Below are 72,089 nucleotides of genomic sequence, written 5' to 3'. Positions count from 1 at the left end.
GGGTTGTTGTTTTTTTCCTTATAAGCGAGCTATTCTTGTTCCTAATATCCTAGTGGTTTTCTAACAGGTGAGGTGCAGAGGTGGTATTCAGCAGGTTCTGGCCAGTTCTAGAGAACCAGTAGCGGAAATTTTGAGTATTCGGAGAACCGGTGGTGACCTTTCCCCAGGAGTGGGGTGGCAATGGAGATTTTACAGTATCCTTCCCCTGCCATGCCCACTAAGCCACACACCCACCAAGCCATGCCTCACCCATTAAGCCACACCCGCAGCACTGGTAGTAAAAAAATTTGAATCCCACCACTGGTGAGGTGCTAACTTCTGCCTCACTACAAATATGCAGCCCCAACCCCCTTCATCTTGCAAAGCAGCTCAAGGCAGCACCCCCCACTACCCGCGACCTTCCTCCTTCCGCAGAGAAAAGTAAAAGCAGTTTTAAGTCTTTGTCTGAGACAGCACCCCCCATTCGCCCGCGATCCCCGCTCCTTCTGCAGAGAGAAGACAGGAAGGAGCAAAGCTGCTTAATTGTCTGTTTTAAGGCAAAAAGATGTTTTTATCAGAATTCATATTCCTCACTCTCCTGTCCATTCCATCCCTACTTGGGTCCTATCTCCACATAGGACCCTTCCTCTGATCCCCCAGGGCCTCATCTGTACATACATTCCCATCATCTGACCCTTCACTAGACCTCCCTACATCTGAGGCACCCCAATGATCTATTTAATGACCTGCACGTTTGTTTAACAATTCACTGGGGGCGGGGAGTCATTAAGTGAGAACTCTTGCCAGTTTTCCCCATTGGCTTTGCTTGGTGGAAGCCACCAGTGAAAGTTGGAAGTAGTGATTATGTGACCATGGCAGTGGTGGGATTCAAAAAATGTTTACTATCGGTTCTGTGGGCGTGGCTTGGTGGGCATGGCAGGGGAAGGATACTATAAAATCTCCAGTCATAGGTGGTATTTGCCGGTTCTCTGAACTACTCAAAATTTCCACGACTGGTTCTCCAGAACTGGTCAGAACCTGCCGAATACCACCTCTGGACCATGGGGTGTGTCATGCCCTCGCCAGAGCCTGAATCTGTGGGGGAAGATGAGCTGGAACTGGAGCCAACAGAGATTGAGGGAACTGGAGCCGACAGAGGTTGAGGGCATGGGGCTTCGTTGGCTTCGGAAGAAAATGGGGAAGTTTCAGGATTAGGATGGCTTGTTGGCAGGGAGGCACAGAGGCAGGATGACCAAGCAGTGAACTTGAGAGACAGAGCTCAGACGATGAGCAAGGACCACCCCCTCCTGATCCTCGAGCATGGAGAGAAGAGAGAAGGCGAGAACAGCACAGGTTGACTTGACTATTCGGGAGGAGAGTGTCCCGGCCCTCTTCACAAGGCACACTGGGGAATGAGGCTTAAGGAGACGCTGTGCGGAGGGGCATTTGTGGGGAACAAAGGCTGAATTCCTGGAGTATGGAGTGCCGACGTTTGAACTTTCCCAGAGCCCTTGCATTCTTTCTGGCTTTTGAGACTAACTGCCTTGATCCTTTGCTTCCTGACCTCCCTGATTTGCCCTGCTGGGTTTATTGCTGTGCACTTGTGGTGTTCACAGCGTTGGACTGGACTATTTGCAGCCAGAGGCTGCTTGAGGTGTGCGCGGGGGTGTGTCATCCCTTTGCTCTGAGACTTGCCAGAAATGTGGGAGCGTTTGGGGAAATTTTGAGCAATAAAAAGGCAGTTTGAACTGCCAGCTGCCTGTGTTATCTCTGTGCCATGCCCCGGGTCATCGCAGGATGCTGCAACTGTTATTATTGTGAGCTGATGACCAAGTGCCCGAACGGCGATCACCTGATCCTTGGAGGACCAGTCCTAAGTCCCCCTCATTCAGAATTGTCGTTAACTTTGAACCATAGTTGAGTGAACGGTCATTCGGCAAAAACTACTTGTTTTTGAGGTAGTCCCCAACTTACAACAGTTTGCTTACTGACCGTTCGAAGTTTCAACGGCAACGGAATAAGTGATTTGGGACCATTTTTCACGCTTATGATGACCGTTGCAGCATCCTCCTAGTCATGTGATTTACATTTGAATGCTTGACAACTTGACTCACATTTATGACAGTTGCAGTGCCCCGGGGTCATGTGAACATCTTTTGCGATTTTCTGTTCTGACCCCAACAAATCAAACACAATCCAATAGGAACAGAAACCTTGTAATGCTTTTACAAAATAATTAGCTGTGATAAGCACAAGACTTGCCAAACTGTGCAAGACTTGCCAAAAAATAACAGACCAGAAATAATTTGCAATACAAGAATCTTCAAATAAAAACTCAGGATACTGGAATGTCCACAAGTCTGGAGTTTCAAAACGTCTTTGCCTTCTGCAAAGTATGCTTGTTTCACAGCTGGCTTTTATCTTCTTGAAGGTGTAGCCTTACTCTTGAGTCGCCCGTGCTGTTGTAGCTGCTCTTTCCTACGAGCAATCCTGCGCACACATGCACTTGGCACAGGCTCCTCGAAAACCTCATCATCACTGCTGCCAGCCCCTATAATCTCTGAAGGCAGCAGTCCACTCCCTAATGATCTTGGCCTCTCATCTGAGTTCTCACTCTCCTCAGCCGTCCACATCTGCTGCTGGCTAACCACAACTCTTTCTGACAAGACAAGCCAACGGGCAAACCAGAGTCACTTAACAACCGGGTTTACTAATTTCACAACTGCAGTGATTCACAACTGCTGCAAACAGTCATAAGTTAAAGGTGCTCCTCAACTTATAACAGTTTGTTTAGTGGCCGTTCAAAATTACAACGGCACTGAAAAATGTGACCCATGACCGTTTTTCACTGTGTTGACCCTTGCAACATCCCTACAATCATGTGATCAAAATTCAGATACTTGTCAACTGGTTTGTATTTATGACCATTGCTGTGATCCGGGGTCACGTGATCCCCTTTTGCAGCCTTCTGACAAGCAACGGGGAAGCCAGATTCACTTAATGACTGCAGGTGTCAGGATTTCGGCATTTACCCCCATTTAAATCATGAGTCTCGAGCCAAACTTTCAAAACCTCAAAAGGATTAATTGGGAGTTAACATATCTGGCACTGCCTGGGTGTAGCTGACTCTGAGACACATAATTCATTGTCACCCTTCACCCTGGTTTTCCCCCACCCCCTGGGTGTATCTAATTCATATTGTCCAATGAGACACATCCATAGCCAAGAGTCAGCAATCATGTTCTCCAGTTAGATATTTGCATGGCAGAAACTTCAGTCACCTAGTTACTATCTTTGAAAAACTATTTATGGAATGCACTTTCGATTTCCAAGGTGCCGTACTCTTTCAAACCCCCTTTCCCCCCCACCCTTTCTGTTGGCAACTCTAAAAAGACCATAGAAATATTTTATGAGTTGACAGCAGGGATTCACTGAACAGTCGTGGCGAGAAAAGCCGTAAAATGGGGCAAAACTCACTTAACAAAATTCTCATTTAGCAATGTAAATTTTGGGCTCAATTGCGGTCCGTAAGTTGAGGACTACCTGTACTGCGGTTGTTCTCCTTTCCCTCTGCTCTCCCCAACACACACACACACACACACATACACACACACTGCACCATTTACTCCAGTGGTGGAATTCAAATATTTTTGCCACCGGTTTGGTGGTCATGTCTTGGTGGGTGCGCTTTGCGCGCTGCACACACTTTGCGTGCATGCGCACACCAAATGTGGACTTTGTGCAGGCGCAAAGGCATTCTAAATTGCCTCCTGCAAGCCTGCACGATCTCGGTCGCTTCAGCAGCTCCCGTGAGGCACTATTCTGTGCTGCGCAAAGCAGCTGTGCTTCAAATTCAGCAGATAAAGGTGAGTATGGGAGGCTGGGCAGGTGGGTGGGCCCAACAGCAGAGCGGTGGAGAGAACCGATTCAGTCTCCACTGTTCATCGCTGCTACCGGGTCGCTAGAACCAGGCCGAACCGGTAGAATACCACCACGGATTTACTCCATACATTTATTTATACTTGGTCTCTTTGGTTTGAAAGACCCGTGCTCCTAAAAGACCAGACTACAATACGGGTGGTCCTTGACTTACAACCATTTGTTTAATGACTATTCAAAGTTACAACAGCAATGAGAAAAAGAGACTTGTGACCATTTTTCAAACTTTCAAATCGTTGCAGCATCTCAATGGTCATGCGATCAAAATTTGGATGATTGACTTAATATGGTTGTAGTGTTCTGGGAACTCTTGCAACCTTCTGACGGACAAAATCAACGAGGCGGGGGAAGCTGCCTCACTTAAAAACTTGTGGTGACTCACTTAACAACTGTGGCCAGAAAGGTCATACAATGGGGCAAGACTCACTTAATGACCGTTTTGCTTATCAACAGGAATTTTGGGCCCAATGGTGATCGTACATCGAGGGTTAGCTGTGTAGGTTTTTAGGCCAATGTGAATCACCTGGTCAGAAAACAATAGCTTAACTCACCACATGAAAGAAGCTGCCCACAAATCTTGAACCAAAAATCAGGCCTTTGGTTAGTTTCTGAAAGTTTTCATCTTCAAGAGAGAATCGGTACCCAAACACCAAGATGGCGATCAAATTGAAGAAAGCGTTGGTGATTGGCAACAAAGGATCAAAGGGCTGACCTGAAAAGAAATTTATTGTCAAATGAATATAAAATGTGAGGATTGAAGTATTGCATCCCATTGTCTGCCGAAATGGAATAAATCCTTGACTTACAACCAGTCGCTTAGCAACTGGTTAAAATTACATTTTTTTCAATTCTTAAAAGCTATTTATGACCTGCATTTGATGTTCTGATGGCTGCGTACACATACCCACAGTCGCATGTTTGCATATTCAGTACTCGGCAACCAGCCTGTATATACAGCAGTCACATGACTGCAAGAACCAGCATTTACAGGTAGTCCTCAATTTATGACAATTTCCTTTGCTAAGTTGTTAAGTGAATTGCATCTCATTTATTACTTGTTTTTAAGCAGTTGTTGAACGAATCACTGCAGTGGTTAAGAGAATTGTGCAGTCATTAAGCAAATCTGGCTTCTCCCATTGATTTGGCTAATTGGAAGCTGATTGGGAAATGATGATCATGTGATCTTAGGACTGTGCAGTGAATATAAATACATGCCAGTTGCCAAGTGCCCGAAGTCTGATTTTGTTACCATGGGAATGCTGCACAACAGTCATAAGTTACAGGTGGTTGAAAAACAGCTAAAATAGCAGATTCTGCATGGTGATAAGGGATTGTATAAATATATTAGAAATAATAAATTTTGTAGAAAACAGGAAAATATATGCAATTAAAATGGAAGATGAAACGAGGATTGTTACCCAATGGAATGTCTGATAACAGTTAGATTAAGTAAAAACAAAACTATGTAAAACATAATTGAATTATATCGATGTATGTTAAGGATTTATAAAATATGATTGAAATGAATTATGAGAAGGATGGTAAGGAAATTAATACCAGTTTTCTGGATGAATTTGAATTGCTTAATTATTTTCTTCCTTTTCTGTTTTATTTCTTTTAAATTTAAAACTATTTAGAGGTAATTTAAAGGGGAAGTACCATGCGGAATCTGACTCAAATGGGATTTATGTTATAATATAGCTATTAGGTGATGAATGTTATAATTGTTTAATGGGATAATTTAGAAGTAGAATATTTAATGGGATGTAAAAGGGAATTAGCTATAAGATATAAAGGTGACACGCTCTAATTGGCAACTATAGGAGAAACCTTGTTTTGTAATGTTTGAAATGTGGATACGGATTGAAAGTGTACACAGTACAGATTAAAACCTAAGTACAATTATTATGAAAATATGAAAACTTTGAAAAGGATATGTAATAGACTTAGAAATGAATGAGAGCTATAAAATAAGCCTGAGGGAATTATTTGAGGGGAAAAATTAATAAAGAATATTTAAAGTAGTGATAAGATATGAAATTGAATATGAAAGATGAATATGTAATTGAGATTATATCTGTATACAGATATGAAAACCTGAAACCAAGCTGTTCACTAAAAAAGATGTTTTATTTTTCTTTGTTTTGTGAAAATCTAAATAAAATTGTTTTTTTAAAAAAATAAGTTACAGGTAATCCTCAACTTACAACACTTCGTTTATTGACCATTCAAAATTACAACAGCGTGGAAAAATGTGACTTATGACCATTTTTCACTTTAAAAACTCACTTAACCAATTTCTCACTTAACAACATAAATTTGGGGCTCAGTCGAAGTCCTAACTCAAGGACTACCTGTATAAGTCAAGGACTATCTGCATTTTTCTGTTTTCTGACAAAAAACATCCCATAGAAAACAACGGGTTTGCTTAATGATTGTGGCTTTACACAATACAACCTATGCATTTGCTTAATGACCAACACAAAAAAAGGGAAAATCAATTACAGTCACATGGTGACCTGTTTAATGACTATCACATTTTATTACCATAATTGCAGGCTCAATTCTCATCATAAGTCAAGGATTTCTTGTAAAGATTTAGGCAAACTACCCTGTTTTCCCCGAAAATACAACCTGTCCTAAAAGTAAGTCCTAGCTTGATTTTTACATGTGCGCCCAATATAAGCCCTAAACGCCCCCCCATAAGCCCTAATTAAGATCCCACCCATTTGAGTGCACGGGTAAAAATTAAGGTAGGGCGGGGATGGAGGGTGGAGCTGCCCTACTACTTTCCTTTGGACAGTTGAAGCCAGGCCTCGCACACCCTGACACCTGCCTTGCCGGCCCATTTTTTCTGCAGGCGGCAAGGCTGGCAAGGCTTTCCTGAAGTCTTTGTAGGTGATAACAAAGCTCTGGATCGATCCAGAGCTCCATTATCTGCTGCAGAGGCCTTCAGGAAAGCCTTGCCAGCTGCAGAAGAAGTTCCTGAAGGCCCCTGACAGCGAAAAGGAGGCTGGGGGTGACGCACGCAACTGAGGTTAGTCAGTGGATGACATCCCCCCAAAATAAGACCTGGTGACTTTTTTTTGGTGGTAAAAAAATATATAAGATAGGGTCTTATTTTGGGGGGAAACACAGTAGCTCTTGAGCTGACAGCCTTGGCTGGTCTCACCGACCATTTGAATCAGCGAAGATCTCCACTAGTTGGCCAGCCTCGTTTTGTATTTGACTCTCTATGCCTGTCCTCCCCACTCCAAGTTTCCTCATAGTAAGTAGGCCAAATCGTCTCTGCTGCTTCCAAGTGTGGCCGTTGGAAAGAATAATGCCTGAATCAAACAGAAATAAGGGAAAAATTGTTACTCACAAGAGAGATGCATCGAAGTTATGAAATCATCTGCTCGAGGGTTCCTTGGTGCACTCTGACCTTGGTTATTTTCTTGCAGACGTTTGATTACTCAAACTACGTAACATCATCGGTGCTAGTAAGAAGTGGGGTTTGCCACTGTTTAAATACAAGGGGTTGTACAGCCAAGCTCAGAAAGCACCAAGGACCCCTGATTTCAACCTTGAGCTATAAATATTCTCCTTTATTGGACTCCTTAGTTTAGAAGAGGTCACCACGCTCAGCAAGTCACACTGGTATATTTTGGTGGGAAGAAAGAACGTGCAAGAATGATGTAGAATTAGACACAACATTTAAGGAAATATTCTTTAATGCAACATGCTAAAACTGGATTTGTTCACTTCAGCTTGGTTGCCTGAGGCAGGCCCCATGTCATAAATCAAGGCTAATATTTAAGTCATACATTCTCTTTGAAGTCATAGTTTGGAGTTGGTTTGCATGCCAAATATTGTTTAAAATGGGACTTGCAATTAGATCAGCTTTGGAATCCTTGCCAATTCCCAGTTCTTTGTATAATTTTTAGCATTTCCTTAGTTGCCCAAAGTCACTTGGATAAGATGGGCACCCATATAAATCTGTGTTTTTCAAAATTGGAAATTTTAACGTGGGTGGAGGTCAACTCTCAGAATTCCCAAACCAGCCATGCTGTTGATATTCACACATGTCCATTTTAAAATAGAAAATCCATATTCCCCAGATCCTCCCAAAAAGGTACTTTGTCAAAATGCAACTGGACGTTGTTTCTCCTTGAAAATGTTTCACTTCTCATCCAAGAACCTTTCTTCAATTCTGCTCAATGACCAGATAACGGCAAGGTATATAAATCCTTCCATCCTCCACTATTCAATCAGAACTGAAGAAGCTTCTTGGATGAGAAGCAAAATGTCTTCAAGGAAAAACAAAGTCTAGTTGCCCTTTGAAAAAGCACCTTTGGACAACCATGATCTGGATGACTGAGAATCTCTGCGGATATTTTGCTCAGATGCTTCCCAGAAAAACCAACAATCAGAAACCCATGGATGAGATCATGCCCACATTTACAGCTAACCAGTAGGCATGTCCACAAAACAAGATTTAAAAAAACCTCAAAATGATGGTTGCAATGATGCACCTGAAGTTCCAGATAGTTTATTACATCCACCTACAGCCAAACCTTTTTTCTTTCTTTTTTTTTTTGCTGCATTCCAGTGACTCGGCCTTCAGCAATTCCCTAGCCCATGAGATAGACTTAAATCATCCATAGCTGTTGATGTAGCCTTCATCAGAATGCATCAGAAACAAGATGGCATATTTTATGCCTACATATTTTTTTAGCAACTTCAAGATGGACAGTGTGGCATCTGACATGATTGGTTCAGATTCGGTCATCTGTTTTTGGACATCCACCTCCTTACATGTGAAAGGATCACTTCTTGCTTTTTCACGCCCACAAAGCTTTCAGGACTTCCTGGAAACTTATCTGTCTCATTTATAACTTTGGAGATTTAACATAAACACATATAAACATTTGAAATATTTTAACATTGGGGCTTTTTCTCAAGGCACTGCTGGGGATGAAGTTGGAATATTATAGCATATGTTCTAAAGTTGTCGTTTTGAAAGTCACTTTGAACCTAAATGGCATATTACAGATTAACAGAGTTGGAAGGGACCTTGTAGTTCATCTAGTCCAACCCCCCGCCCAAGCAGGAGATCCTACACCATTTCTGACAGATGGCAGTCCAGTCTCTTCTTGAAATCCTCCAGGGATGAAGCTCCCACAACTTCCAAAGGCAACTTCTGTTTCATCGGTTGATTATTCTCACTGTCAGAAAGTTTCTCCTTATTTCCAGGTTGAACCTCTCCTTGTTTAGTTTCCATCCATTATTCCTTGTCTGGCCTTCAGGTGCTTTGGAAAATAAGTTGACCCCTTCCTCTCTGTGGCAGCCCCTCAAATATTGGAACACTACTATCATGTCTTCCCTGGTCCTTCTCTTCACTAGACTAGCCAAGCCTAGTTCCTGTAACCATTCATCGTACAGTTGTGCTCATAAGTTTACATACCCTGGCAGAATTTATGATTTCTTGGGCATTTTTCAGAGAATATGAATGATAACACAAAAACTTTTATGTCACTCGTGATTAGTGGTTGACTGAAGCCATTTATTGTCAATCAACAGTGTTTACTCTTTTTAACCCATAATGACAACAGAAACTACCTAAATGACCCTGATCAAAAGTTTATATACCCTGGTGATTTTGGCCTGATAACATGCACACAGGTTGGCACAAAGGGGTTTGAATGGCTGTTAAAGGTAACCATCCTCACCTGTGATCTGTTTGCTTGTAATTAGTGTGTGTGTATGAAAGGTCAATGAGTTCATGGACTCCTGACAGACCGTTGCATCTTTCATCCAGTGCTGCACTGACATTTCTGGCTTCTGAGTCATGGGGAAAGCAAAAGAATTGTCAAAGGATCTGTGGGAAAAGGTAGTTGAACTGTATAAAACAGGAAAGGGATATAAAAAGATATCCAAGGAATTGAGAATGTCAGTCAGCAGTGTTCAAACACTAATCAAGAAGTGGAAAATGAAGGGTTCTGTTGAAACCAAACCACGGTCAGTTAGACCAACTAAAATTTCAGCCACAACTGCCAGGAAAATTACAAATAACTTCAGGTGAAATACAGGACTCTCTGAAAACATGTGGTGTGACTGTTTCAAGATGCACAATAAGGAAGCACTGGAAGAAAGATGGGTTGCATGGTTGAGTCACCAAAAGAACGCCATTACTACGCAAATGCCACAAAGCATCCCGCTAACAATATGCCAAACAGCACAGAGACAAGCGTCAAACCTTCTGGCACAAAGTCATTTGGACTGCTGAGACCAAAATTGAGCTTTTTGGCCACAACCATAATTGCTACTTTTGGAGAGGAGTCAACAAGGCCTATGATGAAAAGTACACCATTCCTACTGTGAAACACGGAGGTGGTTCACTGATGTTTTGGGGATGTGCGAGCTACAAAGGCACAGGAAATTTGGTCAGAATTGATGGCAAGGTGAATGCAATATGTTATCAAAAGATATTGGAGGAAAATTTGCATTCATCAGCCCGGAAGCTGTGCAAGGGACGTACTTGGACATTCCAACATGACAATGATCCCAAACACAAGGCCAAGTCGACCTGTCATTGGCTACAGCAAAATAAAGTGAAGGTTCTGGAGTGGCCATCTCAGTCTCCTGACCTCAATATCATTGAGCCACTCTGGGGAGATCTTTCCCAAACGTGCAGTTCATGCAAGACAGCCCAAAAATTTACAGGAACTGGAAGCTTTTTGCCCGGAAGAATGGGCAGCTTTACCATCTGAGAAGATAAAAAGCCTCATCCACACATACCACAAAAGACTTCAAGCTGTCATTGATGTTAAAGGGGGCAATACACTGTATTAAGAACTGAGGTATGTAAACTTTTGATCAGGGTCATTTGGGTAGTTTCTGTTGTCATTATAAGTTAAAAAGAGTAAACACAGTTGACTGATAATAAATGACTTCAGCCAACCACTAACCATGAGTGAAAGAAAAGTTTTTCTGTTATCATTCATATTTTCTGAAAAATGGCCAAGAAATCATAAATTCTGCCGGGGTATGCAAACTTATAAGCACAACTGTATGTTTTAGCCTCCACAAGGCCATAATAGAGGCTGTTTTTGCATAAACGTACATGTATACTGTATATATGGGACACGGTGGCTCACTGGCTAAAGATGCTGAGCTTGTTGATCAGAAAGGTTGGCAGTTCGGCGGCTCGAATCCCTAGTGCTGAGTAACAGAGTGAGCTCCCGTTGCTTGTCCCAGCTGCTGCCAACCTAAGCAGATCGAAAGCATGTAAAAATGCAAGTAGAAAAATAGGGACCACTTTGGTGAGAAGGGAACAGCATTCCGTGTGCCTTTGGGCATTTAGTCATGCTGGCCACATGACCACGGAGACGTCTTTGGACAGCGCTGGCTCTTCGGCTTTGAAACGGAGATGAGCATCGCCCCTTAGAACCAGAAACAACTAGCATGTATGCGCGAGGGGAACCTTTACCTTTTATACTGTATATAAATAAATGTATATAAATGTATGTAAATAAATAAATTGAATTTTAAAAAAGGAAAAGCACAGTTTACACCTTACCTTTTCCTCTGGACAGAGCCCTTAAAAAGGGGGTCTCTACTCGTTCAGAGAAGTCATCAGAATGGTTGATCAATCCATGTTTCACAACTTTGTATCCTGACAGTACTATTACAGGTAAATTCCATGCCAGTAATGTGTAAATATTTCCATAACGTTTCGCAAGCTGCCATTAAGGGGGGGGAAAGAAGAAGAAGCAATATAATTCAGGTGAAGAAGAATGCAGGTAGTCCTCAACTTACAACCAAAATTGAGCCCAAAATTTCCACAAAGACGGTTTGCCAAGTGAGTTTTGCCCCGTTTTATGACTTTTCTAACCACCGTTGTTAAGCGAGTCATTGCAGTTGTTCAGTCAGTAAGAAGGTTCTCAAGTGAATCTGGCTTCCTCATTGATTTTATTCATCAGAAGGTCACAAAGGGTGATCACACAACCCCAGAACATTGCGACCGTCGTAAATACAGGGCGGTTGCCAAGTTTTGCACACGTTACCCGGGGGATGCTGCAATGGTTGTAAATATAAAAACGGTCATAAGTCATTTTTTTCAGTGCCACTGTAGCTTTGGTCACTAAATGAATGGTTGTTAAGTCGAGGACGACAGGTCCTCGACTTACAACAGTTCATTTAGTGACTGTTTGAAGTTACGATGGCCTTAAAAAATGACTTTTGACCGTTTTTCACAACTTGTGACTGTTGGCAGCATCCCCATGGTCATGTGATCAAAATCAAGACGCTTGGAAACTGACTTGTATTCATGACGGTTGCAGTGATCCCCTTTTGCAACCTCCTGACAAGCAAAGTCAATGGAGAACTCAGATTCGCTTTACCACCCTGTCACTAACTTCACAACTGCGGTGATTCGCTTAACAACGGTGGCAAGGAAGGTTGCAAAATAGGGCAAAACTCACTGAACAAATGTCTCAATAGAAATTGTGGTCATAAGTTGAGGGAGTCGTTGTACCTGTATTCGGTTCCTTCTTTCACAGCAATTTCAGAGGTAAAAATTAGCATCGTCATAAGCAACAAACCATGATCATCATTCCAAAGAGCCGCTGTTCACTTTGGACTCATAACCACCATTCTCAGTCTGTTGCTCCTCCTGTTTTTGCTTTTCAGCCAAGATTCCTGCTGTTTTTGCCCTCTCGCCTTTCCTTTATTCCCTGGTTTTCTCCATCTATTGTTTTCTGTACTTGCATCCTTTGTCTGCTACAACGCCTCTTGCCTGTCAACAACCACAACAATACATGAGCAAACAACTGATAGGAACTCAAGGTAAACCGCTTCAAACTCAATTGCAGACAATACGACTTCAGCCACAGAGTGGTCAACGCCTGGAACACCATACCTGACTCCATGGTTACAGCCTCCACCCCTCACAGCTTCAGCCTCAAACTGTCTACCATGGACCTCACCCCATTCCTAAGAGGTCCTTAAAGGGGGCGTGCATAAGCGCACCAGCGTGCCTTACCAGTGGTGGGATTCAAATTTTTCTATTACTGGTTCTGTGGGCGTGGCTTGGTGGGCATGGCAGGGGAAGGATACTGTAAAATCTCCAGTCAGAGGTGGTATGTGCTGATTCTCCGAACTACTCAAAATTGCTGCTACCGATTCTCCAGAACTAGTCAGAACCTGCTGAATACCACTTCTGGCGCCTACCGTCCCTGTCTTACTGTCCCCGTTTATCTGTATTGACTTCCTTTGTTCCTGTTTATGTTCATACCTGTACTTGTTATCTTGTACATGTTTGACAAACAAATAAAATAAAATAAATAAAATCCTTTTGAACGTATACTTGTAGGGATAGCAAGATTTCTTCCCACAGAGAAACAGTTTGTAAAATCAGCAGGAGCTTCCCTGACCACATACAAAGGTAGACCTCGTATAGAGACTGCCTTGTTTAACAACAATTCCCAGGTAAGACACCAATGACTTTATGACTGACTGATCTTTGTATTTATGACCTTGGCGGGACTGTAAAGAAAGGAAATCTCAAGTAAGCCCCTAAGCACAGTCAGCAGTTCACTCAGTGACCCATCCCAACTGTGGTCACTGGATGAGGACTACCAGGATACAAATTCTCAATCCCCTAAAAGTCATGTATTCATCCTCCAGACTTTACAGACCCAATACCTTCTTCTCCATCACTGCCACCAAAGTCAAATGACTGCAGTTCTCTTCAATTAAGTTTAATAAATAAAATAAGTCTAAATAAATAAATAATAAATAGCTAGCTTCATAATCAAAAAAACAAAATTACACAAGTGGGAAAAAAAATACCTGAATTAGAAGATCAGGGGTTAGTCTAAAACCAGTCCGCCAGCTGATTCCAATTAAAGGAAGTGGCAAAGGTCCAGGTGGACATTTTCTGAGCAACCGGAGTTGTTTTAGAAAGTACACCACCGAAAGACTCAGCAGCAGAAGCAGAATCGTTGAAAATATCCAGAGTTGCGCCATGATGTCCACTTTGCCTTTCTCTCTTTCGACGTCTTCACGACAGCAGAGTGGATCAAATCTGTTTTCTCCAGCACCTTCCACCAAGAAGTGAGTAGCATCATTGGGTTTTTTTAAAAAAAAGAGTGGTTTATATAATCCACTCAGGAAATGTTTGCAATACAAAAGCTTGTGCCACATATAATTTGTATTGGAATGTGTTCCTCCTTACCAGACTCGAAATCACATTTGTGGTTAGGAGGCTGGATAAATCTGATAAGTCTCTTGAAAGGAGCTGAAAACAAAGGACATAGGATAGAACAGCCCTATGATCAACTGGGCAGGAATGCAATCTGAGTTAGTACCAAACAAATCAAGTTCTGTTTTCACTGAGCCCAGACACTAGGAGGGGAGGGAACACTTTTCCAAGCAGCAGACAACAGGACAAAAAAGGATAACCAGATCCCCATTGATCATGGCAACAGCACCTGCCTATCAGAGCCATTGACCAGCACCTGCCTATCAGAGCCCTGGTGGCGCAGTGGTTAGAATGCAGTATTGCAGGCTAACTCTGCCAACTGCCAGCAGTTCGATCCTGACCGGGTCAAAGTTGACTCAGCCTTCCATCCTTTCGAGGACGGTAAAATGAGGGCCCAGATTGTCAGGGGTAATATGCTGACATTTGTAAACTGCTTAGAAAGGGGTGTAAAGCACTATGAAATGATATATAAGTCTAAGTTCTTTTGGTATTACTAGCAGGAGCCATGGGGGGGGGGTTGGAATCCCCTATTTCAATATAGGATGAACTAAACTCAAACTCCTTCAGTCACAGCAAGCCACAGCATTGTTAACGGCCCACCATCTGGGAGAAGAAGAAGAAGAAAGGAAGATGCAGTCACTTAGATAAGTTTTACAACAGGTTGTAAATTAGTGCACCAACTCTTTTTTTTTTTTTTCACATCCAGGCAAAAAGCTCCAGGCATCATAAGAGTTCATTCCATGTGACTGTAGTTTGGAACAGTGTGTCAAAGCATTCAACTACTAATCAAGGAAACTTGATTACTAATCAATGAGAGAAGCAACTTAGAACTAAGGAGAAATTTCCTGACAGAGCAATTAATCAGTGGAACAACTTGCCTCCAAAAGTTGTGGATGCTCCAACACTGGAAGTTTTTAAAAAGATGTTGGATAACAATTTCTCTGAAGTGGTGTAGGGTTTCCTGCCTAAGCAGGGGGTTGGACTAGAAGACCTCCAAGGTCCCTTCCAACTCTTCTCTTCTGTTCTCTTCTATTATTTAATTCTCTTCTGTTCTCTAATTCTATTCTATTCTCTAATTCTATTCTCTAATTCTATTCCATTCTCTAATTCTATTCTATTCTATTCTCTCATTCTATTCTATTTTATTCTCTAATTCTATTCTATTCTCTAATTCTATTCTATTCTATTCTCTAATTCTACTCTATTCTATTCTCTAATTCTATTCTATTCTATTCTATTCTCTATTCTCTATTCTCTATTCTCTAATTCTATTCTATTCTATTCTATTCTCTAATTCTATTCTATTCTATTCTCTAATTCTATTCTATTTTATTCTCTAATTCTATTCTATTCTCTAATTCTACTCTATTTTATTCTCTAATTCTATTCTATTCTATTCTATTCTCTAATTCTATTCTATTCTATTCTCTAATTCTATTCTAATTCTATTCCATTCTCTAATTCTATTCTATTCTATTCTCTAATTCTATTGTATTCTATTCTCTAATTCTATTCTATTCTATTCTATTCTCTAATTCTATTCTATTCTATTCTATTCTCTAATTCTATTCTATTCTATTCTCTAATTCTATTCTAATTCTATTCCATTCTCTAATTCTATTCTATTCTCTAATTCTTTTCTATTCTCTAATTCTATTCTATTCTACTGCAAATTATTAACAGGTAGTCCTCAACTTACAAGCACAGTTGAGCCCCAAATTCCCATTGCAAGACAGTTGTTAAGTGAGCTTTGCTCCACGTTATGACCTTTCTTGCCACAGTTGCTAAGTGAATTGCTGCAGTTATTAAGTTAATAAGTTAATAAATTATTACGTTAATAACATGGTTGTTAAGTAAAGATGCTTTCCCACATTGACTTTGCTTGTCAGAAGGTCACAAAAGGGGTTCCCATGACCCCAGGACACTGCAACTATCATAAATACATCGTGCCAGTTGTTCAGAAATCCCACAATAGTTTACCCAGCTCATTTTTGAATGCTTTTTCAATTACATATTCCAACCAGTTTTTCATTACGGCCACATGATAATTTTTATGAATATTCTAGTGAATCATTTTGACAAGCGTGTCCAGAGGGGGTATTCTGCAGGTTCTGACCAGTTCTGGAGAAGCCATAGCGGAAATGTTGAGTAGTTTGGAGAACTGGCAAATTACCACCTCTGACTGGTCCCGCCCCCCATCTATTCTCTGCCTCTGGAGTCCCAGCTGATTGGCTGGGTCTTCTTTTGTTGCCCTGCATAGGAGAACAGAGCTGGAAAGCAGGTTAGTGGGGTGGGGAGGGAATGAGGATTTTGCAGTAACCTTCCCCCAGGAATGGGGAGGGAATGGAGACTTTACAGTATCCTTCCCCTGCCAGGCCCACCAAGCCATGCCCACCAAGTCATGCCATGCCTACCAAGCACACCCACAGAACTTTTGAATCCCACACTTTGAATCCCATCACTGATGCTGGCCCAGTGAGGACATCACTCTGAGCCAGTAAGGACTTTTTGGACATTTGATTTACTTTGTTGTCTGTGTCATCAAACCAATCTTTTGGTTACAGGCCATTGGGTTCTCTTCTCTGTGCCAAAGCTTTTGCAAACGGACAAAAGGCTTCAGGAGAGCAATCTCACGCTGCTTCGGGCCTTCCCTCCCTTTGCAAAAACTTTTGGCCCAGAGAAGCCTGAAGGAGTGCAAAACTGTGCTCTAAAGCAGTGATCCCCAACCTTTTTCGCCGCGGCCCGGTACCGGCATCAGCTGGGCGCCAGCCGCGCATCATCTGGCGCCGCCATCTTTTGATGAAAAGTGCTTCCGGTGACCTCACCGGAAGCACTTTTTCATCAAAAAGATGGCGGCGCTAGCGCGTGTGAGCTTTTCTGGGTAGAAATGGCTTTCTCAGAAAATCACCCAGAAAAAAAGCTCACCGAGCGCTGGCGCCGCTTATCTTTTTGATGAAAACGTGCTTCCAGTGAGCTTTCTACCCGAAAAGCTCACCGGAAGCACTTTTTCATCAAAAAAAGATGGCGGCGCCCAGCAAGCCAGCGGCCCAGTAGGACCTGTTCCGCGGACCGGTACCGTCCGTGGACCGGTGGTTGGGGACCCCTGCTCTAAAGGCTTCTCTTGTCTCTTGTGTGAGTGGAATGTGTGCACACACTGACCAACGCACCACTCACACCGCCCCGTTTCCCTCTCCCCGCCAGCCAAGCTGCCAAACCACAAATGTTAAGAACTGCTGTTTCAATATATTCTGGCCTTAGAGATCATCACAATTATTCCCACAGCCTCCAAGATGGGTGGGATTCAAAAAAATCCCAGCAACTGGTTCGCTGCCCAGTTGCTGGGTGGACGTAGCCACGGTGGGCATGGCGTACCAGAATTTCCAGGAGGGCCATTTTTCACCTTCCCAAGGGTTTGGAGGCTTCCCTCAGGCCTCTGTGAGGGCAAAAACGGTCTCACCTGGGCTCTGGAGGCCCTCTGGAAGCCAGAAACAGGTCCGTTTCTGGCTTCCGGAAGGCCTGTTTCCCCCCCTCCCAGAGCCTCTGGGTGGACCCTGAACTTACCTGCATAGAAAATGGACCATGTGGAGACTCCTGGGAGGGGAGGGATGGGGTGGGAGGAACCAACCGGTCGGTTCAAATACCGGTTTGGTGAACCAGTTGCAAATTTAACATCCGGTTCACCCGAACCAGTCCGGTAGAATCCCACCCCTGTTCCAAGACCATCACCACAATCTCTTTCCTGGAGAGGATTAACAATGAAATTTATTTATTTATTTTTTATTTATAATTTATTAGCTGCCCACCTTACTACACACCAACTCTGAGCTGCTTACAATATTAACAGATAGAACTGTATAAAACCTAATAACATAAACATAAGACTATAAAAATCAATCACTTCCCTGTGATTGATTCTGCCTGACAGTGGACTGATGAAGTCCATACTTCTTGGAAATTATTTCCACCTAATTAGCATCCATTCGTATTCGGGAAGTCCTCGGAAATCTTCTTTGCTTCAGCCATCACACACGGTACTTGCGCATGTTGTAAAGATCAGAATGTGATACTGAATCCCCAGATTCCATTCTTTAAATAAGGCAGGATCTCCCACATTCATAACTGATTTTTATCCCACTGACTTAAACACCTGGCTTAATTTCCCCTTGAAATGTACTGGTCATCCTAGAAGTTCATAAACTTTTGACATACACAATTATGTTGCTTTTCATCATTTCCCCCAACAAATCAATGAACATGTATCATGCTTTTAGCAGAATAACAGAATTGTAAGGGACCTTGGAGGTCTTCTAGTCTAACCCCCTGTTCAGGCAGGAGACCTTCTTCCATTTCAGACAAATGGTTGTCCAAGCTCTTCTTTAAAATCTCCCATGATGGAGCACCCACAACTTTTGGAGGTAAGCAGTTCCACTGATTAATTGTCCTCACTGTTAGGAAGTTTCTCCTGAATTCCAAGTTTGTTCTCCTTGATTAGTTTCCATACATTGTTTCTTGACCTGCCTTCAGGTGTTTTGAAGAATAGGTTAACCGCCTCTTCTTTGTGGCAGCCCTTCAAATTTTGGAAGACTGCTATCATGTCAGTCCTAGTCCTTTTCATTAAACTAGATGTACCCAACTGTTCTTCATGTTTTAGCCTTCAGTTCTCGACATTATCAAAAACATTAATCAGCCCTATCACACAGCTGGCTTGGATTAATTTCACAATCAGCTCCTCTTCCAAAGTGATTTTTAGAAAGACCATTACCAAATGGGCTATATATCCCCATATTACAGCTGCGTGTTTGATTTCTATTTCCTAAGTTAAGAACTCTGAACCTACCTACTCCTGTTACATTTCATTTGGTTACTTTAGCCCATTTTTCTCTTCTGTTAATTATCCCACTCAGATATCTCATCATTTGCAAATAAGACAAACCTTCCTGCCATCTCTTCATCCAAATTGATGGTGAAAAATGTTACTGTCGGAAGAAATGTCCGTCTGGGTTCCAAGTGGGGAGAAAGACACTGGAAACATGGAGGCTGGTTGGAAAGATGATGTAATGGTGAAGCAGAACCACCAAGCACGTGTGATTCTGGGTAGCTGACCACATGGAGTTGAGAGTGAGAGGTATTTATACCCTCTCTTGGGCTTTGAATTTGAGCTTCCTGTTCCTGTGGCAAGGGCATGTATTCTATTGGTTGCTGTAAGGGTCATGTGCAAATCCTAGGAGTTTGTCTGAGATAAGTTTGGTTAAACCTTGCTGAGTGATGTCATGAAGGGGCTTGGTTGTGCCATGTGGGGAGATCCGCTGCTAGATAATCCTATTATGTCCTGGAGGGTCATGTCTCAATCCCATCACCCTGGAGCTGTAGGCCTTTTGTCTTGTAAATAGGCTGGCTCAGTCCTTCTCAATGGGCAGGGAGATGCAGAGAAGTGCTCTTTGTTTTTAAAAACATGTTTCTCCTTTTCCCATCCAGGGAAGTATAATATAATTCTGCCTTTTTAATATTCCTCAAAGTATTTGATTCTTCTAGGAGGGGTGGGTGCTAACTTTCTTCACTACAGTACTGGGCTCTGTCGACTGATCCTTGTGGCACCCCCACTTGATACCCTGCTCCCTTAATGAGTACTCCTCTAGGTGTGCTTTTGAAGCCAGCTATCACAAAGAACAAAGCGTGATCACGATGGTGTGATCAAAGCTCCACCTATGATACCATGATCTTCCAACTGTGGAAATAGTTACCTGTGAGTAGCTGAATTTTCACATCTCCTTTAATTAGACTTGAGGAAGCTTCTACCTATAATTGTGCACTACACATCTAATCAGCAGACACACCTAGCAGATAAACAAAACTGGATGACCCTTAGAACTGGCCATTAATTAATTAAAGATTGTGAACTCTTCCCCACTTGCCACCAGAGCTCCTGACATAAAAAAAAAGAGGAGCAACAAAGGTGATTGCGGGATTGGAGCAGAGGTGGCATTCAGCAGGTTTTGACCAGTTCTAGAGAATCAGTAGTGGAAATTTTGAGTAGTTCGGAGTGTCAACTCATAAAGTATTTTGTATACATGTTTATAGTTGACAACAGAAAGAAAGGGGGGGGAGTTTCAAAAAGCAGGCAACAGTGTGAAATCGAAAGTACATTCCATTCATATTTTCTTCAAAGACTGATTAGATGACTGAAGCTTCTGGGGGGGGGGGGGGGAATCTAATTGGAGAGCATGATTGATGACTCTTGGCTATGGACATTTTTCATTGGATGATACACCCAGAGGGGTGGGGGTGGGGGAAACAGGATCAAGGGTGACAGTGAATTACGTATCTCAGAGCTGGCTACACCCGGATTAGTGCCGGACATAGAATGTTACCTTCAAATAAATCCTCTTTAGTTTTGGGAGTGTGGCTCGAGGCTCATGATTTAATTGGAGTAACTGCCAGAACCCTGACACAGAGAACCAGCAAATACCACCTCTGACTAGAGATTTTATAGAATCCTTCCCCTGCCACGCCCACAAAATCACGCCCACAAAACCAGTATTAAAAAAAATTGAATCCCACCACTGGTTTGGAGGCTAAAACATATGAAGAATGGTTGCAGGAATTGGGTATGTGTAGTTTAATGAAAAGAAGGATTAGGGGTGACGTGATAGCAGTCTTCCAATATCTCAGGGGCTGCTCCAAAGAAGAGGGAGTCAAGCTATTCTTCAAAGCATCTGAAGGCAGGACAAGAAGCAACGGGTGGAAACTAAGTTGTGAATGCTACAACAATGGAGACTTTTAAGAAGAGATTGGACAACCATTTGTCTGACAATGCTAAAGGGTTTCATGCTTGAGCAGCGAGCTGGACTAGAAGACCTCCAAGGTCCCTTCCAACTCTGTTATTCTGTTCTGTTAAGCTACTGAATCACCAGCCCATAATATCCATGTTATTTCTAGATTTCTGTGCTTCCTTAGAGGAAAAAAAAAAGATACCCAGCCAAGTTGCCCAGAGTTTCTTTTCACTAATCAGGAATAAGTTATCATTCTCCCTTCTCATTTATCCAATTGTGGTCTTAGATAATTACTATTATATAGGTGAAGAACTGCCATCTTGAACAATTTTTCAATCAATCAGAATCAATCAATCAGGATAGAGCTGGAAGGGACCCTAGAGGTCTTCTAGTCCAACCCTGTACCATTTTCAAGTAAGTGGCTGTCCAGTCTTTTCTTAAAAACCTCCGAGGTTTTTAACTGGAGTTCTGATTCAAGGGAGATAAATTCTCAATCATTCAATTTCATTTTTTACTAGTTTATAATACAAAATAAAATAGTAGGAAAAATAGGGGAGGAAAGGGGGAAGGGAAAAGTGTAGGAAAAAGGGGAAAAAGAAAGAAAAGGCATGGACTTCCAACTCCCTTTGGTGCAGTAGTGTAAGATAGAAACATCAAACCAGAGGTGGTATTCAGCAGGTTTTGACCAGTTCTGGAGAACCGGTAGCAGAAATTTTGAGTAGTTCGGCGAACCGGCAAATGCCACCTCTATCTGGAGATTTTACAGTATCCTTCCCCTGCCATGCCCACCAAGCCATGCCCACCAAGCCATGCCCACAGAACCGGTAGTAAAAAAATGTTGAATCCCCCCACTGCATCAAACTACAACTTGTTAACTTTTGCATAATAGTTTAAACTAGCCATTTCTATAACAACAAACCTATCTAATGGTAAAACCCAAAATCAAATTTTCATTTTTTTTCCATCTCAAGCACAAAGTCCAGAAGTGGTTTCCAAGTAGTAACAAAAGTCTTTTTTTTTTCTTTAATCAAAGCAGTCAGTTTAGTCCCCTCTGCTAACTCCATCAACTTTTGCAGCCCTTCGTCCACTGTGGGAATCAAAATGTCCTTCCATTTTGATTTCCTCCTTGTTGATTTTAAACATCATTTGTGCTTTATATTAAGATAAGAGCCTTGGTGGTACAGTGGTTAAAGTGCAGTAATGCAAGCTACTTCTGCTGACTGCCAGCTGCCTGCAATTTGGCAGATGGAATCTCCCAGGCTCAAGGTTGACTCAGCCTTCCATCCTTCCGAGGTGGGTAAAATGAGGACCCAAATTTGTTGGGGGGCATATGCTGGCTCTGTAAACCGCTTAGAGAGGGCTGTAAAGCACTATAAAGTGGTATATAAGTCTTAAGTGCTATTGCTATAAGCTTCAATAAAATCATAACAACCCATCATCAAAGCTATGGAAAAATCTCCCACAAAGTATTGAATGCGAAGCAATGAACAAAATTTCCACGGAGGAACTTGGCAGATCACACGGCAGAAAATGTTACCTGGATAACATAAAGAGCCAGTTGTGGTAATCAAAATGAAATGCTTAACAATAAACTATATCACCTCGGTGTAACTATGCTTCATTTACCTGATCTGGGAAAGGACGTGTCTGGTCCTGGTTATAAAACATCTAAGGACAATTAAGTTAAATAAAATTAACACCAAGTAATAACTACCTCTTTGATAACATCACCTGTGATTTCATAAGCAGTCTGGGAGGTGTGCGTGGGGGGTGTTACAATTGGGAAATAAGTTTTGATTGTGTATTCTTTTATAGTTTGCAAGATCAGATATGTATAAAATTATGCCTGTTCAGTTTGATGGCTGAACAAGTAGTGAGAAGTTAATTGTCCCAAGAACCCAATGGCCTGCTACCAAAAGATTGGTTTGATGACACAAACAACAAAGCAAATCAAATGTCCAAAAAGTCCTTACTGGCTCAGTGTGATGTCCCCACCCCGCATCAGTGGTGGGATTCAAATTGTTTTACTACCGGTTCTGTGGGTGTGGCTTGGTGAACATGGTGTGGCTTGGTGGGCATGGCTTGGTGGGCATGGCAGGGGAAGGATACTGTAAAATCCCATTCCCTCCCCAGCCCACTAACCTGCTTTCCAGCTCCATTCTCCTGTGCAGGGCAACAAAAGAAGACCCAGCCAATCAGCTGGGACTCGGGAGGCAGAGAATAGATGGGGGTAGGGCCAGTCAGAGGTGATATTTGCTGATTCTCCAAACTACTCAAAATTTCTGCTACTGGTTCTCCGAACTACTAAAATTTTCCACTACCAGTTCTCCAGAACTGGTCAGAACCTGCTGAATACCACCTCTGGTCATCATCCTGTGTAACTGATGGCCCAGTAGATGCCTTCAAGATGTTCTTAAGGTCAACCAGAAGAAGGATCTCATCTTACTCCTCTGTGCCTGGAATTTAAAACATATCCCCTGTGAATTCAAGCTATTATCAGTTGTGACTGACAGCTCCTTTCTTCCTTTCTTCCTTCAATTGTTACACCATCCACTGCAGATGGGGGCAAAACCTGATCAGCACATCCCGTCCCATCCCAGAGTTTCACATTTTTAATCATTTAAGTATAAAATACAAAAATACATAAGAAAAAAAAATGAAATTAATGGGAAAAGAGGAGTGGGGAGGGAAAAGAGGAAAAAGTGCAAGGTATAGGGAAAAAGGAAAGAAATATCCGTCTCTTTTTGGTGCAATAGAATAAGTAAATCACATCCTAATTGCAGGTGTTGGAGAAATATCCATCTGGTTCCAAGCTGGGAGAAAGACCCTGGAAACATGGAGACTGGTTGGAAAGATGGTTTAATGGTTTTATATACTATACTTAGATTGGACCGAAGATGGTGTAGTTTTAGGTTTTCTGGGTCTAGAATTTCGAGTCTGGTGGCATAAGGTGTTCTGCAACGAGTAGAGGAGTGGAGAACTCTTCTTGTGAAATATTTCTGGACTTTCTCAACTGTGTTAATATCAGATACGTAATGTGGGTTCCAGACTGGTGAGCTGTATTCGAGTATTGGTCTGGCAAATGTTTTGTATGCCCTAGTTAGTAGTGTGATATTACCAGAGAAAAAGCTACATAGGATTAGGTTAACAACTCTTAATGCCTTTTTGGCTATGTAGTTACAGTGGGCTCTGGCACTAAACCTTCTCCCCTAAACCTAGGCTCACCGAACATCAACCAGAGTCGAGCTGGAAGGGACCTTGGAGGTCTTCTAGTCCAACCCCCTGCTCAAGCAGGAGACTAGTTCAGACAAATGGTTGTCCAGTCTCTTGTTAAAAACCTCCAGTGATGAAGCACCCACAATGACTGAAGGCAAGCAGTTCTCCTGGTTAATTGTCCTCATGATTAGAAGTTTCTCCTCCATTCCAGGTTGCTTCTTTCCTTGATTAGTTTCCACCCAATGCTTGCTTTCTGGTGCTTTGGAAGATAAGTTGACCCCCCTCTTCTTTATGGCAGCCCCTCAAATACTGGAACACTGCTATCATATCCCCCTAGTCTTTCTTTTCTCTAGACTAGCTATATCTAGTTCTTGCAACTGTTCTTCGTATGCTTTAGTCTCATGTCGTATCAGGAAAATCAACTGCTGGACATTTTTCTCACCAAGAGGGAAATCCAGCAATCACTGAACTTAAGTTTACTTCTATTTATTTATTTATTTATTTATTTATTTTATTTGATTTGCCAATTGTTTACAAGATAATAAGTATAAGTGTATACATAGTTGTGAATACATGAAATGGGTACATATAAGAAAAATAAAAGAAGAATAAGAGAAACAATAGGACAGGGACGGTAGGCACGTTGGTGCGCTTATGCATGCCCCCTACAGACCTCTTAGGAAAGGGGTGAGGTCAATAGTAGACAGTCTAAGGTTAAAGTTTTTGGGGTTTGGGGAAGAAACTACAGAGTCAGGTAGAGTATTCCAGACATTGACCACTCTATTGCTGAAGTCGTATTTCCTGCAATCAAGTTTGGTGCGGTTAACCTTGAGTTTGTATCTATTGTGTGCTCTTGTGTTGTTATGGTTGAAGCTGAAGTATTCATTGACAGGTAGGACATTGCAATGTATGATTTTATATACCATGCTTAAGTCAGACCGAAGACGGCGTAATTCAAGGTTTTCAAGTTCTAGAATTTCAAGTCTGGTGGCATAAGGTATTCTACAGCGAGTAGAGGAGTGGAGAACTCTTCTTGTGAAATATTTTCTCTTTTTCTTTCTTTCTCACTCACTCTCTCTCCCTCCCTCCCTTTCTTTCCTTTACTTCGCTTTTCTTCTTTCTTTCTTTCTATATTTTATATTTCTTAATCACCCATCTCTTTCAGAGGGGGCTTTAGGCAGTGGCTTTTCTTGGATTTGATCTAGTGTGTCACACAAATCTGACCTTTATGAATCAACAGTCCATTCTTGTGACCGCCGCTTTCCTTTGTCGGGTAAGGAGATCGAGCGATCTGCTGAAAAACTTGAGGGAGACGACGGGCAGCGAGGGAAGAAAAAAGACGGAGGAGACGCCGCTGCCGCTGCTGCCGCTTCGCTCCGGTCCCCACTAAAGCTGCCGTCTCCGACTCTTGTGTCCGCCGCTGCCCGATCAGATCGTGAAAATCGTCGAGGAGGTGGTGTTGCTATATTCTATAAAAAATCCTTACATCTAAAAAATATCCAAGTTACCCAGGAGCTTGCTCTTCCTGAGACCATCATCTGTGAACTATCCTTAAATATCACAATTCGATTCTTACTATGTTACAGAGCACCTGATTATGACATCGAACATGTAAACAAGCTAAATACACTACTAACATGGGCTACATCCTGCCCATACCCTTTTATCTTTCTTGGAGATTTCAATCTACCTCATATTGACTGGACCCTAAATAATTGTACAACTGAAATCATACACACAACCTTCTACAATGCTATTACAAATCTAGGTCTTGAACAACTAGTAACCAACAACACTAGACTGAACAACTGCCTCGATCTCATCTTCTGCAATAGTTTGAATTTAATTTACCGAATACAAACCAAAGAACCCTTTTCCAGTAGTGACCACAATATGATTGACTTTTGCCTCAACATACATCCACACAAAAATCACCACAATGATGTCATCCCTAGTTGTAACTTCAAAAAAGGCAACTATGATCTTATAGATAACGATCTCTCATCCCTCGATTGGCAATCTCTATTCACTGGATGCAATACTGTTGAAGACCATTACAACATATTTTTACTTGAAGTCAAAAGAGTCATCAAACTATATGTTCCAACAACAACTCCAAAAACAAAACAAAAAGCAGATTACCCATATCAATAAGGAAACTTCAATCCAAAAAGAGATCACTCTGGCGGAAAAACAAATCTGGTCACGTTGCTAATTTCAAAAACCGATACAAAAATTTATGCCACCAGATAAAGACCGAATGCACCAATTACCACATTAAACAAGAGGAAAACCTTCTAAGCACCAATTCCACCCGTGCTTTTTACAATTTTGTAAACAACAAACTAAAAGACTCAAGGTCCATCCCTCCCTTGATAGGACCTGATGGTAAAGACTGCAGCGACGACACCATTAAAGCCAACATCTTTAACACATTCTTCGGCTCAGTGTTTGTAAACAGTAATGGATCATGCCCAATGTTTCCTAGCCGTACCACAGATAACAATAATGATCTAATACATATCGATTTTACAGTAGACAACGTTGAAAAAGCACTACGCAACCTAAAACCATCTCTATCTATTGGACCAGATGGAATATGTGCCTACTTCTTAAGAAAGCTATCCACTGCCATAGCCAAACCTCTAAGCATAATCTTTGAAAAATCTTTCAGGACCAGCTCCTTGCCCAACCTATGGTTACAAGCCACAGTCATCCCCATCTTCAAAAAGGGAGACCCAAGCCTAGTTGAAAATTACAGACCAATCTCCTTATGCTGCGTCACCTGTAAAGTCATGGAATCAATTATTAACCAATCCATCATCCTCCATTTAGAGACAAACAACCTACTCTCCAATAAACAATTTGGTTTCAGAAAAAACTATCCTGTAATCTGCAACTCTTACACTGCAAAAACATATGGACTACACAACTCGACCAGGGCAAAGCAATAGACGCAATCTACATAGACTTCTGCAAAGCCTTTGATTCAGTGGTACACGACAAACTACTCCTAAAAATAAAATCTTATGGTATCTCTGGACAACTGAATAACTGGATAGAAGCATTCCTGTCAAACAGACAACAAATGGTCAAAATTGGGAACGCCCTATCAAATCCAGTACCTGTCAATAGTGGTGTTCCCCAAGGCAGTGTTCTAGGACCAACTCTCTTCATAATCTACATAAACGACCTTTGTGATCATATCAAGAGCAATTGCGTTCTCTTCGCTGATGATGTAAAGCTGTTCAATACCACAGACAATACTACTACCCTACAAAAAGATCTAGACTATGTATCTGAATGGTCTAACATATGGCAACTTCAAATCTCAACAAATAAATGCTCTGTCTTACATATTGGTAAAAAAATCAGAAAATAAAATACAAGCTGAATAGTCAAGATCTTGTTGATGACCCAAGCTCTGTAAAGGACCTGGGAATACTCACCTCTAATGATCTAAGTGCTAGAGCCCACTGCAACTACATAGCCAAAAAGGCATTAAGAGTTGTTAACCTAATCCTACGTTGCTTTTTCTCTGGTAATATCTCACTACTAACCAGAGCATACAAAACATTTGCTAGACCAATACTCGAATACAGTTCATCAGTCTGGAATCCTTATCACGTATGTGATATTAACACAATTGAGAAAGTCCAGAAGTATTTCACAAGAAGAGTTCTCCACTCTTCTACCCGTTGTAGAATACCTTATGCCACCAGACTCGAAATTCTAAAACTAGAAAACCTCGAATTACGCCGTCTTCGGTCCGACTTAAGCATGGTATATAAAATCATACATTGCAATGTCCTACCTGTCAATGAATACTTCAGCTTTAACCATAACAACACAAGAGCACACAACAGATACAAACTCAAAGTAACCGCACCAAACTTGATTGCAGGAAATACGACTTCAGCAATAGAGTGGTCAATGTCTGGAATACTCTACCCGACTCTGTAGTCTCTTCCCCAAACCCCAAAAACTTTAACCTTAGACTGTCTACTATTGACCTCACCCCTTTCCTAAGAGGTCTGTAGGGGGCGTGCATAAGCGCACCAACGTGCCTACCGTCCCTGTCCTATTGTTTCTCTTATTCTTTTATTTTTCTTATATGTACCCATTTCATATATTCACAACTATGTATACACTTGTACTTATTATCTTGTAAACAATTGACAAATCAAATAAATAAATAAATAAATAAATAAATAAATAAAATTATTCTTAAGCACTAAACTACGCTAACAAAACAGTAAATGAAATGCACATCCAAAGCAATCCCATGTTGCCATCTGGTGGCTTAACATGAACATGGCCAAACTTTTTCTTTAAAATTAAACTATTATTTAGAGTTTACACTATACCTTTCTCTCACATCCTTTGCTGAAAGAATTTATATTTTTACTGATATTTTTAAAAAATATCACATACAGTATGTAGCATTGTTCATGGTTACTCAAGGGACTCTTGCTCAGTCAATTCGATCCTGCAGTGTTGACACACTTAGGGTTAAACAATTTCTCAGGATCCCAAAAGCACTTTTTTTTGTAGCAAAAACTGCCCTTTGGAATGAGGTGTGTGTGTGTGTCCATGTCCCGGCTGTTGTTTAGAATGCCAATAATGTTCAACTGGTGTTCTTGATGCTTTGGATTGCATCCAAGGGATCTATTACTATTGATATTATATTACCACACAGAAGCCTCATCTGCTTAGTTACTAATGTTAATGTCCACTTCTTTTTGCCACAGTCATTCTACTTTTATTTACAGTTCTTTGTATTTTCTCCAGTTCTTTCTTTCCTATTCTGTCTCAGAGACTGCCACAGCCTCTATCCAGACTTTTTGTCTTTCTTCTTACCAATAGTTACCAATACCAAAAGTCTGAGGTGTTATGTGGCCAGATGCTTACCAGTTTGAATTACAAAACCCTAGAGCACTTTAGTTTCCTCATTTTCTATTACTTTTGTCTGTTTTGTGGTCCCACCAGTCCTTCCTTGTAGTTATTATGGTTCGTCACACAGTCAGCTTGGATTTCGGTTCAGACCAGATTTGGCACTTTTATCCACCTATTGAGTCCTTCCCAAGGACCTGAGATACGCAGGTGTTGATGTTTTATGGTAGTGTCCCTCAACCATGGCAACTTTAAGACATGAGGACTTCAACTCCCAGAATTCCCCCAGCCAGCTAAGGTTGAGAAACACTGTTTTATGGTATTAGAACAGGGGTCCACAAACTTGGCAACTTTAAGACTTGTGGACTTCAACTCCCAGAATTCCTCAGCCAGCATAGCCACAAGTCTTAAAGTTGCCAAATTTCGAGACCTCTGTATTAGAAGTATCGTCGGAGGATTTAAGCTGTTCCAAGTAAAGCTGCCTTTTGCAATTGACATTATTATTATCATCGGCTATGCAAGGCTTGTCAGTTCAGCTGCCCTTAATTCCTGATGCTTTTTTTTTCATTCTCTTGCCAAAAGATTGCCCATCATTTTCTTCCAGATGAATTTCCCAGTTCAGCCAATAACCCTGGTTGGTCTGATGAGGGAATAGAAGGGGAACTTAGCAAATCTGCAGATGATACTAAGCTGGCAGGAATAGCTAAGAGCTATTCCACCCAAGAAGATAGGCTCAAGATTCAGATGGATCTTGACAGACTAGAACACTGGGCTGTATCTAACAAAATGAAATTCAATGTAGAGAAAAGTCAAGTCCTACCCTTAGGCAAGAAAAACCAAAAGTACACATATAGACTGGGTGAAACCAGGCTCAACAGCAGTAACTGTGAGAGGGATCTTGGAGTCTTAGTGGACAACCAGCTAAATATGAGCCAGCTGTGTGCAGCAGCCACCAAAAATCTAATGCAATCCTAAATTGCATTAACAGTATCCCTCTGTATCAAGATCAAGGGAGGTACTAATACCACTCTACAAAGCCTTAGTAAGACCACACCTAGAGTACTGCACCCAGTTTTGGTCACCACACTAAAAAAAAGATGTTGAGACTCTGGAAAGAATGCAGAGAAGAGCAACCAAGATAATTAGGGGGCTGGAGGCTAAAACATACGATGAACTGTTACAGAAACTGGATATGGGTGGTCCAGTGAAGAGAAGGACCAGGGGAGATAGCAGTCTTCCAATTTTTGAGGGGCTGACACAGAGAAGAAGGGGTCAAGCTATTTTCCAAAGCACCCAAAGGCCAGACAAGAATAACAGATGGAAACTGAACATGGAGAGATTCAACCTGGAAATAAGGAGAAATTTTCTCTGACAGTGAGAACATTCAACCCATGGAACAGAAGTTGCCTTTGGAAATTGTGGGAGCTTCATCCCTGGAGGCTTTCAAGACGAGATTGAACTGCCATTTGTCAGAAATGGTGTAGGGTCTCCTGCTTGGGCAGGGGGTTGGACTAGATGACCTACAAGGTCCCTTCCAACTTTGGTTGTTTGTTATCTGTCTGATGGTCTCCTAACCAAGCGCTACACCAACTCTGAGCTTATTTGACTTATGGATATCAACCAGGAATTGCCACCAGCTGCGGTACGAGGAAAGACCCACACAGAGGCCTCGTCTGCTTATTACCGTTGATATCCATCAAGCCATTTTGCTGTGAACTCCCCTCAAAAAAGCAGCAGCAAGCGGGGCCTTCCGCCACAGCTTCAAACGGCCTCGGTTTCCCAGAAACCTCTGCGCCGGCCTACGGCTAAAGCGGAGGACTACGTTTCCCAAGAATCACCGCGGCGGCCAACGCTGCAGTCGTCTGCCGGCGGCTGAGGAAGGAAGGCCCAGCGGCCGGGCTGCCATGGCGGCCTCCTGTGCGGAGATTTTGCGGAGGGAGTTCCCGGAGCTCGACGGAGAGATGTTCGAATACGTGACCGGTGGGTGAGGCTAAGGCGGCGAAGGATTAGGCTTCTGGGATCGGCCTGGGCCTCGGCTCCCCGTTCCCAGGGTGGCTGTGCCGGCTTCCGAAGAGGGTCGGAGGCTAAGAGGGCGGTGGAGCCTCCAGAGGGCAGCTGAAAGGGTCTCGTGGGTTCCTGGGGTGGGGAAGGAGGGATCTCTCGAACATCGCACGATGGGCTCCGAGGATCACGAGATTTCTGGATCTCCTCCCCCCCTCCCCAATGCATTGGTACATCCCCTTAGAAGCGTGGCCTATGGTCAGCGCTTCTCTGGACTAGTCCATGTATGGATAAGGGGGGGGAGAGATTTGCGCTTTTTGTAAGGCTGATTTGGAAACTCTAACTTGGGCAAAGAGACGAAAAAGCTTTTATTTCCAAGCTCTAATCCTGGTAAAAGCACCTTCCTACTGAATTCAGCTGCTAGCAACTTCCTGCATCCATCCATTCCTGAGATTTCCTAGTGGTCTCCCATTCAAAGATTCTAAGAAATTCCCATTCCTGGGGCATTTTTTCCACCTTTAGGACTATTAGGAGAAATTCAGAGCTTGAGGGAAAAGGGTTGGATCTCTGGGCCTAAAAACTCAACTTAGATGAATGGATGAGCCGACTTCCTTCTTATTTATAGACTTTTCAGATTATAAAGCAACTTATTTATTTAGCAATGGCAAATACATGGACTTTTAGTGGTTCAAATGTTAATGTCCAGTCCACCCAGCCATTCAAGGACAGGGTGGTCTATGTTGGGAAAAAAAACAGACATTGGGCTGGTGTAAGCTCTTGATGGACATTCCGACACAATGGGATGGATATTTTGTTGAGGCGCACCACAGTCACACTGAGGGGTAGAGACAAGACTCCACTAGAATTGAATTGAATTCTTTATTGGTCAAGTGTGATTGGACACACAAGGAATTTGTCTAAACATTAGTCTAATTTGTCTAAAAATTTGTCTAAACTCATTAAACAATGAGTCCTGGCAGATACCATCCATTGACCAATGCTGGAGAGGAAGGTCAAAACCTGGCACCTTTTGTGTAAGGTCATCTATGTTAGCTGCCTGTATAAAGCAGGATTTCTCTGCCTTACAACTATAATATACGTGGACTTCAATTCCTGGAATTTCCCAGCCAACCATGCTGGAGAATACTGGGAGTTGAAGTAAGTCTTCATATTGCAAAACATTGCAAAATGCTGATATAGAGCAACAATCTCTAGTTTAATTTAAAAAAACAGTTCTGGAATTTGGGGTGAAATCAACCCCTCCACTCACACCCCTTAGAAGAAGCCCATTTCACATTTACTTAAAGAAAGTACATAGCTGTGTCCTGGAGAAAAATAAGATTGGATTTGTTTTATACTGGAGCTTGGCTCAAGATGAGTCCATGGATGTCGCTCTGAAGTTTTCTTGCCAGCAATACAAAAATGGTTTGATTTTGTCTGGTTCAGAGATTGATTTATTTTTTAATTCCTGCCTAGGCTGCAGTTGTCACATTCCTGCTAGTGTCCCATCTAGATCAGTTGTTAGACAGGCAGATCCTGATGTCTGCAGTTGGCTCATCCAGCAAAATCTGTTAGCTTAACCTTTCTGCTTCCCTCCCAGTTTGTCCAAAATTTGGGAAATTTTGCTCGAAAGTGGAAGATCTAGTTCAGATTAGAGGCTGCCTTCCTTTCAACAGGCATATTGAACAACTTCTGCCATCCACCATTCCAGCTACCTTGATTGGAAATTGGTTTAAAATAGATCTGTGTAATTGTTGGAAGGGGGGGTTTGTGAGCAAAAGTCATCTTCTGGAAAGAGTTAAGTTTATTGCCAACTGTTATTTTGCCATCAGGTCTCACAACTCTTAGCAGCTTCTCTCCAGCCCTCTGAAATATGGAGATAAATAGTGCCATATCACGCTACAGGTCATAAATGTGAAATGATTTATATATTTGAAAACACTGGATAAATGTAAGCAGATATTAGCTGGGTGCTCATAAAGCGTCCAATATCTTATTCCAGAGTAGATGTTCCCATGTATTTTTAGCTGTGACCTCTGCAAGAAAAAATTGAGCACCAACACGAAAAGCTCATGTGTTATAGAACAGGGGTCTCCAACCTTGGCAACTTTAAGACTTGTGAACTTCAACTCCTAGAATTCTGGGAGTTGAAGTCCACAAGTCTTAAAATTGCCAAGGTTGGAATCCCCTGTTATGAAGGAAAAAATGCTGTAAAAAGAGTATGTTTTTAAATGCTGTTCTCTAATTCTTGCTGCATCTATGCTTTCACCTGATGATCTCAGCTAAGTATTTGGCAGATTTCTTTTCATATTTCATTTTCACCATAATTCAGCAGGTATTTACATTGAAGCAAGTCTACATTATTTCAATTAGGGTTACTATTTAGTTGAATTCAGGGTACTAAAAACCTGAGATGTCCCTCTTTTGTTTGGTTCGGCTCCTCCAGGCCTGGCATTCAGCAAAGATAAAACAAATTCCTTTTTCTTCTTGCTTCCTTCCAAAGTTTAATTTTAATTCATTCATTCAAGCTATTGTAGGGTGAGCCATGGTCTGATGTGACTCCATAAGTAAGCTGCAAGATGTGCCACTTTGTATTTCGGTAGAAGACATCACACATAGCTAAACAGGAAGAAGCAAGATTTCTTTAACCCTGGATTAAATAATTGTAGAATAGAATAGAATAGAATAGAATTCTTTATTGGCTAAGTGTGATTGGACACACAAGGAATTTGGCTTGGTGCAAATGCTCTCAGTGTACATAAAAGAAAAGATACATTCGTCAAGAGTCCAGAATCATCAGGTACAACACTTAATGATAGTCATAGGGTACAGTAAGCAATCAAATCATACTAGGAAACAGTCAATATAAACCGTAAGGATACAAGCAGCAAAGTTACAGTCATACAGTCACAAGTGGGAGCAGATGGGTGATAAGGAGTGATGAGAAGATTAATAGTAATAGACTTGTAAAAAGTTGGACAGTGTTGAGGGAATGATTTGTTTAGCAGAGTGATGGTGTTCGGGGGAAAAACTCCTTGTGTCTAGTTGTTCTGGTGTGCAGTGCTCTATAGCGTCGTTTTGAGCGAAGGAGTTGAAACAGTTTATGTCAGGGATGTGAGGGGTCTGAAAATATTTTCACAGCCCCCCTTTTGACTTGTGCAGCATACAGGTCCTCAATGGAAGGCAGGTTGGTAGCCATTGTTTTTTCTGCAGTCCTAATTACTCTCTGGAGTCTGTATCTGTCTTTGTTGGGTTGCAGAACCAAACCAGGCAGTTATAGAGGTGCAGATGACAGACTCAATGATTCCTCTGTAGAACTGGATCAGCAGCTCCTTGGGCAGTTTGAGCTTTCTGAGTTGGCGCAGAAAGAACATTCTTTGTTATGCTTTTTTGATGACGTTTTTGATGTTAGGTGTCCATTTTAGGTCATGTGATATAATGACATGACATATAGAAATGTGAAGGTGTCTACTGTTGATACTGTGTTGTCTAGTATTGTAAGAGGTGGCAGTATGGGAGGGTTTCTCCTAAAGTCTACCACCATTTCTATGGTTTTGAGTGTGTTCAGTTCCAGATTATTCTGGCTATACCACGAGGCAAGTTGAACAACCTCCGTCTGTATGCAGATTCATCATTTTCGAATGAGACCAATCACTTGTATCCTCTGCAAACTTCAGAATTGCCCGAATTCCTCAGTTGGAATGCCTCTTGGGGTCTTGGCCTTGCATTAACAATTGGGGTTTTTTTTTGGCAGGGGTCCTGCACAGTGGCAGCACAGATTTTGAGACGGTGGATGATCTATTTGAAGCTGTCGGCGAGCTCTTGCAAGATGTGTCCCGAGACTCCAAAGATGATGTAGACATCCGTGCCGTTTGCCAGCGTATGTTCAACACCCTTCATCTGTAAGTTGCCTCTGGTTAAAACGGGGTCGTGAGAAACCAGACAGATGCACTTTCTTCACTTGTGATGATGATTTAATAATACATAAAGCAGCCACTAGAGGTCCAGAATTCACCAAGACCCTTTGAGTAGAACTTGAGAACTCAAGCAATCTATATATATCAGAGGTCTCCACACTTGGCAACTTTAAGACTTGTGGACTTCAACTCCCAGAATTCCTCCGCCAGCATGGCTGGCTGGAGAATTCCGGGAGTTGAAATCCACAGGTCTTAAAATGTACAAGTTTGGGGACCCCTGCTATATATTACAGCGATACAGGTAGTCCTCAACTTACAATAGTTCATTTAGGGACCATTCCAAGTTACAACGGCACTGAAAAATGTGACTTATGGACCATTTTTCACACTTACAACCATTGCAGCATCCGATTTACGTTTGGATGCTTGACAACTGACATTTATGACGGTTGCAGTGTCCCATGGGTCACGTAATTCCCTTTTGCAACCTTCCAACCAGCAAAGTCAATGGGGAAGCCAGATTCATTTAACAACCGTGTTAGTAATTCAAGAACTGCAATGATTCACTTGACAAACGTGGCCAGAAAAATCTTAAAACTGGGTGGGGCAAAACTTATTTAAACAAATGTCAACATAAATTAGCAACATAAATTTTGGGCTCAATTGTGGTCCTAAGTTGAGGGCTACCTGTAGTATTTACCACCCTATAACACTTTAACCACACAATCTGGGCGGGTTACAATGTAAGCATCATTTGCATATTGCCCCCAGCAATCTGGGTTCTCATTTTATCGACCTCAAAAGGACGGAAGACAGAGTCAACCTTGAGCCCCATCAGGATCGAATTCCAGGCTGTGGACAGAGTTTGCCTGCAATATGGCACTTTAACCACTGCGCTACCAGGGCTTATTTTAATTAAGCATCAGGGAAGCCAGGATACTTATTTTTATGGCACTGTTGTCAAGCCTCCAAACGTAAATCGGATGCTGCACTGGTTGTAAGTGTGAAAAATGGTCCATAAGTCACATTTTTCAGTGCCGTTGTAACTTTGAATGGTCCCTAAATGAACTATAAGCATCCCCCAATGCGAGAGAGATTTACAACGATGGGATAAGGACACAGGGGAAGAATCTGGAATTTTCATTTAGTAACAAGCCTTGTTTCTGGACAGGGAGAATGAAAACTCTCCGAGCAGCCGGCAGGTCCTCCTGGATGCCCCAATTCAGCTTTCTAAGATCACTGACAATTACGGTGAGTAGTGCAGCGGAGAAGTCTCTTGCATTTACTCAAAAAGGGTGAGATTCTACTCCTTTCTATACCTCTACCAAGCAGACATCACCAAGAGGCACATGGTTTCCTTCTCTTGGGATTGTAGGCTTTTAAAAGGAAACACCCCCACCCCCCAAAATGCTTTCAGAAAACAAGCCAAGGTTTTCAAGACTACCAAATAAATCTGGGGGGGGGGGGAATATATATATATAGGTAGTCCTTGAATTATGATCACAGTTAAACCTGGAATTTTGATTGTAAGTTGAGTTACCGTGTAACCAGACTTGATTTTACAACCACTTTTATGAAGAGCAAGTTCTGGAAACAACAAGAATTATAAGTGGTGGGAGAAGTAGGGTGTAGAAGTAGAATTATAAGTGGTGGGAGAAGTACCCGTTTTTTTAAAAAACAAACACACACCTACCCTTGATGTTGCTGCCACGTTTCAGCACGCCAAAATTAGAAACATCAAGGTAAGACGGAGTCGGGTGGCTTGTTAAATATGTGATGCACCAGTAAGTTAATGTTTCCATGTTTATTACACATGCCAGTGTTTCTCAAACTGGGCCACTTGAAGACATCTGGACTTCAACTCCCAGAAGGGGCTGGGTGGGGAATTCTGGGAGTTGAAGAATCTTCAAGCAGCCAAGGGTGAGAAACATTGGCATATGCACTTTCCTACAGAATAAATACAAAAGGGGTTCTGAATTCATGGAGAGATTCTTGAAGCAACATCATTGTCAAGATTCCAAGTAATACATCCCATTAATGGAGAACTCCGATCCAGGCATATTCCTCAAAGAACATTTTATTGGGACATCCTAACTTGGCACAGTTCCTGCTGGTTTTATTCCCAATTAAAAGTAAAACTTTTATCACTCCCCCCTCCCCCAAGCATCTCCAGTCACATGGTCCAATCAGCATGTAGTCAGTCCAGTTGCTAGGCAACTCCACCTTCAGTCTCCACCTTCCGAACACCTCCACCATTGTCCTTGATTCCCAGGGGAAAGAATTTTATTTTGGCTACAACACCCCAGCTATCTCTATTCACACACCCTCCCCTGGCCCCTTCACTCCAGGCTGCGGCATCCCTGAAGCAATGAGAAAAGAAACCTCCCTACAGAGAGAAAAAGGCCACAGTTAGGCTAGCTTTAGAATTGACAATTATTATTATTTTTTAAACAAATTTTATTAGTTTTTAAAGACAAACAAAACATAAACCTTGTACACATTAAACCTCTTTCCCTTGTAAATTTTTACAAGACAGATAATACAATATTTTATACAGTGTAATTTTAATATATCCCATTTCTACTTAAATATCTTTTAACACTCTCATTTCTTCTCTTTAAATTTAATCATCCTATTCATATTTCCCTCTGTCTTGTTTGCAATTATTCTCCTCCCGCTTTCCTCCAAGGTTTTATTGAATCTCACATAGACATAGACACACAAAACACATAAAGTAAAACTTCTTTTCAAAAAAGTAGCTTGGCCCCGGATTACCACTCTTTGTATGGACTTGATTAAATTCATATTCATCTTATATGCCATTACCTATCTTAATTACCATTCTGTAACTTCTTTATAACTTCTCCCCGCTTTCCACTCTTCTTAATTCTATTTTGTTTATTAACTTAATTTAAATCATTATATTTCTATCCTTTGTCCATTGTTTTCCAATTGTCTATTTATTTCATTCCCCATAATAAAATAAAAAAAATTCTCCTGAAATCACAAATCAAAGTATGATGCCTTTCCATCGCACCTCTAAATTAACACTTAAGGTAACTCCAAATTCCCTATCTGATTCTGCTTAGTACATACTACTTACAAAAAGAAAATAGTGAATCCATAACATAATTAAATATATCATTAAACATTAAATCTCATAACATTCCAATTATCTATTTCAAAAACAAGTATTACAATAATATATTCATACTAACATCCACACAATAATCAAGAATTGACAATTATTTTTGTTGTTGTTCTTGGTTGCAGATTCTAACTTGGACTTGTTGCCAGGACTGCTGTTGAAGAGAGATCAGACTTCGGTAAGGCTATCATCACAGCAGTTTTTATTATTATTAATCCCTAACCTTTGAGTCTATGTAGGTTTCAAAGCTGGATCTTTCACATTTTGCAGCATCTCTTAGTTGTACCAGCTAATGTTGTCTCCTGCTATGGGATGCTAGACGCTGTAGTCCAAAGCCATGTGGGGGATGTGCCCACTCCCAATATTTGCTATAGAACTCCAGTAAACAGCTTATTTTGCTGTTGTTTGCTGGCCCTTTTATAGCACTTACACTTATATACCACTTCACAGTGCTTTCCAGCCCTCTAAGTGCTTTACAAAGTCAGCATATTTGCCCCCAACCAATCTGGGTCCTCATTTTACGGACCTTGGAAGGCTGAGTCAGCTTTGAGCCAGTCAGAATCAAACTGCCAAACTTCAGGCAGACAGCAGTCAGCAAAAATAGCCTGCAGTGGTGGCATCTTCCTCCAGCAAGGCTAGCTAAAATGTTTAGAAACTTATCACCAAAATGCTGGAAGTGTAAGGATTTACCAGGTACATACTACCACATGTGGTGGGCATGTAATCAAGCAAGGAAATATTGGTGACAGATTCAAACATAGGTAGAGCAAATAGTGGGAGAACATATCCAATTTAAGCCAGAACTATTCCTCTTATGAATAATGACAGAAGGTCACAGCAGAGGCATTAACATATATAATAATACACGTACTGACAGTAGCTAGAATGTTCTATGCACAATATTGTAAGAATGAAAATACACCACCAGAAAGAGAGATAATAAGAAAAATACTGGCTTGTGCAGAACTGGATAGACTAGCTCTAGAACTGAAGAATAAGGGGGAATCAGAATATTATGATACTTGGAACAAGTTTTATCAATGGTTGCAGAAGAGAGGGGAAGGTCGGAACAAAAACAGGACAAATAGACCTAGATTGTGAACATTGTACTAATAATATGAATGTTAATGGTTTAGTAATACCTTTGTATGTATGGCAAAATGATGCCAGAGCACTGTGTTTGATATTTATAGTTGTAAACAATAAAAATATATTTAAAAAAATAAAGTGGCATTAACACTTTAAAAAAAGTAGCCTGCAGTTTTGCATTTTAACCACTGCGCCACCACGGCTTTATCCACAGATATAGACATCCATAATCACAATACAGATGGAGGCAAAAAAAAAAAAGCCCAAATCCAAATCAAACTCCTTGTAATAAGAGCCGACCAAATGCTGGTAGCCCTCAGCTTATGACCACAACTGAACCCTAAATTTCTGTTGCTAAGTGAGACGGTGGTTAAGTGAGGGTGTCAGCGTTCCAGCAACCCTCCACTCCAACCAATAACTCCGAGACAGGCATCTTCTCTAAAGTTCTGTTTTATTTGGATAGTAAACTGGCACATCTGGGGAATCCCAAATCTGAAAGTTCCGGGCTTCTTTGCAATAAGTAAAAACTACAAATCCATCCCCTTCACCCATCATCGCATCACATGCCCCAATCCCTATCCATCCCAACTTGAGACTTCTCCTCACCCAGGTGCAGAAATAACATGACCTTGACTTAGAAAAAGAATGCTATTATGTCTAACCACATATACTCCAAGAAAGTCCCCCCTCCCATTTTCCCAGGCTCAAGAATGTGGCAGTATGGCTTCCAAAGCTGACGGGTGTTTTTTTTGCCCCATTTTATGACCTCTCTGGCCACCATTGCTAAGTGAATTGCTGCAGTTGTGAAGGGCGTAACTCAGATTGTTAAGTGAATCTGGCGTTCCCCCATCGATGTCGCTTGTCACAGGATTGCAAAAGGTAATCCCATGACCCTCGGACACCGCGACTATCATAAATATGAGCTAGTTGCCAAGCACCTGAAGTTTGATTATGTGACCACGGGGATGCTGCAACAGTTGTCAGCAAGGTGGTCACAAGGCCCTTTTTTTCAGTTCTTGTTGTCGCTTCGAACAGTCACTAAATGAAAGATTGTAAGTCGAGGATTACCCATACCTCCTTATCCTCTTCTGTTTGTTTTTTTAATAATGCTTTATTTTTTTCCATTTATACATAATACAAATAGTTATTAAAAAGCACTGTGACATTATATATACATTTATGTGTCCTATCAAAACGTACAATACATAATACTTTCATACCCTCTTATTTATTATATACATTATTTACATTTTCTATTCTTATATCTATTATCAATCCAAATAAACCATGTTTCCCATACTGCATCGTATTCTGTGTCTGTTTTCTCTTTTAATTCCACAGTTAATTTATCCATTTCCACACACTCTGTTTTTTTATTATTATTAAGCCTTCAGGTGGTATGGAGTTTTTCTTCCAGTACTGAGCATATGAAATTCTTGCTGCTGTTAGTATATGTAATATAAGATATTTTGTCTTTCTGTTATAGTTATTTTTAAATTATTCCTAAAAGGAATAATTCCGGGACAAAATCAATTTTGTTTTTAGTTAACTCTTCTAACCACGTTTGAATCATTTTCCAGTTTTTGTTTTTTTTTGCTTTGGGGCATGTCCACCAAGAATGAAAGAAGGGACCTTGTTGTTGTCCACACTTCCAACAATTTGGTTTTAAATTTGGGTAGATCTTTGGCCAGTCTTGAGCATGCCAAATGCCAACGACAGAATGTTTTATGTCGGTTTTCCTTAGATGCCGCCGATTTTGTTATTTTATCATTCACCTTCCAGATCTTTTCCCATTCTTCCAGATCAGTAGTATGTCCAACGTATACCTCTTATCCTCTTCTTTTTAACTTCCTCTCCGGTCTTCTCTCTGGCGGCTGGTGGGTATCTCTATTGACTCTTTGCTGTCCATCTCTTGCGTTGCAGATGGTGAACGCTAGAAAGCTGGAGAAAGCAGAGGCCCGCCTGAAAGCAAAGCAATGCAAGAAGCAGGAGCGAGATTCCGTCAAATCTGGGAGTCCATTGTGAGTCAAGGGGGGGGGGTTGTCTTTGAGTGGGGCCACAGTGAGAGGATCTGCCAGGGGCTACTTTTACCGGAGTCAATTTCTTAAGGCATCAGTCTTTCCACTGCTTCGTTTCTGGTTGTTTCGGAGCAGCTTCGGCTGAGAAAAAGAGGCGAACAGTTATTATTCTCAGCCAAAGCTGCTCCGAAACAACCAGAAACGAAGGCAGGCAGGCAGGCAGGCAGAACGGAGCACTGGATTGAACCGCGGGCGGCTGGGTGGGGGTGAACGGGCGCTTTGGAGGAGCTGCGCCGACAGGAAGCCACCCTGCCGGCTTCTTTGAAGCAGTTTCTTCCTGGACTGGTGGAGGAGCGAGAGAGCGACTGAGAGAGGAACGAGGTGGGAGGAAACCGAAGCCGCTGAGCCGGAGAGCAGGACAGGCTTCGGTTGCTTCTTCCCTCCCCTTCTCTCCTTTGTGTTCTTGATTCCTGATCCCAGCAGCATTCACCAAAGGCGAAGAAAGCCGCCATATTTTTTTTATTTCTTTGCCGCCCGGTACAAAGTGATCCACGGACCGGGACCGGTCCGGGGCCCGGTGGTTGGGGACCCCTGCTGTAGATGACATTTTTTTTAATTGAAAGGAGCAGAGGACATCTGTTCTCCAATAGGAGAGAATTTCTGTAGCTCACGGTTGAAGTATGGAGTCCTTGGTGCTTTCTGAGATTGGTTATTACCAACCCCCCCGATAAGCAGGGATTAACGTTAGACAAATGGTCTAAAAAGAAAGCAATTCCCTAAACAAGGCACTACCAAGTAAAAATACCATACTACTATGCCGCCCCGACATTGGCAGGGCAAGTTACTAGCACTAATGATGTTACTAGTTACGATGTAAAAAAAAATGCTGCCACTCTAGAAAGCGTGTCGAGAAGAGCAACAGAGATATTTAGGGGGCTGGAAGCTAAAACCTACTATGAACGGTTGCTGGAATTGGGTATGTCTAGTTTAATGAAAAGAAGGATCAGGGGTGACATGATAGCAGTGCTCCAATATTTGAGAGGCTGCCACAGAGAGGAGGGAATCAAACTATTTTTTTCTCCAAAGCACCTGAGGGTAGAACAAGAAGCAATGGGTGGAAACTAATCAAGGAGAGAAGCAACCTAGAACTAAGGAGAAATTTCCTGATAGTTAAAACAATTAATCAGTGGAGCCACTTGCCTCCAGAAGTTGTGAATGCTCCAACACTGGAAGTTTTTAAGAAGAGATTGGACAACCATTTGTCTGAAACGGTGTAGGGTTTCCTGCCTAAGCAGGGGGTTGGACTAGAAGACCTCTAAGGTCCCTTCCAACTTTGTTATTCTATTCTATGCTAGTTGGGGATTGAAATGCCTGCAAGCAAACAGTCGAGCTCAAGAGAGCACCAAGGAATCCCCAGCACCCACTCTGCTTAATCATCAGGATAGGCAGATCGGTGATCCCTCAAATAAGCTAGTCAGTAAGCCAGAAATAGCTTTGTAGATGGTCAGTGTAGATGGTGAATTGCACCTGGGCACCAACTGACAACCTGGGCAGTTTGCAGAACAATAGAGTCAGGTTAGCATCCCAAGGCATGCCCATTAATGAAGGTCTTCTCAGCTACAGCTGCCACCTGCTCTTCAGGCAGGAGCTGCACCTCCAAGAAAGCCATCAAATTACACACCTGTCTTGAGTGGGGACATGGCGTCCCGTCCAATGCTAAAGATGGAACATTCCTAGATGGGAGGGGTCCAGCTACCCAATGCCATTCAGTCTTCAGGATTAAGCTGTCATAACATAACGTTCAGATGCTGGAACAAAACGATGGTGATGTCCCTTGAGTGATTGAGGGGTCCAGGTGTATATAATTAGGTATCACCAGCGTACTGGTGATGACATAATGGCTCAGCGGCTAAAGACACTGAGTTTTTCAGCTAGAAAGCTGGCAGCCTGGGGTTCGAGACCCAAGCGCCGCACAACGGGGTGAGCTCTCGTTCCTTGCCTCAGCTCCTGCCCATCTAGCAGTTCAAAAAGCATGCAAATGCAAGTAGATAAATAGGTACCACTTTGGTGGAAAGATAACAGCATTCCATGAGCCTCGGTGTATAGGCATGTTCGCCACATGACCATGGAAGTGTCTTTGGACAATGCTGGCTCCGTTGGATAAGAAATGGACATGAGCACCATCACCCCGCCCCGCCCCCCATAGAGTTGGACTTGACAAGGGAAACCTTTACCATTACCTAGTGTCATTCTCTTGGTGGAGACTGACTGAGCAGTCAGAGGAGGACCCAGGCCCATCCCCTATCCATCCTAGGGCACGCAGGGAGGAGAGGATCAGGGTAAAGCGTGGTCTACTCGGGAGGAGAGAGCCATGATCCTCTTCATGGGTTGCAGGTGTGAGATCTGCATAAGAGTTTGGACCTGCATGCTAACAGACACTGAGATAAATTAGTGTTTTATTCCTAAAGGTTTATCTTGGTTGGCTTTCTTCCAACGGACTGTACCTGGTTATCTTCCTGAAGTTGGCAATTATCTATCCTGGTCTGTCGAACTTTATTCAATGTGGTTTGTTTTTGGCTTTTGCTTCGTTATCGGCTCTTTGAATTTAAACTGTGTTTCTTTCCTTTGAAATGTTATTTTGAAAATAGTTTACTCCTCCACTGTGAACCATTAAACAGTGAAGCCAAGTTGAAGGCATTAAAGGATTTTTAATTATGTTTTGGGTTTTGTTATATTTCTGATATACTCTGGGTCATTACACCTAGCATCCTGATGATAACCTTAGCCAGGAATTTCATGCAAATGTGAAAACAGAAGGGGAAGAACCTCATTGTTCCATGTGGAAAACTGACCCTTCCAACAAACGGGAAGGAACATGTACTCTTCCCTGGTCTTAATGGTTGTTTGTATTCTTGTTCTGGACGGCAGGGTTCTTGAAGAAGCGTCTGCCAGCCAAGCAGCCAGTAAGAAAGAGAACCGTCTCGAAATGTCAGGCAAGAACAAGTCCTATGACGTACGCATCGAAAACTTCGACGTGTCCTTCGGCGAGCGGTGAGTCTCCACATTAAGGGTCACACATCTTTGCGGCATCTTTGATTTGGCCATTTGGACTCCTTTGGCATAGCACTGTAAGCTAAACTGTGGTTACACCTAGCGTGGTATCCAGCCCAAACATTGTAGGGGAAAGATGTTAATATTTCTGTTGAAATGGAGCTGAGCATAGAATAGGATTAAAGCTGGACTTGGGGGAAAAAAACACGTATGTATTTAAAGTTGTGATGCCCCATTTACATGCTGGGGTGTAACGGAATGTGTGGATGGCCTTAGGGGATGAGCGGAAGAGATGTTGGCTAGGAAATGAATGAACAAGAAAAGCAGGAGCCGCCAGTGGCTTCACGGTCAAAGAATGAAATTTAGGAAGGACCCACCTTAATGGATCAGGTTAAAATTCATTTAGTGACCGTTGGAAGGTACAACGGCACCGAACAAGGTGATTTGTGACCATTTTTCATACTTACGGCCATTACAGCATCCCCATGGTACCGTGATCAAAATTCAGATGCTTGGCAACTGACTCATATTTACGACAGTTGAAGTGTCCCGGGGTGTTGGGATCTCCTTTGGTGACCTTCTGAAAAGCAATGTCCGTGGGGAGTCCAGATTCACTTAACAAGCTAATTTAACGACTGCAGTGTGTCAGCATTCCAAGTAACAAACTCCAAGACAATCATCTTCTCAAAGTCCATTTTATTAGAGACTAGCTCAATTCCCGTGCTTCGCTACAAAAGTATGTGGTCGAGCTTAGTTTTTGGGGAGGAAAATAAAGGGGGAAAGTTCTGCCTCTGCCTACCAGCATCCATCGGTATTTATTTGGCTAGTGTCTTGTCAGTGTGTGAGAGTTGAGGGCTGTTTGGAAAGTGAAACAGTATTTGCTGTGTGAGCAAGGAGACAGCAAGGAGCCTGGGCGTGGCTCAGCTCAACTGTTCTGTACTGCTTGGTGCTCTGAAACTGAAACTCCTCCCCTTTGCTTGTGTTTTGCATTTGGAACAGATTTCTTTTCAGGTGGGGAGGGAGAGTAGAACTCCTTAGCATCAGAGTGTGTTCATAATAATTAGTAATAATACTAATGCTCTGATGGTCATTTCGAAAAATCCTTTCTTAGTGAGCACCTAAAAGCCAAGAGGAACAAACATGCCAATGTTCAAGTTTATAGGCTTTACAGTTCTGGAGATTTTGTGACGATGCATGAGGGGTATTTCGCTTTTATATAAATAGATGTCATATTGGCATATCTGGGAAAACCCGAATCTGAGAGTTCTGGGTTTTCCCTTCTCCCAAAAGAAAATCAAAGATCTATCCCCTGCCTTCATCAGTCCATCACATGACCCATCCCATCTGGAGACTTATCCCCAGTCACTCCCCTCCAGGTGCAAGATGACATGTCCTTGACTCTCGTAGAAAAATGTCATTATGGCTAATCATCCACTGCTCCTTAAAAAAAAAAAACACCTCCCAAATTCCCAGGCACTTAAGTGTGGCAGCCAAGAAGCTCTAAAAGTAAAATGGCTTCCCAGGCTGACACAGTGATTAACTTGACAGCCGTGACAAGAGAGGTCCTAAAACGGGACAAAACTAACTGAAGAACTGCCTCGCTCATCAACGGAAATGTGGAGCTTAATTGTGATTGTAAGGACTACCTGTAGCAGCAGAGACTTTGCAAGATTCTTTTAAGGTAGCCCAACAATAAAGTAGAATTGGCTCATCTAGTTTCTTATCTGGTTTACCTGGAAGAGCTGACATTAGGTGACTTTCTAGACAAGTGGCTCTATGTTCCTGCAATTCTTATGTCTTGTGATGACCCCGGGGTGTGGCACAAAGGCAACACAGTGAGATAATCAGTAGGAGTCCCTTTATTAGCTCCAACTTTGTCTCCAATGTCTTGGTTACCTTCTGGATGGAGAAAAACTCTACCAAGAACAGCCTTTGGCTGCAGAGAATCGAGTCCAAAACATGGTCAATAAAAACTGTAACTATAAGTCCAATTCAAGGAAAAATGGGGTAATTAGTCCGGCAGGGCAGGAGAAAGAATTCCAGACATGAAGGCATGGCAGTAACTCAACAAGGTTGGGAAGATGCCAGGAACACAGATAACCAAAGTCAACACAAGTTAAACCCACATTTGCCCTCAGCAGCTGCCGCACTCGGCATGCATCTCTTTTAAACTCCCTTCCTTGCTGTGCCTAATGAAGGGAATCAGGGCCCTTTCCTCCCCCGTAAGCCATGCAACCCATGTTGCTCCCTTCTCCGTTCCTGCGTGCCCTAGGATGAAGAGGGGGTAGGCCTGGATCTTCCTCTGAACTCCCTCTCCCTTGTTCTATCTCTTCCCTACTCTGCCCAGCCGGAATTTGCCCTTCCCCAGTTTCCTCCACAGCCACACTCCTACTCCCTGTCAGTTAAAGTTTGTCTCAGATTCAGACTCCGACAGGGGCATGACACATCTACCCATCAGGGTACAATTGTCCAGGCCAGAGCTTGACATTGTCCTCATCCTCCTCTTTTCAGGGTCCTCCTCACGGGAGCAGACCTGAACCTGGCTTACGGCCGGCGATACGGCTTGGTAGGTCGGAACGGGTTGGGCAAGACCACGTTGTTGAAGATGATCGCCAGCCGCAATCTGCGCATCCCCTTGCACATCAGCATCCTTCACGTGGAGCAAGAAGTGGCCGGGGACGAGACGCCAGCCCTGCAGAGTGTGCTGGAATGTGACACGGTCCGTGAGGGGTTGCTCAAGGAGGAAAAGGAGCTGACTGCCCGGGTTAACTCTGGAAGGTAACCTTGTTCCCAAGGAACACCGTCATAATTCAGTCTAATTCAGATGCTGTGGTTAGAATGCAGTATTGCAGGCTAAATCTCTGCTCCTACTGCCAGGAGTTCGATTCTGAATGGCTCAAGGTTGACTCAGCCTTCCATCCTTCCGATTGTTTGGGGGCAACAGGCTGACTGTGTAAACCACTTAGGGAGGGCTGTAAAGCACTGTGAAGTGGCATGTAAGTCTAAGCCAGTGATGGCTAACCTTTTCAGCTTGGTGTGTCGAAAATCGGGAAAAAGTGTAGCCTTCCTCGGGTCGTGTGTCACTTCAAGAAATATCAATAATTTGGTTTATGACGGACTGGGCTGGGGTGATCACACAGGGCTGTGAAACTCGTCTCCCTGGTCTCAGGGCTGCAGGTGCAGGATGTGGGGATCGGAAGGCCACCTTACAGGGCTGTGAACCTCATGGATCTCCTTTCCTCCTGTAGCGTTCCTGAGGTAATGAAACTGACAAACCTCAGTTTATGGCGGTTAAAATTGGTTCTCTGCTGCAAAGATCTTGCGGCAGCGGTGACACCACGCCTCCACGCAACAAGCAGGGAGCAGGGATTGGAGCAGAGCACAGGCAGCCTCTAAATGTGCAGGTTTTCCCCACACCAACAGGCGTGTCAGTCAACGTGCCTCGGCGTGTCACGAATGACACGCGTGTCATAGGTTAGCCATCACTGGTCTAAGCGCTATTGCCCTTCCCTCCCTCCCTTCTGTGGTGGCGCAGTGGTTAGAATGCATTATTGCAGGCTAATTCTGCCAACAGCCAGCAGTTCGATCCTGACTGTCTCAGGGTTGACTCAGCCTTCTGTCCTTCTGAGGTGGGTAAAATAAGGACCCAGATTGTTGATGGCATTATGCTGACTGTAAACCACTGAGAGAGGGCTGTAAAGCACTGTGAAGTGGTACGTAAGTCTAAGTGCTTATTGCTATTAATTCTGGATAGGAACTTTGTTCCCAAGGAACACTATCAAATTTCAAGTGCAGTACAGAGCTAATCTACAAACCACCATGCTCCTTTTCTGACATTTTTTTTTTCCAGGGGAATAGGCACAGAAGGTGCTCGGCTGTCTGAAATCTACGCCAGGCTAGAAGAGATCGAGGCAGACAAGGCCCCAGCAAGGTAAGCAGAAACTCTCTGTAGGAGCAGATACAGCTCTGAATTTATCTGCTTGGTGGTCGGTGAGTTCTGTTAAAATAGATGAACTTGCGCAAGATCCAGGTCTAAAATAGCAAATCTTGATGCATACGAGTCTATGGAGATAACGTGGATGGGAAGAGGCAATTTCTCCCATCAGCTGGGGGTAATAAATTTCCACCAAGAACTCAGATTTCTTAAATTCCAAATGGAAATTGGATGCTTCTCCAGTTCTCCAAATGAAAGAGTGCAGATAATCCTTGACTTACAATGACAAGTTGTTCTGACCCAAAACCTTTTTGCAATAAAACAAACACGAACCAAAGGGAACAGAAACCTTTTAATGATTCTTACGAATGCCCGGTTAAAAGGCTGCTGCAAACTAATTGACTTTGATAAGCACGAGCCTCGCCAAAACTGCAAGGCTGCCAAGAATATCAGATAAGGTTATCTAGAAATATTTTACAACACAAGAGTCTTCAAATACCAACTAAGATACTGCAATGTCCACGAGACTCGAGTTTCAAAACGTCTTTGCTTCCTGCAAAAAACGTCCGATTCACAGCTGGCTTTTATCTTCTTGAAGGTGGGGCCATTACTTGCAGCCTTACTCCCGAGTCGCCCGTGCTGCTGCAGCTGCTCTTTCCTGTGAGCAGCCCTGCGCGCACGCGTACTTGGCCCAGGCTCCTCGGGAACCTCCTCATCGCTGCTGCCAGCCCCCACAATCTCTGAAGGCAGCAGTCCACTCCCCAATGGTCCTGGCCCCTCATCTGAGTCCTCGCTCTCTTCAGCCGTCCGCACCTGCTGCCGGCTAACCACAACACAAGTTGAGCCCAACATTTGTGTTGCTAAGCGAGACCCTTGTGAAGTGAGTTGCACCTCATTTTATGACCTTTTTGGCACAGTGGTTAAATAACTCACTGCCATCGTTAAGTGAATATTGGAGTTAAGTGAATTTTGCTTCCCACCCATCCCCCAACAATTGATTTTGCTTACTGGATGCTGGTTGGGGAGGTTGCAAATGGTGATAAAATGACCTCAGGACAGCTCAACCGTCATAAATACCTGCCAATTGCCGAGCACCTGAATTTTGATCACGTGACATAGCAATGCTGTAGTGGTCATTAAATGTGAAAACTTAATGAATCACTTATTTCAGTGCCATTGTAGCTCCAAGTGGTCACTAGACAAAAGGCTGTAAGTCGAGGGTTAACTGCTTTCATCTTAAATTGGGAGAACAGACTTTAGATCTTCCTGAAATCTGATTTAAAGAATGTTTGCAGAAGGGCAGCCTTCTAGAAACATACAAACCCATTAGTTTACTTTAGCTTTTCCATCCATGGAAACCCCAAAAGCAGAAGTCTTTAGCGAGGAACGACAAAGCTGTCCACTATTGGAGCTTTGAGGTGTCACGTTTGGGCTGCTCTTCCTGCGGTTTGACAGATGTTCCACAGTCATTTGAAGTGTTTTGATAAAGGAAGCATTTGTGGCCAGCCCAAAAAAGGGTAAAGGAGTCCATGCAGATTTTACTCTGCTATTCCTTGCCGACTGTACGGGGTGGTGCTCATCTCCATTTCAAGGCCATTGAGCCAGCGCTGTCCAAAGGCATTTCCACAGTCATGTGGCCAGCATGATGTCTCAGAGCACTGATATCTTCCCCACTGAAGTGGCACCTGTTTATCTACTCGCGTTTGCAACTGCTAGGTTGGCAGGAGCTGGAGCAAGGAATGGGAGCTCACCCAGTTGTGTGATGCTCGGATCTCAAACCTGGGCTGCCATGCTTTCCAGCTGATTCTACCCAGCATCATGACCACTGAGCAGCCACCATGCCACCCTTTGTGGTTAGCACCTCTAGCTAAATATACTCCTACTTCCAATCAATCCTTATTTCAAGTTCAGATATCGCTGCCTTTCCTAAAACATTTCAGAGTTTCTTTTAGACCCACCCAGAGTCAGCTTCTAGTCTAGATTCTGGAATCTAGAAATTACATTCCCTTTCCTTTGCTTTTCCTCCTTCAGAGCGTCTGTCATCCTGGCCGGGTTGGGCTTCAGCGCCAAGATGCAGCAACAGACAACCAAGTAAGTGGGCTTTAGCCAAGACTGAATTGTTCCCTTCTGTGATTTGAACGATGGGATCCTAGATATTTTTTTTTTCTTTTTTGATCTTGCCTACTGCTAGGTGCTGGGACAGAGGGGCGCTTCCAGAGATAGGAAGCTTGGTAGCTGTCCCTTCACATTACAATTGTGATAGAGGGGGAAGTGAACTTGGCCATCTCTGACACCAACCCTTGAAAAATGTAAGGCGACCTTCTGTATCTACAGGCAAACTGGGGTCCGGCTGGCCCAGGGAAACTGATCTCTCTCTCTCCTTTATTTCCTTTTCCTCAGAGAGTTTTCTGGAGGCTGGAGAATGAGGCTGGCTTTGGCTCGTGCCCTTTTTGCCCGGTGAGTCTTCTGAAGGATTTCCGTCGTACTCAAAATCCTTATCCAGAAAAATGGGTTGATATGTAACAATGGTGGAGTGAAAAACCTCGCTTGAAGTCTTAATCCTGGATGAGCTGTGTTGAGGAAGGATGCCCGACTGCATTGGGATGGGCGTGGAGATGAGATCACTAGTGTTTGGACTATAGGGAGTCCTTGCCTTACAACCATTTGTTTAGTGGCCGTTCAAAGTTGCCAAGTGCCTGGATTTTGAGCACATGACCGTAGGGATACCGCAAAGGCAGTGGTGAAATGCTACCAGTTCAGTCCACTTCAGTTGAACCAGTAGATAAAATTGCTATTGGTTCAGCCTAATCCAACTGTCAACTAAAAAGATACACCTTTGGTCTTTTTAGGTGCCAGCAGAAAGGGAGTAGGGGAAAACAGTGCATTCCTCAAGTGCCTAAATAATCGCCCTGGCAGCCCAAAGTTGTCAGAGCGCAAGAATATTATTGGAGAGCATGATTGATGACTCTTGGCTATGGATGGGTCCCATTGGAGAATATACATCCAGAGGGTGGGGGGAAGACCAGGGTCAAGGAGGAAATGAGTGATGTATTTCAGTGTCGGCTGCATCCAGCTAACACCAACATGGTCACTTCTAATAAATCAATTTTCTTTTCTCTGAGAGATGCGGCTAGAGACTTATGATTTGAATGGGGGTGGATATGTTGGAGCCCTGACACCAGGGGTCAGCAACCCACAGCTCTAGAGCCGCATGTGGCTCTTTCATCCCTCTGTTGCAGCTCCCTATCGCCGGTTGGCGCCACACTTCTGAGAGGAAGGGGAAACACGGTGCACCATGAGGAGAGACTATGGCAAGGGGCAGCTTTTCCATTCAACTTCCACGATGGATAGGGGTTTTCGGTTAGGACAGGTAGAGGAAAAAGGATGCTGCACTTGGAGGAGACTCTATGGTGGGGGAACCGGACTTCCGGTCGGCAGAAGAAAAAAGATGCTGTGCTAGGAGGAGACTCTATGGTGGGGGAACCGGACTTCCGGTCGGCAGAAGAAAAAAGGCGCTGTGCTAGGAGGAGACTCTATGGTGGGGGAACCGGACTTCCAGTTGGCAGAAGAAAAAAGACGCTGTGCTAGGAGGAGACTCTAAGGTGGGGGAACCGGACTTCCGGTCGGCAGAAGAAAAAAGACGCTGTGCTAGGAGGAGACTCTATGGTGGGGGAATTGGACTTCCAGTCAGTTCCAGAATTGAACAGGGGGCTCCCAGTTACGTCCTTTGTGGCATTTTGAGTGTTTAAGGTTGCCGACCCCTGGCCTAACCGGTAGAAAGAAAGAAAAAGCTCCAACGATCAGTTGAGAAGAGAAAGAAGAGAAAAGCGTAGGGTCGGCTCTCCCATTCGCCCATGCACTTTTCTCTTCTTTATCCTCTCAGGTGATTGGCTCGCGCGTTTGAAGTGCGCAATCACCAAACCGGTAGGGAAACTGGTAGAATCCCACCACTGAGCAAAGGTCCTAAGTGCTGAAAACCGTCGTATGTCACTTTTTTCAGTGCCGCTGTAACTTTGAACGGTCTCGAAATAAATGGTTGTGAATCGATGGCTAACCTGTATGTGTTTTTGTGCCCAAAAGATACGTATCCGTTGGGGATGCTTAAGTTTTTCTAGAATTTAAAGGACAAAAAAAAAGAAAAAGAATGCTTAAACGACGGAGTCCTAAAAGTGCTTTTTCAAGAGGGAACTGGACTTTCTGGTTTTGCATTGACGACATTTTGCTTCTCAGCCGAGAGGCTTCATGGAGAATTGGATGACTGAGAATTTCTATAGACATTTAAATCATGGCATCGGTTCTCTTGCAAAATTGGAAACTTTTTTTTTTTTTTTTTGAAAAGGACAGAGGCCTTCCAAGGCAGTGAGAAAATCTTTCAGTCTAATCCAGAGGTCTGCAAACTTGGTGACTTTAAGACTTGTGAACTTCAACTCCCAGAATTCCTCAGCCAACCGTGTCTGTTTCTTTTTCTCTTATTCCCCCAAAGAGGAGAGACTGCAGAGGAAGGGATTACAAGAGAGTTTAAGCTGTGCTGTCTGGGAGCACTTCTGGGAGTTGAAGTCCACAAGTCTTAAAGTTGCCAAGTTTGGGGACCCCTGGTCTAATCCATCAGCATGAAACTAATCTAATCTCTCTTACTTACTTTTCCAAATCACCCTGTTTTCACTGAATAATACATTCAGCTTTTTCAAATGCCTGTGTAATGAACTTTCACAATTTAAAAGTTGGGCAAGGTCCTCCCTTTTTTTTCAAATTTTAGATGTTCACCTACAGAATTTGGGGCTAGGTGAGATTGATCGGCAGTGTATACATTTAATAATTAAACATTAGAGCAGTGAAGCCTTTTGCCAAGTTTTGCACGATGGTAATAAAAGTGCAGGCTTATATAAAAAATTGCCGGTTTAAAGCAATTTGAAGAATTTCCCCATCAAAAATAACTGGACTTGAATGGATTAGTTACGATTAGCTTTCAGTGATGATGAAAATATGAAGAGGGCATAGTTATTGCACAGAAAGCTTTGTGAGAAATCTACTGTGAAAGGAAAGGAGAATTTATGATTGCTGAACTAATAATACTTCTGTCTCCCTTTCCTCTTCTGTTGATTTTAATTTTCCCAGGCCTGACCTTCTTCTGCTTGATGGTAAGTCTTTTCTGGACATATGTAGACAGAAGGGAAGGGTTGGTGCAAACCCACCTCAAAGAATTCTCCAGGGAATACTGATGTAATCTTTTTCCCATCCCCTGGTGGATTGAGTTTCCAGTTCTGACCCAGTGTTTCCACACTTCCCAATTCTGGGAAGTGAAGTCCACACACTTCCAACATTTGGAAGCTCCCTAGATTGGAAACCATTGCTACAACCATTCTTGGCATATGTATGAATATGACCCACCAGAATTTGTGGCCAATTTTCTTGCAGTTGGAAGTTGTCAGAGATATATGGCATCGCTATCACATGTTGGCCAAAAGTTTTAAGTCTCTATTGTAAGGGGTAACTTTGAAAGATTGAATTGATTAATCAGAATAGAGCTGGAAGGGACGGTTTCTAGTCCAACCCCCTATTCATGCAGGAGACCCATTCCAGTGGTGGCTAATCTTTTGGGGCTCCTGTGCTAAAAATTGCGCACGCACCAGCGCGCGCGCACTTATATGCCAGCACCCAGAATGCAATGCGCGCCCATGCCCCCTGGGGATGTGCACACAATTCCCGCCGCCACCGCTGCTGCCACCCCCCTTACCTGCATTGCACCACACAGCTGATTTTCAGCTGGTTTGAGGCCTTTTGGCCTCCCAGAGGCTTGGAAAAAGCCTCTCAAGGCTTTTCAGGGTGGGTTATAGGCCCTTTCGTCACTTCCAGAATTACAGGAAGTGACGAGATGGGCCTATAATTCGTCCTGAAAAGCCTTGCAGAGGCTTTTTCCAAGCCTCTGGGAGGCCAAAAAGGCCTCAAACCAACCGAAAAAAATGAGCTGTGAGGCATGGGCATACGCAGTGAAGTAAGTTTGCCTGCGGCTCGCGTGCCAGCACAAATGGCTCTGCATGCCACTTGTGGCACATGTGCCATTGGTTCGCCATCACAGTCATATATCATTTCAGACAGGTGGCTGTCCAGTCTCTTCTTAAAAACCTCCAGTGATGAAGCGCCCACATCTTCTGAAGGCAACTTCTGTTCCACCGGTTAATTGTGCTCCCTGTTAGGAAGTTTCTCCTGAATTCCAGGTTGCTTCTCTCCTTGATTAGTTTCTATCCGTTGTTTCTTGTCCTGCCTTCTGCTGCTTTAGAGAATAATTTGACCCCCCTCTTCTTTGTGGCAGCCCCTCAAATACTGGAATCCTGCTATCATGTCACCCCTAGTCCTTCTTTTCATTTATGCCTTTCTCAGACACCATTTAACAATGTAACCCGCCGTCCCAAAATCAGCTTAATTTGAAAGAAAGGTTAAAGAGGGAAAATGGATCCCTAAGTCTTTGCAAGAGTTTAGACACCCATTTCATCAAGGAGAACCTCGTCAATGTCCCCCCCAAAAATGTTGGCTCTCCCCACTCTTTAACTATTTTGCAAATGTTACAAAGGAGCTGTGGCCATCTTCTTCGTTTGGTTTGAATCGTGTTCTGGGCGAATTAGAACTGTTGAAGCATTGTTTCTTCGAGCTATTTAATTCAAAATGTGGCCATTGCATCATGAATACTTAACCATTCGTTTAGAGACCGTTTGAAGTTACAGAGGCACTGAAAAGTGACTGGTGACCATTTTTCATACTTCACAACCACAGTCACGTGACCAAGATTCAGTCACTTGGCAACTGACACATATTTACGACCCTTGCAGTGTCCCGTGGTGACATAGTTCCTCTTTTGCAATCTTCTGACACGCAAGGCCAGTAGGGAAGCCAGATTCCCTTAAGAACCGTGCTTCCACTTAACAACTCTGATAAGAAAAGGTTGTAAAATGGGGCAAAACTCACTTCACAACGGTCTCGCTTAGCAATCGAAATTTTGGGCTCCAGTGTAGTCATAAATTGAGGACTGCCTATGTATGTCTTTCCCTGTGAATTTTGTCCAAAGGGGCTTTGTGTTAACAGCCTTCTTTCAAATTCACTTCCAGAGCCAACCAACATGCTGGACGTGAAGGCGATCATCTGGCTGGAAAACTATTTGCAGGTCTGTCCAAAATTTGGAAAGCCATCCACGGTTGAGGGAGGCAAGGGATAATTTATGGCCACCTTGCCCACTTTTTAAGACTTGTGGACTTCAACTCCCAGAATTCCTCGGCCAGTTGCTGGCTGAGTGTCAACTCATAAAATATATCTATGGTCTTTTTAGAGTTGCCAACAGAAAGGGAGGGGGGAACAGTGGCAACTTGCATTCCATAAATGTTTTCGAAGATAGTTTCTAGGTGACCGAGGTTTCTGCCGTGCAAAATTCTATCAGGAGAGCATGATTGATGACTCTTGGCTACGGATGTGTCCCATTGGAGAATATGAATTACGATACACCCATGGGGTGGGGGAAAGCCAGGATCAAGGGCGACAATGAATGGTGTGTCTCAGAGTCGGCTACATACAGGCAGCACCGGCATGTTACTTACTCTTAATAAATCTTCTTTAAGTTTTGGAAGTTCGGCTAGAGACTCATGATTTAAATGGGGGTAACTGCCAGAGCCCTGACACTGAGGAATTCTGGGAGTTGAAGTCCACAAGTTGCCAAGGTTGGAGACCTCTGGTTTAAGGGGCTTGGGACCTTCAGATCTGGCTGAGACCTCAATCTTGCCCTCCCCCAATCTGGGCCCTTCTAGACTTGGCAATCCACCATTCTTGTGGTATCTCACGACCGGAACTTCTTAAACGCCGTGGCCACCGATGTCATCCACCTGCACTCCCAGCGGCTGGACAGCTACCGTGGGGACTTCGAGAACTTTGTCAAGATCAAAGAAGAACGGCTGAAAAACCAGCAGCGTGAATACGAGGCACAGCAGCAATACCGGGAGCATATCCAGGTCAGAGGGCAGAGTGGTTATAAGCGATGCAGCGGACGCTGACCCAACAGTGCCGTTATGAAATACGATAGGATATCTATGATGTGATACATTGCACACGAGAGGGGATACGATATGCTGTTAGATATGATTCGATATAAGCAAAGAACAGATCCTCAAAATAAGACTTTTTATCCTGGGCACCACACAGAAGAGGGACTGCCACTTCTCAAGTGCTTCCCTCTATGTTGGGTGTCAAACTGGTTGGCCCACAAGCCGGAGGCCTCACGCACAGGCCACGCCCACCCCAGCTCCGTGAAGACAAAAAAAAAAAAAAAACGTTGCGGTAGGTCATGTGACATCAAAGTGATGTGGCAAATTTGACACCCGTGCTCTGTAGTCTACGTCAGTGGTTGCCAACCAGTGGTTGCCGGGGACCACTGGTTGTCCGAGAGAAAATTTTGGTGGTCCGCAGAGAAATGTCACCCCCAAAGCAACCCCCCAGCAATTAAGCCAGGCTGCGCGGGAACACAAGGCTGCGCCGCCCACGTGGCCTGTGGAAAAACAAGGCTTGCGTTGCTTGCATTGCGAACAACACAAAAGTAGTGAGGGGAAGGGAAAGGACGGAGAGGGGGAACTTGCCCCACTCGCCCCACGCACTTCGCCTGGCCACTGGGCTGCTTCTTTCCACTTTCTTCTTCTTTTGGCTGCACGCAAGGAAAGCAGCAAAAGTCTTTCTTTCTCGCCCCCAAACTCCGCCAGAAATAAGTCTTTGGGACCCTGCAAGGCATCCTGCTCCAAGGGGCTGCGCCGGCAAAGACTCGTTTCTGGAGGAGTTTGGGGGAGAGAAAGAAAGACTTCTGCTGTTTTCTTTGCATGCAGCCAAAAGCAGAAGCAAAAAAAAAAAGTCTGCAGGAAAATCCCCCATCCCGTTTTCCTACAGATCGATCTTTCTTTATTTGGGATCGCGGGATACCCTCTCTCTCTCTCTCTCCCCCCTGAGAACAGAGCTGAAAAGCAGTTTAGTGAAGGAATGTGGCTACCTTGGAGGGTATGAGGGATGTGTGTGTGTGTGTGTGTGTGAGAGAGAGAGAGAGAGAGAGAGCTCCGAGATGACCAAAGGGGCCTGTCTTGTGACTACTGCACCTCTGGAATATGGGGCCGACTTTCCCACCAACGTCAGCAAGCCACTGTCAGTCAAAATTCATATTAGCGCGGGATTTAAAATTATGAGGTGGTGGATTTAAAATTAAATTTGGTGGTCCCTGAGGTCCAAAAGGTTGGCGACCCCTGGTCTATGTAACCACGAGAGCCAGCTGAATTAAATTAATTACTATATTTTTCGGACTATAAGATACACTTTTTCCCCCGCTAAAAGAGGGTGAAAATTTGGGTCCGTCTTATACACCGAATGTAGCCCTGCCCACGAGGCCAAAAATGCGAGGCACGGAGGCAGCGATGGTCTGTGGCAATCCCTGCAGCCTGGAACAGCTGATTGGGGGTATTCCGGGAGGCCGATCAGCTGCTCCTGCTGTATCAGGCTGCAATAATGTGCTGAAACTGACCTGGCTGTTTGCTGTTTGCTGCAAGGACGTGTCAGAGTTTGCAGCAGCAATCACATCCAGAAAGTACACCCAAGTAACTGATTCAGCAGGATTCAATAACTTCCCTTTATATATAACACATGAAGCAAATATACAATACCAAAAGCAGGTTTTCCAACATGGTAGTACAATGGTACAATTACATGGTAATACAATTACATGGTGATACATGGTAATACAAGCAAAACACATGCAGAGAAGGGGAGTTTAAGTTTTAGTCTCAGAGCAGCATGCAACTTTAATACAGAACAGTTGAGCTAAGCCACTACCAGGCTCCTTGCTGTCTCTTTCTTGCTCACACAGCAAATACTGTTTCAGTTTCCAAACAACCTTCAACTCTCACACACTGACAGGATGCTAGCCAGATGAATACCAATGGATGCTGGTAGGCAGAGGCAGAATTCCACACACACCCCTTATTTTCCTCCCTCAAAACTAAGATGCATCTTATACTCTGAAAAATACGGTAAATGTATGTGCCGCCATTTTGTCCAGAGACTACTCTGGGCATCTTACAAACATTGAAACCTTATTCCTTTGTATCCCTCCTTCATCATTTTTACAAATAATTCTAGGTGGCCAACATATCCAACCCACCTTACTATTTTCCCCACAACAACCACCCTGTGAGGTGAGGGACTGAGAGAGAGTGACTGCCTCAAAGTCACTCAGCTGACTTTCATGGCTAAGGCAGGATTTGAACTCACGGTCCCTTGCTTTCCAGCGTGGTGCCTTAACCACCAGATCAAACTAGCTCTCTTACCACAAATTAAGTATTGAAGATGGGGAAGAGTAATTCTGTAATTCTTTTTTCATTCTGTTTCAGCTTTATTCGTATGTCTTCATTAGAACAGAGCAAAAGCTTAGAATTGTTCGTGTGCCCAGCAATAAGAACGTTCTAAATAATGTTTTTGAATATTATACCCGCATGCAGACAGAATATACCTTCTTCAGCCTCTACTGCATATCATCCTAATGCTTTGTTTGGCTCTCAGAGAGGGACAGAATATCTGATTCATTTCTTATTGACTTCAGGGTGTCCAGTTTTAAAAGCCCTTCTGTTCCAAACCTCTGTTATATCTGGGGTTAGGGATTTTTTTATTGATTTATTGAGAAGTATTTCATGTTCTTGGGTGGGCTGCACCAAGGGAGGCTCATTCAATTTCATTGGACACATGTTGTGCCTTGACAATAAAGGTTTGAACTGAACTGCGGCACACTCAACATAAATAAACCAGTTTTATTTACATAAATAAACCAGTTTTATTTATTTATATTTTATTGGCTGTGATCCCTGCAGCAGCTGGTACGTCCTCTTGCATAAGTGAGTCACCTCTGCTTTGCTCCCACAGGTCTTTATTGATCGATTCCGCTATAACGCAAACAGGGCGTCGCAAGTTCAGAGCAAACTCAAACTGTTGGAGAAGCTGTGAGTATCCAAAAGAAAAGGAACTTTTGGGTGGGTTGTCTAGGTGTTTTTGATCATTGCAGGATCTACAAGAGCTGATGTAGAACAATTTCTACAATGGAGGTGCATGCACTGCTCCTGGCATGCAGCATTAGTCTCAAAATGTATAAACTTAAGTTATATGTTGTACTAATTAGCGGTCATTATTTGGATGTACTGTATTTCTTGGTTAGGGAAAGATTGCTCCTTGACACACTTCAGCCCCCAGTTATCTCACAATCATTGCATTATCATCAAGAGCAGTAAACAATCTGTTCTCGATAATATTAATGCAAAGGTTTGTCTCTTTAAAGCGGGGCTCTCCAAACTTGGCAGCTTTAAGACCTGTGGACTTCAACTCCCAGAATTCCTCAGATAGCCATGCTGGCTGGGGAATTCTGGGAATTGAAGTCCACAAGTCTTAAAAGTTTAGCCAAGTTTGAAGATTCCTGCTTTAAACCTTACTGTAACTGACAAATATATTAACAGGATGTTGGTAGTACTAGGAAAGCATGAACTGCTTGGTTCAGTTTGAGGAGATCCTGATTTTAAGTTCCGCCGGCCACTGTCAAAGAATGCAAAATATAAAAAAAAAAAAGTTAGGAATAAGTCAAAAAACTATAAATGGGCTGGTTTTAGCCCAATAATTTCTCTTTATCTCTCCTTGTCTTGTCCCCACATTTAGGGGGTTTGGTTTTTATTTTTTTAAAGAAAATTCTAATCTCCCATAAAAGAATAGTTAAGAACAGTTCAGATGATAGTGTTAAGTGATTTTCATACTAAACCAAGGGAAATTGGTGAACTCTTTTCTGTCTTTGAAATCTTTTACATTTACAAAATAGAATTAGGGGAAAAACTTGGAAAGGAAAATAAGCTTTCTTTTTTTTAAAAAAAAAAAAGAAAACCAAGATCCAGTGAATCTGGTTATAGTAGTTCTTAAGGGCTCGGTCTGGAGAATATACCTGCTTCCAGGTGCCTGCTTAGTGATTGGATATTTGATACCTCTCTCTTATTGCAACAAGATTGATTGGTCTCTTTCTCTCAGGCCAAAACTGAAGCCAGTGGACAAAGAATCTGAAGTGATCATGAAGTAAGTGAATTTTGATCGGTACAAGAAAGTCCAATTTTCTAGCCCGTCATAGGAAAAGAAGGACAAGACGTCGCCTCACTCACCTGTCTGCCTTCTCAGACTCCATACAGATAAATCCTCCTTTAGCAACCACTCCTTCAATGACCGTTGCAACAGTGCTGAATGAGTGATACTTAACAACCGGTCCTGAAAAGTCTGGCCATTGCGGTCATGTGATCGACATTTGGCTGGGGAATTCTGGGAGCTGAAGTCCATGCCTCTTCAAACGATAAAGAGGTTGAGAAACACTGCCTTAGGGCAAATCTTGGCACCTAATTGGCAAGACAGACATGATAACATTGGCCTGCCCTGTGTGGGTTTGGTAAGGAAGGGTTTTGTGACTTGAATCAAGTTAGCAAGTCATTATCCTAGCTTTTCTTCAGGCACCAGTGTCCGCTTTTCCAAACAAGGCATTGTATAGCTGCAGGACTTCGTAGCCACAACAAAATGGCAGTATTATACACTCTAGACTAGAGCAAGGGTCTCCAACCTTGGCAACTTTCAGACTTGTGGACTTCAATTCCCAGAGTTCCTCAGCCAGCTTTTGCTGGCTGAGGAACTCTGGGAATTGAAGTCCACAAGTCTTAAAGTTGCCAAGGTTGGAGACCCTGCTCTAGACCATAACTCTAAATGATGTCTGCAATGCATACTTATTATTACATTAAAAACAACGTGATATAAATGTAACTGCTATGTATCCCCACCATAGCGTGGTAGGAAATTAACACCACACTGATTCTCCTGCTCTGACAGAAGCAATGAGGGCCCTTTTGTCCACTTCCATTTTTTGCTCATTCCCCTGGACATTTTTTTTCTCCCCCCCTATAGGTTCCCAGATGGCTTTGAGAAGTTTTCTCCTCCCATCTTACAACTTGATGAAGTGGACTTTTGCTATGAGCCCAATAACTACATCTTTTGCTCCCTCTCTGTCTCTGCTGACCTGGACTCTCGCATCTGTGTGGTAAGGTGAAATACTGGGCAAAAGGTTAATTAACGTGAAAGCGATAAAAGCATTCACTTATCACAAACAAAACAAAAAAAAATCCAATCATTCGGCAATTGTTTTGTGTCAGTGGATAGACCAAGAAAAAAGAAATGTTACAAGTGCTTTTAACAGAAGGACCTAGTAAGAGCTAGGAGCAGGGGTGGGATTCTACCAGTTTGCACCTATTCGCTAGAACCGGCTGTTAACATTCTAAGCAGTTCGGAGAGCCGGTTGTTAGAAGAAATTACTGGGCTAATCCTGTAAGGAAGGCAGGAAGGAAAGAAACATTCTGGTGTTGCTTACAGAAACTGCCTCTCTGTTAACCCTTATTACGTTCTTGGCAGGACTAGACTTCCTGTCTCAGGAACTTCTCTGGAGTTTTTTCCCCCTCCTTTGCTGGTACTTTGCTTGTGTGGAGTGACCATTCAAAGTTACAATGGCACTGAAAAAAGTGGCCCTTTTTCACACTTACGACTGTTGCAGCATCCCCACAGTCATGAGAGGCCAGGCGAGGAGATGCTGAGTTGGCCACGCCCAGCCAATAACATGACCGCCAAGCCACGCCCACCAACTTAGCCACACCCCACAGAACCGGTTGTTAAAAAATTTGAATCCCACCCCTGGCTAGGAGCAGTGGATAAAATGCAGTATTGAAGTCTGACTCTGCCCAATGCCAGGAGTTTGATCTTGACAAGGCTCAAGGTTGATTCAGCCTTCCATCCTTCCGAGATTGGTAAAATGAGGACTCAGATTGTTGAGGTAATATGCTGTCACGTTTGATTGATTGATTGATTTCTATGACCGCCCATCTCAGCAAACGACTCTGGGTGGCTCACAATTGTTTAAAGTTTGGCAGTTCTGCTTGAATTTAAGTAGCCTATCCTAGTTTCTTTAACTGGCCAGTATATTTAGCTTTACTTCAACTTAAGTGCACCTTTTCTGGCACACTGCTGTACCTAAAGATTTGTAGCTGGGGACCCTGTTTAATTTTAACCAAAAAAACAAAACAAAGGAAAGTGTCAGGCTCTTTATAGTATCAATGGAGGCAGTGTTTAATCACCATTTCGTTGGACCAAAACAAGTCCTTGAATGTTAGGGATTAGAACTAGAATTTGTTACTGCTTCCTCCATCCCTTCCCATCCTTTTCTTCCATTGCTTGTATGTTAGCTTCTTAGACTGAAAAAGGGCTAGAAGTAAATATGCACGTAACAGAGTAAAGTTTTATCCCATTTCTCTTGAGCTCTGGAATCCTAAAAGGGAGCTTGGCAGGATGTTTCTGTAATCTCTGTATCATTTACTTCTAAGGTTGGAGAGAATGGAGCTGGCAAATCTACCATGCTGAAGATCCTGATGGGAGACCTGGCACCTGTGCGAGGGATTAGACACGCTCACAGGTAGCTTTCAACCCACATCAAAGAGATAGGGTGGAAAGAGAAGAAGAGAACAAAACACGTAGAATATGGTTGACTTGTTGCTAAGCAATTTAATAGCATCCCAGATTCCTGAGGCACGTGTGCTTTTCGTTACTTTGGAGATAAGCTTTTAATCTTTCTGTGAAGATGGGAAACTTTTGCTAAACACTCGGCACATTGGACTAGAACAGCAGTTTTGAATTCCCAAGCTAAAGGCCACATTGTGTGCAACGTAAGCGCCACTTCGAAGCACCATCACAGCTCAGGCCAAGGCCTATTAGCTCAAAAGCTGAATGAAGCTACATTTTTTTTTCTCCTGCTGCTCCTTTCCTTCATTAAGGGAAGAGTGATACTCTCAGCTTCTCAACGTTAGCTGGGAGATGCAACACTGCTGTTGCTTCCTATCTCTGCCCTGCTTTCCTGCTGTTCTTTATCACTCGAAGATGGTGTTTTCTCAACCCATGGCAACTTTAAATTAGGTGGGCTTCAACTCCCAGAATTCCCCAGTCAGCATGGCTGGAGAATTCTGGGAGTTGAAGTCTACCCGTCTTAAAATGGCTACGGTTGAGAAACACCGCTTTAAGGGCTGCAGAACACTTGTCCCCTCCCATATCTCTATCCCTTGACTTGGGTGGGTGGAGGGAAACCACCAGGAGAGAAGATTGACCTTGAAAAAGACTCAGCCCTTTGCTGCTGTTGAGTGATCCTGGGGGGAAATGTGGATTCTTTGAAGAGTTATAGATTAGATATGGTGTCAGGACAACCTGTGCCCAAGAATCCCTTTGTGGAATTGACCCTGAAATGTTCCCTGGCTCTGACAGAACAACAGTAAGGAATATGCCTCTTTAAGCAACAGAAGCCAGGTTCAATTTATCCTTCTTCTTCTCTCCTTGTCAAGCAAGGGAACACATTTATCTTACAGAACAGGGAGTTATTCCTTTGGCTAATCTATCATCTATCTATCTATCTATCTATCTATCTATCTATCTATATCTATATCTATCTATCTATCTATCTATCTATCTATCTATCTATCTATCTATCTATCTATCTATCTATCTATCTATCTATCTATCTATCTATCTATCTATCTATCTCTATCTATCTATATCTATCTATCTATCTATCTATCTATCTATCTATCTATCTATCTATCTATCTATCTATCTATCTATCATCTAACTACAAATATCTATCTCTATCTATCTATCATCTATCTATCTATCTATCTATCTATCTATCTATCTATCTATCTATCTATCTATCTATCTATCTATCATATATATATATATATAAAAGCAAAATGCCACTCACGCATCATCACAAAATCTCCAGAACCGTAAAGCCCACAAACTTGAAATTTGGCACGTACGTTCCTCTTGGCTTCTAGGTGCTCACAAACAAAGGATTTTTCGAAATGACCATCAGAGCATTAGTATTTCCTATATTATTATTAACACGCTCTGATGCTAAGGAGTTCTACTCCCCCTCCCCACCTGAAAAGAAATCTCTTCCAAATGCAAAACACAAGCAGAGGAAAGGAGCAGTTTTAGTACAGAACAGTTGAGCTAAGCCACACCCAGGGTCCTTGCTGTCTCCTTGCACACACAGCAAATACTGTTTCACTTTCCAAACAGTCCTCAACTCTAACACACTGACAGGACGCTAGCCAAATAAATACCGATGGATGCTGGTAGGCAGAGGCAGATTTTTTTTCCCTCTTACTTTCCTCCCCCAAAACTAAGCCCAACCACATAGTTTCGTAGCAAAGCACAGGTGTTGAGCTAGTGTTTTCAATAATAGACCATTTTAAACTCTAGCTTTAACAATGCGGTTTTTTTGGCAGAAACCTTAAAATTGGCTATTTCAGTCAGCATCATGTGGATCAGCTGGATTTGGATATTAGTGCCACAGAACTACTAGCCAAAAGGTTTCCAGGTAAGTTGCCAAACACTCTCTCACAATTTGTTAGATTTCAGCTCCCGCCGTTTCATGGCCTACGTAGTTAACCACCAGAAACTTTCCACTCCCCTGCTCTGTTTACTGAACACTGAAGATTAAAGACAGTGACTTGAGGTACAACCTCATTCTAAGACAGAGGTCTCCAAACTTGGCAACTTTGAGACTTGGGGACTTCAACTCCCAGAATTCTGGGAATTGAAGTCCACAAGTCAAAAGTGCCAAATTTGGGGACCTCTGTTTTAAGACATGGCTTTTTTGCTGAATTTATTGGCAAGGATTCCTGAAACATGTTAAGCCAGCAGCAACTTTTTATTGATCAGTGGGCCATACTGGGTTTTGTCAGAACCATACTCCAAAAAGGCACTGATGTTATGGCATTGGTCTTAAGGCATTCATTTTTTTCCTCTTCCCATGTCTTAACGCAGGTGAGGTGGGGTAGCGGGTATTACTCTGCTTTTGGCTCATCTATTCTCATTGAATCTGAGAGCCAGAGAAAGTAGGGTTTTATAGGTGGGTTTTATAGGCCCCCTGGTCCCACTTTTTTTGCATCTCCTTGAACAAGCCACCAATCATGGTCTGTCAGCCACTGTGTCCAAATACATTCCACTTGGAATAAATCTGCCCATTAGGAGTTTGTAAACCAATAAAGGAGAATATCCATAGTTCAGGGCTGAATTGTGGAGCCCTCTCTGAGCTTGGTTGTAACCAACACCCAGATAAGCAGGGATTAACCCCAGACAAACAGTCAAGCAGAAAACAATGTCCTAAACTAGGCACTACCAAGGAGAAAACCATACTCTTTCCAACACGCGGAGGGCAAGCTACTGTATATAAACGGGGAGCAAACCCCACAATCGCCAGCATGGACGATGTTACCTCGTCAGGTAATGAAACATCAGCAAGCAAACAGCCAATCTTAAGAGAGCACCAAGGGCTCCACGGTTTATGAACCATGGGGGTGTGATTTAATGTTAGACCTTTAAAAGGTAAAAAGGTAAAGGTTCCCCTCGCACCTACATGCTAGTCGTTTCCGGCTCTAGGGGGCGGTGCTCATCTCCGTTACAAAGCCGAAGAGCCAGCGCTGTCCGAAGACATCGCCGTGGTCATGTGGCCAGCATGGCTAAACACTCAAAGGCGCATGCAACGCTGTTCCCGTCCCACCAAAGTGGTCCCTATTTTTCCGCTTGCATTTTTACATGCTTTCAAACTGCTAGGTTGGCAGAAGCTGGGACAAGTAACGGAAGCTCACTCCATTACACGACACTGGGGATTCGAACCGCCGAACTGCCAACCTTTCTGAATGACAAGCTCAGCCTCCTTAGCCACCGAGCCACCGCATTCCCGTGTTTAATGTTACACCTTTCCGTCTCAGCAAAATGTGTTTAAAACAGAGGCCTCCTAAGATGCTGTATGAATCCAGTCACAAATTAATGCTCCAAATAGTTTTTAACCCCCGTAATCCCTTATCGGCATGGCCCGTAGCATCCCTCAGCGTGGCTTCCCAGTCGCAGCTGGTTATTGGGATAATGAGATTCGGGTTTAGCTCTTGTGCCTCATAACGTTTTAGGCCTGGATTTCACACACCTCTTTCTGCCCCACGTGATTCAGGGAAGTCAGAGGAGGAGTACCGCCATCAGCTGGGGTGCTACGGAGTCTCCGGAGAATTGGCGGTCCGCCCGGTTGCCAGCCTATCAGGGGGACAGAAGAGCAGAGTGGCCTTTGCCCAGATGACCATGCCTTGGTAATCCCGCTGGGTTGTTATTGTTGGTTGGTTTTCTGTTGTTGTTAGTGTTGTTTTCAGTTTACTTTTTAGTTTAGTTCACTTTATTGTCATTGCACCTCATACAATGAAATCAAACACCATCTTCAGTGTACATTACGACTATGAAAATAAACACAAACACACATCCTTCATACTCCACACATTGAATTGAAAACCCACCCAACACTGCACCAACACTGCACTACACAGCAGAATTCGAAAGAGCTACTGCCCTGGGGTAGAAGCTGTTTTTCAGCCTATTTGTCCTTGTTTTTATTATTATCCTGTGCCGTCTGCCAGATAGTAATAGTTTAAAAAAAAAAAAAAGGAGGTGCCCAGGATGAGATGGATCTTTGAGAATGTTTTGAACTTTCTTAAGGCAGTGGGAGCTATAAAGCTCTTCCAAAAAGGGGAGAGGGCAACTAATGATCTTCTAGGCAATGACGTTAACCCTCTGGAGCGCTTTCCTATCTGCCACTGTGCAATTGGCAAACCAGACACAGGTGCAGTAAGTAAAGATAATCTCTATGGTGCAGCGGTAGAAGGTCACCAGCAGTTTTCCATTCAGTTGTTGTTTTCTGAGAAGTCTCAGGTCATATAATCTCTGCTGGGCCCTTTTGACCAGGGCTGCAATGTCAGCACCCCAGGTCAGGTCCTCTTTTAGGGTAACATCCCAGAAATTTAAAACTGGCCATTTGCTCCCCTCGGTCTCCATTGATAAGGAAGGGCTGGATGTCTGATCTGTTCCTTCTATAGTCCACTATAAGCTCCTTGATTGGTGTTGAGGACCAAGTTATTGTCTCCACACTATGAAAGCAACCGGTCCACCTCATCTCGGTAGGCAGACTCATCCCCCTGGAGATCAGTCTCACCACTGTTGTGTAAATAATTTAGTAATTATTTTTAATAATTATAATTCAGTTATTCAAATAGTGGGCAGAAAGCGTGTCCTTAACATGGAACGAGATCATATTTTTGGCACTCAGCAACCAGCCCCCGTTTATGGCCATTTGCAGCGTCCCGCAGTCAAAGGCATGCAATTTTTTGAATTGAATTGAATTCTTTATTGGCCAAGTGTGAATGGACATACAAGGAATCTGTCTTTGGTACCCATGCTCTCAGTGTACATTAAAAAAAATACAAGAATCATAAGATACAACAAATAAGATACAACTTCATAGGATACTAAATAAGCAGTCAAATCATACTAGGAAACTAAATAAAGCAACATAAATCATAAAGATACAAGCAACATGGTTATCGTCATAAGTGGGAGGAGATAGGTAATAGGAAGGATGAGAAGAAGAATAGTAATAGAGTCTTAGTAAATAGTTTTGACAGTGTTGTGGGAATGGATGATCTCAGCTCCCTGTTTTGTTTTAAGTCCTGTTTCTATTTAACTCAGTGGGACTTGTGGATCACACTGGGTTGAACTGCACTTAAATTGCTGTCTGATCCTAATAAACTCCCAATAATTCCCAGTGGGACTTGTTTCGTGGTGCAGGGGTTGTGTAAGTTTTTTTGCCGGAAGCTGGCATTTATTGCCGTTTTCTAGCCAAAAAAAAAACACCAAAACATCCATTGTAGACAATGGCTTTACTTGGTGACAGCTGTGTTTGCTTTGCGACCATCATGTTCCCTTTAACAAGCACCTAAAAAAAGGCAGTAAAATCTGGCTTGGTCGTGCGATGACCCACTTAATGACCAACATGATGGAATTAGGGTGATAATTCCAGCCTCAAAAGTTGTGAATCAAAAATTGCCTGTACTATAATTGCATTTTTACCCCCCCTTGTAGCCCCAACTTCTATATACTGGATGAACCAACAAACCACCTGGACATGGAAACCATTGAAGCTCTAGCAAAAGCACTCAACAAATTCCGGGTAAGTCTGCAACGCTGAGTTTGCACAACATAATTGGATTGGACACACAAAGAATTTGTCTTCGGTGCGTAAGCTCTCAGTGTACATAGAAAATACATTCATCAAGAATCAAGATATTGGCGGATACAAATTTAATTCATTCTTTTGTTGTCAGATTTAGTTTTAGGGGGAAATTGTGGGTTGATAATAGGTCTGTGCTTGAAATTGGATCTCAGAAGATGCTTCACACCAATGTAGCATCTTTCTCTTAACAGCTTAAAGCAGCCATGTCTTTCTCCACTGTAGTACAAACACAATCACACAATCCCAAGGGAAAACACCGCTGCTTTATCATGTAGCACTTTGGCGCCAAGTTCCCACTCCAGAGTAACTTTAGTAGGCTGAATGCAAAACACCACAGAGCTTGTTTAATCATAACCAAATCCTAACATAAATCCTATTCTGTGATGTGTGTTTTTTCTCTTTGAGAAACAGAAGGGCAAGTGGAAAAGTGATGTCCGGGAGCAGACAAGACATAGAGCTACCTTGATTTTTGATCTTGCACAATGGTTCCGTTTAAAGCTTCCCCAACGTCGGACAATTTAAAGCTTCCCCAATATAGAACCATTAGCCCAAAGTTTAATGCACACCAAAAGCAGTAGTCCACTGTAGCCAGTGATTAACTCAGTCTTCCCAAGGTGATACAGGTAGTCCTCAACTTACGACCGCAATTTATGTTGCCAAGGGAGAAATTTGTTAAATGAGTTTTGCCCCATTTTACGACTTTTCTTACCATACTTCTTAAGTGAATCACTGCAATAATTAAATTAGTAACCTGGTTGTTAAATTAATCTGGCTTCCCCATTGACTTGGCCTGTCAGAAGGTTGCAAAGGGGGGATACCGTCATCATAAATATGAGTCAGTTGCTAAGCGTCTAAATTTTTTGATCGTGTGACCAATGATGGATGCTCCAGAGGTCGTAACTCTGAAAAACGGTCGCAAGTTGCTTTTTTCAGTACTGTTATAACTTGGAATGGTCACTAAACAAAGTGTTGTAAGTTGAAGACCACCTGTATTCTCCAGACCTGCTGAAATTACAGTCTCCACATTTCCCAAGCAAACCAGAAGAAAACACCAGGCTGGGGATGACTAACTGGGCTTTCCTCATTCTTTGCTTTGCATTGGAGATGGAAGATAAAGGTGCCAAATCAAGCCCAGGATTGCCCATCAACCACCTTTAAGAGCAGTTTTGCTAGATTGTGGGAGTTTTCAGCTTGGGTTTTTATTTGCAGGCGTGTCATTACAGGTTTCTCATCCAAATCCTAATCTTGCTTGACTTCCAGACCCAGAGAAGGTCAACCAGCTGTTGCCACCTGCGTAAGAATTTGAAGGGTCATAATGCAGAAGCAGGCCTTCAAATGAAAACTCTGCTAATGGCAAGGGGAGGTTAATTGACCATTTTAATGGGGGTTTTCATTGACCCTAAGGGCACAGTGGTTAGAAGGCCTTATTGCGGGCTAACACTGCCCCACAGACCAGGACTTCGATCCTGACCGACTCAAGGTTGACTCAGCCTTCCGTCCTTCTTAAGGAAAATGCTTCCTTCCACCCGTAAAATGAGGACTCAGATTGTTGGGGACAAATATGCTGACTCTGTAAACCCAGGGGTTCCCCAAACTTGGCAGCTTTAAGACTTGTGGACTTCAACTCCCCAAAATTCCCCAGCCAGCCGTGTCTGTTTCTTTTTCTCTTATCCCCCCAAAGAGGAGAGATTGCAGAGGAAGGGATTACAAGAGAGTTTAAGCTGTGCTGGCTGGAGAATTCTGGGAGTTGAAATCCACAGGTCTTAAAATTGCCAAGTTTGGGGACCTCTGCTGTAAACCGTTTAGAGAGAGGGCGGTAAAGCACTATGAAGCAGTATATAAGTCTAGGTACTATTGCTAAAGGAGAATATTTGTAGATCAAGGTTGAAACGAGGTGCTCTCACTGCAACTTTCTGGCTGTTTGGTTTTTAACACGATTGAAACCCTTTCCTGCTCCCTTTGAGCTTGGCTGTTTTCTTACAGACATTTCATTACCAAACTAGATCCCATCATCAACGTTACGCTGAGAGATGACGTTCCCCAGTTTAGGTATTGAAACACCTTGCAAGGAAACAAACCAAGCTTAAGAAAGCAGCAAAGGGTTTTAATTGTATTAAAAAAAAAAAAAAAAAACCAAACAGCCAGAAAAAAACTACGGTAGCGAGGGAACCCCTGACCTTGCGGCCAAAGCTCTCCCCAATGGGTGATGCGAGGCTCCCTTCTTCCCACCCCTCTTGTTCTAGGGCGGCTTGATCCTCGTTTCGCACGACGAACGCTTCATCCGGCTGGTGTGCAAGGAGCTGTGGGTGTGCGGCAGCGGCACCGTGCAGCGTATCGAGGGCGGCTTCGACGAGTACAGAGACATCTTGCAAGAGCAGTTCCGGAAAGAAGGTTTCCTATAAAGACGCCCAGCTGCGTGCGCGAGCTGGTGGAGGGAGCGGAAACACGCCCGGTGGAATCGCCGGTTTGGGGGGGGGGATTCCACCGCCGTTGGGCGAACCAACTGCCGAGCTGAAACCCCCCCTCCTCCTCCTCCTTCCCCCCTCTCCGCCAAGTAACCAGCATCCGCCGGGAAAGAGAGGACGAAAGTAACCAAGTTGCCAACTCCGCTGCTGGATCTGTGCCAAGTCTCTGCTGGGCAGGGACGGAAGGACAGCTGAAGGGAGAGGTTATTTTGGGGGGGGAAGGGGGCCCCCCCCAGGGCTGATTTAAGGGGGAGGGAGTTGGGATGGGGAAGAGACATGGCTGCTCCGAGCTGTCCTGTCTCCCCACCCCACCCCATCCAGCCTGTTGGTAGAACTGAACCCACCGCCGAGGAATGTAAGGAGGCTTCAGGCGTTCAGATGCTGCTCAATGTTGCACGTTTGAGTAGCTTCTCCTGGAAACGGGCTGGAGCTGCAAAACCGTCCTTTGGAAACCGGATCGTTTCTTGCCTTCTTCTCCCCCGTCTTTATGGGAAGAGTTGCAGCCCCTCCAAGCAAGCAAGCGAGCAAGCAAGCCAGGTTCTCTTGAAATGGCTTCTCTCTCTCTTTTTTTTTTTCTTCTCATGGCATAGCCTTAAATTTCCTCCCCTTTCCTCCCTCCCCCCCACCTCAGACGGTGATGCTTTTTGTAGAGGTCTCCAAACTTGGCAATTTTTAAGACTTGTGGACTTCCAACTCCCAGAATTCCTCAGCCAGCTATGCTGGGACTCTAGAACAGGGGGTTCCCCAAACTCGACAACTCTTAAGACTGGTGGACTTCCAACTCCCAGAATTCCTCAGCCAGCTATGCTGGGACTCTAGAACAGGGGGTTCCCCAAACTCGACAACTCTTAAGACTGGTGGACTTCCAACTCCCAGAATTCCTCAGCCAGCTATGCTGGGACTCTAGAACAGGGGGTTCCCCAAACTCGACAACTCTTAAGACTGGTGGACTTCCAACTGCCAGAATTCCTCAGCCGTGCTGCTGCCAGCGGGGGGTCTTCCTCTAAATTTTTTATTTTTGGTGGTGTTCTACTTCCCACGGGAATTTTTTAACGGTGCCGTGTGTCCGTTTCTTTTTCTCTTTATCTCCCAAAGAGGAGGGATTGCAGAGGAAGGGATTACAAGAGAGTTTAAGCTGTGCTGGCTGGAGAATTCTGGGAGTTGAAGTCCACAAGTCTTTCAAGTGGCCAAGTTTGGGGACC

General features: G+C 43.2%; 2 protein-coding genes across 2 annotated transcripts in view; one reads left to right on the top strand and one right to left on the bottom strand.

Annotated features, from left to right (window-relative positions):
• The window catches only part of LOC148131009 (cytochrome P450 2J2-like), a 29,671-nt gene extending 15,742 nt beyond the window's left edge, over positions 1 to 13,929 (bottom strand). Inside the window, exons 1-4 of the mRNA XM_087965516.1 lie at positions 13,753 to 13,929; positions 11,480 to 11,642; positions 7,095 to 7,244; positions 4,470 to 4,630 (exon numbers count right to left, since the gene is read on the bottom strand). Of these exons, the coding sequence (XP_087821642.1) occupies positions 4,470 to 4,630; positions 7,095 to 7,244; positions 11,480 to 11,642; positions 13,753 to 13,929 (651 nt within the window). The remainder of the gene's footprint in view (positions 1 to 4,469; positions 4,631 to 7,094; positions 7,245 to 11,479; positions 11,643 to 13,752) is intronic.
• A 16,948-nt stretch (positions 13,930 to 30,877) lies between these two features.
• Positions 30,878 to 71,261, top strand: ABCF3 (ATP binding cassette subfamily F member 3). The gene is made up of 21 exons (XM_087965445.1): positions 30,878 to 31,023; positions 34,799 to 34,946; positions 36,133 to 36,212; positions 38,235 to 38,287; positions 41,122 to 41,219; positions 44,145 to 44,267; positions 46,779 to 47,045; positions 48,118 to 48,198; positions 50,233 to 50,292; positions 50,602 to 50,658; positions 53,317 to 53,339; positions 55,302 to 55,357; positions 55,992 to 56,192; positions 59,128 to 59,204; positions 60,268 to 60,312; positions 61,180 to 61,312; positions 62,643 to 62,731; positions 64,596 to 64,687; positions 66,320 to 66,452; positions 68,272 to 68,359; positions 70,666 to 71,261. The coding sequence occupies exons 1-21, from the start codon at positions 30,948 to 30,950 to the stop codon at positions 70,822 to 70,824; spliced, it is 2,139 nt and encodes a 712-aa protein (XP_087821571.1). The 5' UTR covers positions 30,878 to 30,947; the 3' UTR covers positions 70,825 to 71,261.
• Positions 71,262 to 72,089: the final 828 nt, after the last annotated feature.

The sequence above is a fragment of the Notechis scutatus genome, chromosome 4 (assembly GCF_049901735.1).
Source record: "Notechis scutatus isolate UNSWTSFEM ecotype Mainland chromosome 4, rNotScu1.2, whole genome shotgun sequence".
NCBI lineage: Eukaryota > Metazoa > Chordata > Lepidosauria > Squamata > Elapidae > Notechis > Notechis scutatus.
This window is presented reverse-complemented; position numbering and strand designations above follow the sequence as displayed.

Coding starts and splice junctions, on each gene's coding strand:
- ABCF3 (XM_087965445.1), top strand. CDS start 30,948: ATGGCGGCCTCCTGTGCGGAGATTTTGCGGAGGGAGTTCCCGGAGCTC. Junction 50,293..50,601: donor ATGCAGCAACAGACAACCAA/GTAAGTGGGCTT, acceptor CCTTTTCCTCAG/AGAGTTTTCTGGAGGCTGGA. Junction 66,453..68,271: donor GCCCAGATGACCATGCCTTG/GTAATCCCGCTG, acceptor CCCCCCTTGTAG/CCCCAACTTCTATATACTGG.